Source organism: Oratosquilla oratoria, chromosome 12, assembly GCF_046742065.1.
Source record: "Oratosquilla oratoria isolate Oo_2021 chromosome 12, ASM4674206v1, whole genome shotgun sequence".
Taxonomy (NCBI): domain Eukaryota; kingdom Metazoa; phylum Arthropoda; class Malacostraca; order Stomatopoda; family Squillidae; genus Oratosquilla; species Oratosquilla oratoria.
In genome coordinates, this window is record NC_134788.1 from 45199784 (window position 1) to 45270376 (window position 70593).

Here is a 70593-nt window from a genome sequence, read left to right on the forward strand (position 1 = left end):
CCTCTGTCCAACCGGCCCGCAACCTAATGCTGGCCTCTTCGCTGACGTTGGCGAGCGAGTTTACACTTCTGACATTTACACACAATTCCCAATCACGTAATCCTCTGCTTTCAGAGTTGTGGTTGGAAGGAGAGAGATAATACAACACCCGCCCGCCTGCCCCCCCCCCCCCCTCGCACCGCCACTGACTCAACTCTACAGAATCTCAAACTCAACCTGGGGAAAAGCAGGGAACTCAGGCCTTACCTGGGGCTTATCAGGAACGCGCTCTACACGCGGGAAGTGAACTCTACTCACTCCCCGTAAGATACATACACACACCTCTCACGAAAATAGCCACGACACACGCACAAACATCTACACTTTTTCTTCGACTAAAATTCGCTTCCTTTCTAACTTTCTCTTCTACTACATCTCATTTCAGTTTACCTCCCACTAAAGATTTTTCCGTTTTTCCACCTTTCTCTACTTCTACGCCTCCTACCATTTTCTAAACTTTTGGTGATCCTAATCCCGGCGTCGGCGCCGCCGTCCGAGTTCCCTGTCCACTTCTCCCGAGCCACGACCACCAACCCCTAATCGCTAGCTTAATCGCCCGGTGGCATTAGCCCTCTTTTATACACTACTATCTTTTCATTTTCTTACAGACATTCTCCCCCCCACAAAAAAAAAAAAAAAAACGATCCCGCGCAAGCGGGTGGTCTTTTCTTGCAAGTCGCGACGGTGAGCGAGATTATGCCACCCCACAACTCCGTCGCAGCAATTGTTTTCAAAACATTTAACTCGTAAAATGAATTTCTCGCCACCTACCTACTTTTATACAGCTTCATCTACCAGTCTCTTACATTGGACATTAAATATCTTTGAAGAAAATGAAGATATACACTTACAACGTAAGCACCCTCTCATAAGACCACGGCCTGGAGATTTTAATGGAAGAACTAGGCAGCAGCAAGTGGGACATCGTGGGACTTGAGCACTGAAGTTATGCTGAATATCTTGGCTTCTAGTGCTTCAGTACTGTCAGAATAATTCAAGAGTGTGACTGAGGAATAGGAAACAGATCTCTGACGATTCTTACATTTCTTTCATCTCCATAGCACTTGCATAGTACCTTGGGACAATCCTATTCACATAAGCTCTGGAAACAACTTTTCAGGACTTCCCAGCACTTAAGTATTCTTTCAATAACACATAATGCCTTGGATCACGCCTGAATACAGCTCAGGAAATAGCTTTTTAGGACTTCGCACCCCTGAAGTATTCAGTCAATAGCTGGCAAAAGAGCCATCTAGTCACAACATGACAGAACAGACTGCAGCTATCAACCTCCAAAGGTTCACAGAATTCCTTCAACTGTGCTGCTCTTTTAGCTCAGGTGCTGAAATAGCCATACACTGAGGTCCATATTCTCAGCATCAATTTCCATTTAGATATAGAGAATCTTGCTGCATTGTCCAAAATATAAGCCAGGCAGTCTGTAGCAAAAATCTTCTATTGAGCCACACACTTGCATTGTCAGCAGTGTATAAAGACATTTTATTCAGATCCAGATCTGACGCCTCTAGTTTAGATAGTACCCTTAAATGATTCATTGTTATTGGTGTAAAAGTCACGTTACACATGGTGAGCTGTATTCTCAAAATCAAAATATCTCAGAAGTTTTGGAAATCACTTTGTTGCAAGCATCAGTTGCTATTGAAAAGGGAAAAGTACTTTATTTGATGTACTCCACATGTGCTTGTATAGAATGAAGTATTATAATATTTTCATGCTGTTTTAGATTTCTCACATGTTAAACCTTTTATCATTGAGTCACCGTATATTTCTTTGTCAACTTTTACTACACAATATGGAGTTACATGTAACTACAGTGTCCTGTTCAACTGAATTTTTTCCTGTGCCATCAATATCCACATCAAAACAGCATAGTGTGTAAAATGCATGCAGATCCTCACTTCTACTTGTTAAGGATGACAAACTTTCATCACTTATATCTGTGTTCAGTTATAAAAGAAGTGTATTCATATTTTGTTTATAGAATTTACAATTTTTGTTATTACATTGCAGAAAATATTATATACATTTCAAATGTATAACTGCATGCATCATAGAGTTTAGTTTTTTATTACCCAAAAATGTCATGTGTGGCGCTATCATTCAGTGGGAGAAAATACAAACATCACCCAGCAGCAGGTTGCGTTCATTACCACCTTTATTAAAGCCTATATTAACCCATCAGGATGACTTGAGCTGCAACAGGTTATGGGCCCAGGCACAGGCTAGTGTTTGATGGAGATGGGGATAAATACGAGGTGTGGGAAGCGAAATTTCAAGGTTACCTGACTACCAAGAAACTAGACGGGGTCTTGACGAAGACATCACCGAGTGCAGACGAGAATAAGGAAGTATATGCCGAGCTGATTCAACTGCTGGATGATAGAAGTATAGCCCTTATTCATCGAGATGCAGTTGACAAAGGCAAGGGAGTGTTAGATATCTAAGAAATTATTATCTAGGTGCAAGTAAACCGAGGGTGATTTCTCTGTACAAGAAGTTGACGACACTCAGATTAGCTGGTGATGAGGAGTTGATCGATTACATTATACGTGCAGAGGCAGCGGTAGCAGCACTCAAGAAAGCACGAGAAGATATAAGTGAGAGCATGCTTATTGCTATGGTGCTCAGTGGACTCCCTACAGCATATGACACTCATGAGCTATGAAGAATCAGGAAAGTTGAAAAGCTCACGCGAAGAAGAGAACGTGATGAATGCAAACAGTGACAGAGGCAGGCATGTGATAAAATGCTTTGAGTGTGGCAGGCCAGGCCACAAGGCCTATCAATGTCCCAGGTGAACTAGTGGTGACCAGAAGAAACCTAGCAAGTGGTGCAGTCTGTGCAGATCTGATACCCACAACACACACCAGTGCAGAAGGACGAATGCAACCACAGCACACACAGTGAGCGGTGAGGGAGATGGAGCAACTGGAGGAGACAGCAGCAACGGAGACGGCACTCACAGCTTCGTATTCCAGACCAGCACTCAATCAACTAGATCTAAGGCAGGTACCAGCACATTGCTGGTAGACAGTGGTGCATCACTGTACATTATGACTGATAAATCTAGGCTTATCAAGTTCAACAAAAACTTTGACAAGCAAGTGATGCAACTAGCAGATGGTAGCAAGCAAATTAGGACTGTGTTTGGCAGAGGTGATGCTAGTGTAGTGCTTAGTGATATTACTGGGAAGCCAAAAGAAATGATTATGAAAGATGCTTTATATATCCCATCATACAAGTTTGATATATTCTCTGTTCCAGCTGCCACAAGAAAAGGTGTATGTGTAAACTTTGAACCAAACCATGCAGAGCTCATGACATCAGATGGCTCTATACTCAACATGGAACGGCAGGGTAATCTGTATTTTATGAACAATGTTGGAAATAACCAGAAACACAGTAACCGCACAGCCAAAGAGTGGCATAAGGTACTTGGTCACTGTAATATGAAGGATGTTCGGAAGCTTGAGGGGGTAGTAGATGGTATGCACATTTCAGGTGACAGAGGGGATGCAAATTGTGAAACCTGCATTTTAGGCAAGATGAGCAAGTTTAGAAATAAGGAACCAGATGCAAGGGCTATAAAGAGTTTAGAACTAGTACATAGTAACATAACTGGCCCAATGAATGTAGTTGGTAGAGGTGGATTCAAATATGCTATAACATTTGTTGACGATTATTCTGGTACCTTTATGGTCTATTCATTGAAAGACAAGAGAGATGCATTATCAGCCACAGAAAGGTATTTGGCTGATACTGCTCCTTTGGTCTCAATCAAACATATGAGAACTGACAATGGTGGTGAGTATATATCCAAATAGTTTAGGTCTTTGATGGTGAAACACTAGATAAAGCAGGAGTGAGCACACAGCCCCTTATTCCCCACGTCAAAATGGCACAGCAGAACATTCATGGAGAACTCTGTGTGAAATGGCAAGATGTTTGTTACTGGAGGCTAATTTACCCAAGATGGTGTGGCCATATGCATTGAAAGCCTCTGCATACATAAGGAACTGGTGTTATAATTCAAGGATAGGGAAGACACCTGTAGAAGCAATGTCTGGGAGAAAACCTAACTTAAGTAACATGCACATATTTGGCACAATATGCTATGCATACATTCAGAATTGTAAGAAGTTGTAAAAAGGGGGTATTTGTGGTGTATGATGGGCAGAGCCCTGCTTATCTTGTGTATTTTCCTGACCAAGAGGAAGTAAGGAGAGTAAGATGTGTAAGATTTATGGATAAACATGTAGTAGAAATACCAAAGTCTATGAAAGTGATAGTGATGATGAAGTGACATGTCATCCCACATCACAAGTTCATCAGCCAGCAGTGAAGGACTCTGAACAGACAAGGAATGAGAGCAAAACTAACGAGCCAAACATTGAAAGGAAAAATCCTCCAAGAGTGAGGAACCCACCTAGGTATCTGAACGACTATGTCGTAGAGAAAGATGATGATGATTATGATTTAGCAGGGTACACCATCTATTATTGTCATAAGGTATGCGAGGTCCCAGGGACTTATTTAGAGGCTATGCAGTCCCCAGAGTCACACTTATGGCAAAAAGCAATGGAAGAGGAAATTGATGCCCTAACAGAAAATGACACTTTTGACCTGGTAATATTACCTGAAGGTAAATCAGTTGTGGGGGGCAAGTGGGTTTTTAATGTGAAAAATGACCCAGATAACGGTGACAGATACAAAGCCAGGTTCAAGATATAGACTATCATGAAACATTTTCACCAACAGCCAGGCTTACTTCACTGAGAATGTTATTGCAATTAGCTGTACAAAGTGATTATTTAGTCCATCAGATGGATGTCAGCACTGCATATCTAAATGCAGATACTGACTGTGAGGTCTACCTTGAGCAACCAGAAGGATTTGTAAAAACTGATGAATATGGCAATAAGCTACTTTGTAAACTAAGGAAGTCTCTGTATGGCTTAAAACAGAGTGGCAGAAATTGGTACAATTTATTACATGGCAGTCTAACTGAGGAGGGATTTGTACAATCGCAAGCAGACCATTGTGTATATCAGAGGACAGATGAAAGAAACATCTACTGTATGGATTCTGTTTTGGGTTGATGATATAGTCATAGCTGCTAGTGATAATAAGGTGCTAAATTCTGTCAAGATGAGTATGAATAAGAGATTCAAAATGAAAGACTTGGGCAAACTGTCATGGTTCCTTGGCATTGACTTTGTATTTAACAACCGTTGTATAATGATGAATCAGAAGAGGTATTGTGAGAAAGTTCTAGAACGATTCAACATGTCAGACTGCAAACCGAAGTGTATCCCATGTGATCCTGGTATCTGTAAAACAATAGACTGTGAATCCTGCGTACTAGATAATCCTAAGCTCTATAGGAGAATAGTGGGTGGGTAGTCTAATTTATATCATGACTGCAACCAGACCTGACTTATTATGTTTTATGGTTACCAATTTATCACAGTACATGTCAAACCCAACTATAAATCATCTTGGTTTAGCTAAACATGTTTTAAGGTATGTTAAAGGAACACTTGGCTATGGGTTGAAATTTGGTCAATCAGAAGCAGGATTGAAATTGACAGGTTACTGTGATTCTGACTGGGGATCTGCTGAGGACCACCGTAGTATTACTGGTTATTGTTTCAAAATGAGTACTCATGGTCCACTTACATCCTGGAAGTGCAAGAAACAGAGAGTAGTTACTCTTTCCACTTGTGAGGCAAAATATGTAGATCAGTCATGCTGTACAGGAATGTAATGTTTAGCTCAGCTCTATGCAGATGTTACAGGATATCAGAGACACTATAATCCTGTTTGTAGATAACCAGGGTGCAATAGCCTTAGCTAAAAACCCAGTGTATCATCAAAGATCGAAGCATATAGACATCAGATATCATTTTATCAGAGGTCAGATCGAAAATGGATCTGTCAAACTAGTGTATGTACCCTCAGATGAAAATGTTGCAGATATGTTTACTAAACCTCTCTCCAAGGGTACTTTGTGTAAGTTTAGCACAATCAGAGGGTGACTTCAGTTTAAGGGGGGGTGTTAAGGATGACAAACTTTCATCACTTATATCTGTGTGCAGTTATAAAAGAAGTGTATTCATATTTTGTTTATAGAATTTACATTTTTTTTTATTATAGTGCAGAAAATATTATATACATTTTAAATGTATAACTGTATGCATCGTAGACTTCAGTTTTTTTGTTAATACCCAAAAATGTCGTGTGTGGCACTGTCATTCGGAGGGAAAAATACAAACATTACCCAGCAGCAGGTTGTGTTCATCACCACCTTTATTAAAGCCTGTATTAACCCATCAGGATGACTTCAGCTGCAACACTACTTTTAGTAATAAATCCAAATTCTTTGCCACATTTATGGTTGTATGTAGTCTTCTTTTCAGCCTCTCTTTAAGGGTCTAACATAACACCGCTTAAATAAAGCAAGAAATAAAGTCAACCCTTTTGGCAGATTGACAGTCTTTGAGACTCAGAGTCAGAGTCAAACAGAAGGCGGCTCCCACGAATGGGGAAGAGAGCAGAGAGTGCTGGCCCCTGACGGGGTAGAGCGATGCTGACAATCAAGCAGCGGCGGGTGGCTCCTCCCTTAAGATGAAGGGGAGAGTTGGTCCCTAATTGGGGCAGAGCGTTACTGACAGAAATGGGCGATACCTGCGGCAGAAACTGGTCCTGTGCGGTGAGCAATGGGGACGAGTATAGACTTGTATGTCTCTTTTCCTCCGAGCACAAATCTAAAAACAGAGAATTGCACACCTTGCGAAATGTGTCAAGTGTACACCACTGTAAAAAGCAGAAAGTACATTGTTTAGATCTGTCTAAAAGGTTATTCCACTTGCCAACATCAATGAAGTCTTGCATGTGCTGGACCGGTCAGCAGTTGGGGCTAGGAGCAACATCTAATCTCTGCTGAGCCTGAGTTGTTATTGTTACTACTATTTTTGTTACTATCATTATCATATCATTATTGTTATCATTATAATTATCTATACACAAGAGGACTCCATCATAAAATAATGATAATAAACTAGCCTGCTAAGTGATAAGTCAAACATGTCTATATATACATATCTTTATTTGTGAAACATACGTATCAACAATTATAAACAAAACTATTTTCCAGCGTAAAAAGAAGGCAAGCATATAAAATGCACAATCACCGTGCTCCTGGTCATTCAATTAAACAGCAAACCCATCTATAACCTCCATGAGGTACCTCTTCCATGAACTTAATTACAACAAAGACACCAATTAGGTATTCTCGCTAGCATGCTACTTGGTTCAAGTAGAGACGAATTCGGTTACGATCTTTTGTTTTTTAAGTTTCTAAATCTCAAAATGCTTTTGTGTCAGAGTAACAAGCTAAATGACGAACAAAGAAGTTAAGCCTATACAGTACTATACGAATGTTTGACACATTGTTGAGGTGTTCTTACGGAAATCTAGAATATTGTAACCGAAATATTTTCTAGTTAGATGAAATAGCAAAACCACCATCTTTAAGGATTACCTCGCTTCCTTCCAGTATGGGTCAACGTGCGACAAATAAGGTTAATTTCTACTGTGGCTACCCATATGTTGTTTGAGATTATCCTTTCGTGAGAAAGCTGCATCACAAAGGTCACACTTGAAAGGCTCTTCTCCAGTGTGGGTCATCATGTGAGATTTGAGATTACTCGTTCCTGAGAAAGCTGCATCGCAAAGGTCACATTGGAAAGGTTTCTCTCCTGTGTGGGTCATCACGTGACGTTTGAGAGCACTCTTTCCTGAGAAAGCTGTATCGCAAAGGTCACACTTGAAGGGCTTCTCTCCAGAGTGGGTCACTATGTGTCGTTTGAGAGTACCCATCCGTGAGAAAGCTTTATCACAAAGGTCACACTTGAAGGGCTTCTCTCCAGAGTGGGTCATGATGTGATATTTGAGGTTCTTCTTTTGTGAGAAAGCTGCATCGCACAGGTCACATTAGAAAGGCTTCTCTCCAGTGTGGGTCATCATGTGACGTTGGAGATCAGTCTTCCCTGAGAAAGCCGTATCGCACAGGTCACACTTGAAAGGCTTTTCTCCAGTGTGGGTCATCATGTGACGTTTGAGAGCACTCTTTCCTGAGAAAGCTGCATCGCAAAGGTCACATTGGAAAGGTTTTTCTCCAGTGTGGGTCATCACATGATATTTGAGAGCAGCCTTTGTTGGGTGAGCTGCATCACAAAGGTCACACTTGAAGGGCTTCTCTCCAGTGTGAGTCATCACGTGACATTTGAGAGTACTTTTTGTTGAAAGAGCTGCATCACAAAGGTCACACTTGAAGGGCTTTTCTCCAGTGTGGGTCATTATGTGAGATTTGAGGATACCCTTTCGTGAGAAAGCTGCATTGCACTGGTCACACTTGAAAGGTTTCTCTCCTGTGTGGGTCATCACATGATCCTTAAGAGAACTCTTACCTGAGAAAGCTGCATGGCAAAGGTCACACTTGAAGGGCTTCTCTCCAGAGTGGGTCACTATGTGTTGTTTGAGACTATTCTTTAGTGAGAAAGCTTTATCACAAAGGTCACACTTGAAAGGCTTCTCTCCCGTGTGGGTCATGATGTGATATTTGAGATCACCCTTTTGTGAGAAAGCTTTATCACAAAGGTCACACTTGAAGGGCTTCTCTCCAGAGTGGGTCACTACGTGTCCTTTGAGATCACCCTTTTGTGAGAAAGCTTTATCACAAAGGTCACACTTGAAAGGCTTCTCTCCCGTGTGGGTCATCATGTGAGATTTGAGACTACTCGTTCCCAAGAAAGCTGCATCGCAAAGGTCACACTTGAAAGGCTTTTCTCCAGTGTGGGTCATCATGTGATATTTGAGATTACCCTTTCGTGAGAAAGCTGCATCGCACAGGTCACACTTGAAAGGCTTCTCTCCAGTGTGGGTCATCATGTGAGATTTGAGAACACCCTTTCTTGAGAAAGCTGCATCGCACAGGTCACATTGGAAAGCTTTCTCTCCTGTGTGGGTCATCACGTGAGCCTTAAGAGCTCTCTTAAGTGAGAAAGCTGCATCGCAAAGGTCACACTTGAAGGGCTTCTCTCCAGAGTGGGTCACTACGTGTCCTTTGAGATTACCCATCTGTGAGAAAGCTTTATCACAAAGGTCACACTTGAAGGGCTTCTCTCCAGTGTGGGTCATCATGTGAGATTTGAGACTACTCGTTCCTGAGAAAGCTGCATCGCACAGGTCACACTTGAAAGGCTTTTCTCCAGTGTGGGTCATCATGTGAGATTTGAGACTACTCTTTCCTGAGAAAGCTGCATCGCAAAGGTCACATTGGAAAGGTTTCTCTCCTGTGTGGGTCATCATGTGAGATTTGAGAGCACTCTTTCCTGAGAAAGCTGTATCGCAAAGGTCACATTTGAAGGGCTTCTCTCCAGAGTGGGTCGTCACTACGTGTCGTTTGAGAGTACCCATCTGTGAGAAAGCTTTATCACAAAGGTCACACTTGAAGGGCTTCTCTCCAGAGTGGGTCACTACATGTCGTTTGAGAGTACCCATCTGTGAGAAAGCTTTATCACAAAGGTCACACTTGAAGGGCTTCTCTCCAGAGTGGGTCATGATGTGATATTTGAGGTTCTTCTTTTGTGAGAAAGCTGCATCGCACAGGTCACACTTGAAGGGCTTCTCTCCAGAGTGGGTCATCATGTGAGATTTGAGATCACCCTTTTGTGAGAAAGCTTTGTCACAAAGGTCACACTTGAAGGGCTTCTCTCCAGAGTGGGTCACTACGTGTCGTTTGAGATGACCCATCTGTGAGAAAGCTTTATCACAAAGGTCACACTTGAAGGGCTTCTCTCCAGAGTGGGTCACAACGTGTCGTTTGAGATTACTCATACGTGAGAAAGCTTTATCACAAAGGTCACACTTGAAAGGGTTCTCCCCTGTGTGGGACATCATGTGGTATCTGAGAGAACGTTTTGTGGAAAAAGCTGCATCGCACAGGTCACACTTGAAAGGCTTCTCTCCTGGGTGGGCCCTGATGTGACATTTGAGATCACCCTTCTTTTGTGAGAAAGTTGCTTCACAAATGTCACATTAGAAAGGCTTCTCTCCTCTGTCTTTCATGGTGTGATATTTGAAATTACACTTTTTTGAGAAAGCTGCATCACACTGGTCACATTGGACAGGCTATTCTCCATTGTGGGTCATTGTGTGAGATTTGAGACTACATTTTTGTATGAAAGCTGCAATGCAGGGGTCACACTTGAAAGGCTTTTCTCTAGCGTGGGTCATCATGTGTTGTTTGAGATCATACCTTTGTGTGAAAGCTGCATCACACAGGTCACATTTGAAAGTCTTGTATTCTCCAGTGTGGGACGTCACTTGTTATTCAAGAACACTAATTCATGAGAAATCTGCATCAGGCAAGATACTGGAAAAGTTTCTCTCCAGTGTGAATCATATCATGATATTAAAGACAATTCATGAGACAGGTAAGTCACAGACGCCACACAGGATTCTCTTTGTTATATGACAAATTGAAGGAATCTTTGGATACCCTTTTCCAATGAAATGATGATATTTACCCTCGACCTGAAAGAAAAAATATATCATAAGTTTGACATCTAATTTTTTAAGGAACACAAGCATATACAATTACAGCAGGGCATTAACCAAAATACAGTAGGGGAAGGGGACAAACAACTCGTATCATAGAAGAAATTTAAAGGAATAAGAAATAGAAGGTTGAGCAAATAACACTGATGTTGTTGAATAAATACTACAAAGAGATAGAGGACACGAGAAAGGTATTGGTGTATAATGTGTGATACAATAACATAGAAATAAGTAATCTATGTCAAATTTTCATTTAGGATCACTACACAGGCGGCACCGATCCCCAAGAGGAGCTACAACTGCCTTGGGGAGTGCCACAATCCTTTTTCTCAACATGCAATGTTATGTTTTTTCTGCACCGAGGGGTGATTTTCAGGCAATCACCCCTCTTCTTCTACTTTTAGCCAGAGATGTAGAGAGCAATCCTGGGCCCACCACAAAATACACATGCCCAACATGCTCTAAACCCATTACTTTGGGCAGACAGACAAAGGGCTTGGTTCAGTTCAGTATGTGTAAAAACTGGGCCCACCTCACTTGTACAACACTTGCTGACACAAACCAATACACAAACACTTGGACTTGTTCTACCTGCTCTCCAGTAACCCCACTCCCACCTCCCCAACCACAGCCAGCACCCTTACCCACTCCTAATTTCCCTTTGCCCTTATCCCCAATCATTACTCCACTTCCTTTGTCCCCAATCTCTCTTTTCCCCCCTCTAACCCAGATCCTATACCTTCCCCGTTAACACCCCAACTCAACCCCAAACAGCAAGATACAACACACACAGAACACACAACATCAACATATTACAACACAACATTGACAGTATTAACACGAAAAAACATGAACTCGAATACTTTCTTAAACAACACAACATACACATTGCAATTATACAAGAAACAAAAATAAGACACTCACACAAAACACCATCATTTCATAATTATACCACCATCAGACAAGACCGGACCGACGGCAATGGCAGTGGACTCATCACCCTGATCCACCACTCCATCTGTTTTGTGGACACAAGCGCCACAACCAAAATTCTCCTCCCTACCACAGATAACACTACAGAAATCCAATCCATTCGAATCTGCACAGGCAACAAATCAACACTGACAATAGTTAACATATACATTCCCCCCCCAATCATCCCCCACACTTCCAAACACCTTCAGGCCTCAATTTAGCCAACTAGCCTCAATCCCCAACCTGATCATGGGTGATGACTTCAACGCTAAGTCGTCTGCCAGGTATGTTGACAACCCTGACACAGACAGAGGGCTTGATATACAGACTCAGTTTGACTCATTGACTATCATGAACAACACACATAATCATACACATATTGCACACCAAGCCCTCTACACACCCTCTTCTCCTGATATCACCTTTTGCTCCCCCTGCCTAACCCCAGCAACATCATGGAGAGTGGTCAGAACCCTTGGTTCTGACCACCTTCCAATCATCATCACCACCAAAACAAGATGCACCCCAGTTGGCCACAGACACACATACACCAATCACAAGAGAGCTAACTGGGAAGCTTCTACTGAAGAGACAGAACAACATTTTGAAACACTTAACAGAACACCAATCACAAACATAAACAATGCTGTGCACACTTTTAATACAATCATACAAAATGCAGACAAGAGATACATCCCTAGAGGCAATAGAAAATCACACAACCCCAACTTCACACCAGAAATCCAAGGCCTCATCAGACAATGAGACACGCTTAAACACAATACCCCCACACCTATCCCTCCAAACATAGCAGACCAAATACAAACACTAAACACTGTGATTGCCAATAAAATACATGAGCAAAAAACACAAAATTGGCAAAACTTTATCAATACACTTGATCACAAAACAAACACCAGCAAATTGTACAAAACACTCAACAGCATTACACTATCCAACAGTAACACAACACACTCTCATGCAGCAATAATCACAACAACAGACAATCTACCCTCAAACAGACAACAAGCAAAACACACTCATAAATCATTTTCCACAGACAAACCATCTCACTTCTCACCCTGACGACCGACGCACTATTCGATGTAAGAAAGACTTTCCCACAGACTCAGCCTATACACCCTTCATAGACAGTCAGACAAAACACATAATACATAATCTCAAGCACTCATCTGCCTGTGGCCCTGATAACATAAGTAACATCCACCTAAAACATATTGGACCACAAGGTATACATGCACTCACAAACATTGCAAACTACAGCTATTCGCACAACACTATACCCAACATCTGGAAGTATGGTAAAATCATCACCATTCCAAAACCAAACAAAGACCCAACAATCCCAACATCGCACCGCCCAATCACACTTCTCTGCACCCCCTCTAAAGTCATTGAACGCCTAATACTTCAACTTGTCACACCACATATTCCCCTTGCTGACTCACAACACGGTTTTAGGCCACTACACTCCACAAACACTCTTCTGATAAACCTCGCACAAACAATTTTAGATGGCATCAATTCAAATAGACCACACCACAGAACACTTCTTATAACATTAGACATTAGTAAAGCTTTTGATGCTATCCCCCGCCACAACCTAACAAATAAAATATATAACACAGACATGCACAATAACACCAAAAGATGGCTGGCCAATTATCTGGCAGGTAGGAATGCTTATGTGTCATATAATGGCCAATCATCGCACATCAGAAACATTAAGAATGGAGTACCACAGGGCTCTGTTCTATCCCCCACACTCTTTAATCTATACATGCATGACTTACCCACACCAGACACCTCAGAAATACAAATCTCTTCCTACGCAGATGACATAACAATCACATGCACACATCGTAACTCAGACAAAGCTGCAGAAATAATCCAGCCATACCTTGATACACTCAACACATGGTTCATCACAAACAGACTCAAAATAGCTCCAGCCAAATCTACAGCAACACTTCTTACCAACTGGACAAAAGAACATAAATACATACCTCATCTCTACATCAACAACACTCTAATACCACACACAAACACACCGAAAATTCTTGGTGTAATATAAGATACATCCATGTCTTTCAAACAACACATTACAAACATAAAAAACAAATGCACACCTAGACTTAATGCACTTAAGTCAATCACTGGAACAACATTTGGATAAAACAAAGAAACTAATACAACATTATACAAACAATGCATACGCTCAGTAATGAATTATGCAAGTCCTGCATGGGCTCCTAATCTCAGTGAGATACATCACAACACCCTTCAAATCATACAAAACAAAGCCCTAAAGGCAATTACAGGCTGCACAAATACAACACCTACAGACCATTTACACCATGAAACAAAAGTCCTCAAAGTCAAGGACCACCACTACACAAGAGGAACACAAACACTTGCTGCAGCCACCACAGACACATCACACCCGCTACACTACAGAGCAGAACACCCACACACACCAAGAAACATCAAAACAACACCCAAAGACCTGTATCACACACAGATACTCTCTTCTCTTCCTCCACAACCACCAAATACCAGCCTCCGGAAACATATTCATAATCATATCACTCACCGCTCCATTAACACACTGAGAGACAACACACTACTGCATGCCAGACCCCCTGATATCCACCCTTCTGAATCCTCTTTCCCACAAAAGGACAGAGTCCACCTGGCCAGACTGCGGTGCGGCCACCACCCAGCACTTCAAAGCTACCAGAAGAGGCTAGATGACCGCATTGTGAACAGCTGCCCAGGATGTAACACTTCACCCCATACCATACAACGCATAATGGAAGACTGCATTATACACAATCATGCACGCAAACAACACAACATACAATTTATAAAGGATTTGTGGGAAAACCCAATTTCAGCTGTGGCATTCCTTGGGGACAGTCTAGGGAATGACAACAACAACAACAATGAAGGATGTCATAAATAAACATTTGAGATTCATGAGAATCTGCTATTCATTTTTACAGCAATCTTTTTTTTTTTTTTTTTTTTCATTTTGCAGTGAACCCCCCATCCCCTAACATCAGGGTTGGAGGGGTATTGGCTGCATGTTATTGTGGCAAAGTAGCATGCAGTTGATACTTTAGGGTCTATATGGGCTACCCCTACAGACCAGAGCCACACATCATTCTGTCTGTCTGTGATAGAGGAAAACTCTTTTCATAGGGAAATGATGACACTTTTATACTAGGACTGGCCCTCAGTTATGCTGCCCCCCCACCCTTGTTACTGTCCTGTACAATTTTTCTGAATATCTATTTCCTTTTTTTGCCTACCCTGTGGTGGGGGAATAGAATGCTACCACCAAGTCTTTCCACTTGAGTCGTATAAGGCGACAAAAAATGGGACGGGGGATAGGATTAGGAGTTCTACTACCTGTAGCCCCAAAAGGGGTCATTCCTAAAAAAAGTAAAGGCATAAGAGGGTCTGGGAGTTTTCCAAACAGTACCCTAAGGTTTGGGTCTTTTAATGTGCGTGGATGTAGTACAGATGAGAGTAAAAGGGAAGAGATAGGCTGTATGTTTGTGAGAAGAAAGATGGATGTGCTGGCTTGAGTGAAACTAAAATGACGGGGAGGGGCGATTGTGAGTTTGGGAGTGTAGCTGGGAGGTACTCAGGTGTCAAGAGTGGACGAGAGAAGGGGTGGCTATACTAGCAAGTGAAGAGATAAGTAAGCGTGTTGTGGAGTGGAAGGAGGTTTCATCAAGGTTGATGTGGATGAAGGTGAAGCTGGGAAGGGAGATGTAGGTTTTTGTAAGTGCGTATGGGTCTGGTAGTGAGAAGAGCATAGAGGAAAGGGAGGCTTTTTGGGTAGATATAAATGAGTGCATAGAGGGATTAGGGAGAAATGTCAATGTAGTTGTATTGGGAGACCTTAATGCTATGGTAGGAAATGAACCAATAGACAGAGTGATTGGGATGTATGGAGTTCCAGGTAAAAATAATAGTGGAAAATTGATGGTGGAGATTTGTCTTGAGAGTTGATGATAGCAAATACAGTGTTTAGGAAGAAAGTCAAGCATAAGTACACATGGGAGAGGGTGGTGGATGGAAGGGTGGCAGACAGAGCATTAATGGACTATATAGTGGTAACCAGGAGTGTGGTAGAAAGAGTCAAGGATGTACATATCCTGAGGGGAGAGAGTGGGGGAATATCAGATCATTTTCTGGTGGAAGGTAAATTGAGAATGGAGAATGGGTGGAGAAAGAGAAAAACGGCAGAATGTAGGGAGGTACTTGGAGTGAACTGCTTAAATGAGGAAGAAAAGAAGAATGAGTATAAGAAGAAGTTGAGAGAGGAATGGGAGGGAGTAAAGGATAGAGTAGAACTAGGAGTGGAGGAGGAATGGGGATGGTTCAAGGAGGGAGTCATAAGGTGTGCAAAGATGGTGTGTGGAACAAGGAGGGAGGGAGGAAATAGAAGGAAGGGTAGTGAGTGGTGGGATGAGGAAGCAAATAAGGGTGTAGTAAAGAAGAAACAGCCATTCATAGATTGGCTACAAATAAGAACGAGGGAATCGTATGAGAGGTACAAAGTAAAGAGAAGGGAAGTTAAGCATAAGATAAAGAAAGCAAAGAGGAGAGATGTGTAATGGGGTAAGAGTATGACAGAAAATTTTTAAAGTAATAAAAAGATGTTTTGGAAGGAAATTAAAAGAGGAAGAGGAGGCGAATCAAGTAGAGAAGAAAAGGTAAAAGGTGCAGATGTAGAGATGATAATGGAAGAGAAGGCAGTGAGAGGAAGGTGGGCAGAGTATTTTAGGGAGTTGCTAAATGTGAAGGATAGGGAGGGAAGGGTAGTTGCAGTGGGAAGCGCTAAGAAAATGAGAGTGATGAGTGAGGAAAATAGGGAAGGATGAAGTGAAAGCAGCTGTTAAGCTGTTAAAAAGATGAGAGCAGGTATGGCACCTGGGTTGGATGGATGCCATGCAGAATGCCTGAAGGAGGTACAGTTATGGTGGACTGGCTGGTGAGGTTATTTAATGTTTGTTAAAGAGAGGGTAGAGTGCCAGAGGACTGGAGGAGTACCTGTATAGTTCTGCTTTAAAAGGGAAAGGGGGACAAGTGTGAGTGTAGTAGTTTCAGAGGGGTCAGCTTGTTGAGTGTAGTTGGGAAGGCTTATGGGAGGGTCATGATTGAGAGGATTAGGAGAGGAACAGAGGGATTAATTGGAGAGGAACAGTGTGGGTTTAGGACAGGTAGGGGTTGTGTAGATCAGATTTTTGTGGTAAGACATATACGTAAGAAAACAATAGGAAAAGGTAAGGATTTTTTTGCGCTTTTATGGATCTGGAAAAGTCTTATGACAAGGTAGACAGGAGGGCACTGTGGGAGGTACTGCACATATATGGGATAGGAGGAAAGCTGTTAAGAGCAGTCAAGAGTTTTTATGAGAGTAGTAGAGCTTGTGTTAGGATTAGAAATGGAGAGAGGAAATGGTTTGAGGTAAAGGTGGGACTTTGTCAGGGATGTGTTATGTCGCCCTGGCTGTTCAATCTTTGCATGGATGGGGTGGTGCGAGAGGTGAATGCAAGGGTAGTGGGTCAGGAGTTGGAGATGATTAAAGAAAATGGAGAAAAGTGGGAGGTGAGCCATTTGTTGTTTGCTGACGACACTGCCCTTGTGGCAGGATCAGAGGGATTGAGGAAGTTAGTGACAGAGTTTGAGAAGGTGTGTGAAAGAAGGAAGCTGAAGATAAATGTGGGTAAAAGTAAGGTGATGAGATGTACAAGGGGAGAGTGACAGCAGGCTGGAAGTGAGCATTAAGGGTTAGAGACTGGAAGAAGTGGGTAGTTTTAGATACTTGGGTGCAAATGTGGAAGGAAAGGGAGGAGTGGGGGTGGAGGTAGAATGTAGATTGAGAAGCGAGTAAATGCCTTGGTGGATTGAAAAGTGTAATGAGAAATAGACATCTGGGAATGGATGCTAAAAGGAGGTTATATGAAGGAGTGATTGTGCCAACAGCACTGTACAGGGCAGAAACATGGAACATGAGGGAGGAAGAGAGAAGGAGTTTAAATGTGTTTGAGATGAAATGTCTGAGAAGTATGATAGGGGTTACTAGGCTAGAGTGAGAAATGAGGTGAGGAGGAGAACAGGGGTGGAAAGGGAGCTGGGAGGTAGGGTTGATGAAAGAGTATTAGGATGGTTTTGACACAGAAAGAATGAGTGAAGAAAGATTAGTAAAAAAAAAAGTGTGGAAGGCAGAGGTGGAATGAATGAATATGAAAGGGCGTCCTAGGATGAGATGGATGGATGGGGTGAAAGGAGCATCAGGAAAGAGAGGAATGTCTGTGGAGGAAGGACGGGAGAGGACAGAAGATAGGGGTGAATGGAGAAGGGTTGTGTATAGATGATGCTGTGATGCATGAGGGGGAGTAGTTGGGGGATGTGGGGTGAGGGAGAAAAATTTTGACGCAGCCCTGTCTTCTCCATTTCTGCATGAGGGGATGGAGAGGGGGGTCGCTGAATTTATGAAGGGGCCTTGCTGTGGATGTGCTGTGTCTTGCGACACTGCTTCTAACCCAGGGCAGTGGACAGGATGCAGGGATTACCCATCATCTGGGAGGTGCCAAGATGAGAGGGAGGGTGGAGGGGAGTGGAATATATAGGAAATGGAATGGGTGGGAGTGGTTTCTATGCATTTTCTTTTTGGCTACCCCCCATGGAAGGGTGAAAAAGCCTTTGGTATGTATGTACCACCAGAAGCTTATAGATAAAAATACAAATTGTTGATTTTTTCATATCTCTGTGTGAGAAGTAAATTACTTGTAATCAATGTATCCTAACCTGTCTCTACCTACACTTAGGATATGTTGGATTCACCGCTCCCTTCCATCAAATACTAAAACGAGGCGAACAATTGGGATTATTCTTATTCAGTAAAAACATCCAGTACAAATGAGTTCTAAGTAACTTGTATGAATCTGTGTGCCTTGTAGCAGTCTTACGCATAAATCAACAAAATATTTAAGTTTTCAAGTTATGGGGTACTATACTATTTTGAGAACATTTTGATACAAAGTATATTACTTGCTAATATTTTAGAAGTATGATGAAAATATACAAATATATCAAGGCATTAACCAGAGTCCGGCAAGTTTAGAGAACAAACAATTTGCACCAAAGAAGCTTAAAAGAAGACGAAGAAAATGGACGATTGAAAATAAAATATGACAGATTAGAAAAAAAACAAAACAAAACAGGCTGATAAAGTGAAAATTAACAGAGAATTAAGAAGTCACTTACTTCTCTCAATCTACGTTCTACCTCCGTTTACCAGTCAAAACATTCCCGGGTCATAACGTCCTCGTGTCAATATGTCCTAGGGTCAAAACTCCATTCAATTCCTTCCATTATTACTAGCATTTTTTAACATAATCTAAAACCAATAGTCCTTGTCATTTATACCATAAATTACGACTGAATTTGATCAATCACTCCAACATCGGCCACGCCAAGGTTGATCAAGGCTCGCTGGGCATAATTTCTACATTGGAATCCCCCCTTCCCCCTCTGCACACACACATACCCGACCTACGTTTATGCTGAATTACGAGTAAGGTAATTTGTTGCGGTATTCGTAGCTGTGGTTGGTCATTTTGCAAAAGCTAAAAACATAAGTTCTCTTTGGTCAAATTACATGAAAATCAACACATTTTAAAGAAAATAGTTCAAATAATTAAACTGTATGCAATCTATTACACTAACAACACATTACTAAGAAATTTAATAGAATGTAGTTTGATCCATACCACCAGTGATCATAGATGGCAGGCTGGACGAATTGTAGCTGTGGTAATTAGTGAGTCGGATGGTATTCGTAGCTGTGGTCGGTAATTAGTCAGAAAATCACACATTTTAAAGATAATAGTTCAAATAATTCAACTGTATGCAATCTATTACACTAATAACACAATAGTAAGAAACTTAATAGAATGTAGTTTGATCCATACTAGTGATCATAGATGGTGGGCTGGACAGATCGTAGCTGTAGTTGGGAATTTTGCAGAGGATAAAAACATAACTTCTCTTTGATCAAATTACATGAAAATCACACATCATAAAGAAAATATATCAAACAAGGCAACCATATGCTAATTTTTATATAAAATTGTGCATTTGAGCAAAAACCGTCATTGTCTGGGTTTGGTCGGTAATTAGTGAGTCGGACAGTATTTGTAGCTGTGGTCGTTAAGGATAAAAACAGGATTTCTCTTTGATCAAATTATATGGAAATCACACATTTTAAATAATGCAACCGTATATATGTAATTGTGCATTTGAGCAAAAATCCTCCTTGTTTGGGTTTGGTCAGTAATTCATGAGACAGCTAATTAGCTATTACATCCCTGATCTCAAACGGTACAGAGTACGTACATGACTTTGTATGTGTACACAACATTGAAGACACTTGGTCATTCATTCATGGTTGTAGTCTCCTTAATTACAGATTAGATACGTTTTATCAATTATTTTCATTGTGAACAGACAAGTACATTGCAGAACGGGGACGTTTTGGTACTTGACCCGGGGACATCTTGGTACTACCACACCGAGAATATTTTGACCCGGGGACGTTTGGACTCCACTCCTTCCTGCCACACTCACACCCCAGTTTGATGATAATAAAATTAGATGATGAAGGATACAATAACAATAATAATAAGAGAGAAATCTTGGTCATATTTTTCCAGAGGTCCCGCCCAACGATCAATGATGTCAGATACCAACATTTGTGTGATCCTTGCTAACCTTTTACTGACTTTTATTTGTCTGGGAACACTTCCCCTTCCCTACACACAGGCCTGAAAATAAAACAAAAAACATGTTTATCATTCTCGAGTGAAAAAAAAATAATAATAATGATAATAACAATCTCTACCTATACCTAGGTTAGGTGGTCAATTTATATATGCACACAACGGTACAAGTTGATATATGGCCCATGTGTTCCTAGTGATAAATGTTGTGATATGAACCATGGTGTACTTGATTTCCTTCGCAAGTGCGTAGTTCTCGAGATATTGAATATGAAAGATATGTAACTTGGGTTACCTCACTTACCAGAACGATCTGAGGGGGACGTGTGGGAAAACGGGGTTTTTGGGTGGGGAGAAGCAATAAATGGGTAATGGGCGTTTGCAAAAGCACAGATTTATGCAATGTAGAGCCAGGAATATCATAGAAATAGGGAAAAAACACCCCGGTTGGCGGGAGTGTTCCGTGTATTTGGTCCTCGCTTCGCTTAGGACTGACGTCATATTTTTCTGGTGTTTGATCAAACATTTTGGTGTTTTATGATTTTTTGTTTTATTTGACCAAATGACAAGACATCTTGTCATCGGAGTTTAATGGGTTAATATCACAACATTTATGACTAGGAACACATGAGACATATATGAAGTTCTCTACATCTATGCAGCCTCAGAACGTAGCAATAAACCACATCAGTAGAGGTATTCCGAACCGTACAATAATAGCATTATGATTACCTTATGCTGATGAAGTAGAGGCTTGTGTTGAAGAGGTTGATTGTTCAGGTGATGAGGTTGCAGGAAGAAATGATGTAGCACTTTTTCTTCCTCGTAGGTGTGGAGGAAGATATAGCGCGCCAGATACTACTTATAGTATTTGGTTCTGATTCCTGGGCGTTTAGACCACTGCTTCAAATCTAGCCAGAGACGCTCGATATTTTGAGTGTGAACTTTTGGATTGTTCGGATCAACAAAGTGATCTTTATGATTGATCACGAAGTGGCTGTAACCTTGGTCGCACAGTTGTTTGTACGCCCGCCAGGAGTCACTATAGACAACAGAGCCTGGTTTAATAAAATTTTTGATGATCGGCACGAGCGTACGAGCACTCCTGTCTTTGTTCAGTAGAGGCACGAGGAAGCACTTTTTGGTGAGTCTTTCGATGCCCCCAAAAACCCACAGTTGTTTTGTGAAGCGACCCCTATTATATTTTCTCTTGATGAAGAGAGTTTCGTCGATCTCGACCTCAATGCCCTCCCCCCCAATAGGACCCTGATTTTCCAGCCAACGCTCGGTAACTTCAGCGCAGAAGCTCCGCCAGTCCACACTGGTGGTTGGAGCGAAATTCAATTTTTTTATAACCGTACGATGGTTCCACTGTTTGTGAAGCCAATGGTTCACAAACGCGATTATCTGCGAGGGTTTTAAGTGAGTTCCCTCTAAAAATGTGCCTTTGTAATCAGACGAGGTGTAAGGACACTGTTTAGACCGCTTGGTCTTGGCAATTTTTTTCCACCTCCCACAGTACCAAGAATGCTTACTTGCCCTATAAGTACAGGGAAGCTTGCAGTTTGGACACTGTACGTCGTTGGGTAAAATACCTCAATTTCTTAATTTATTTAACTAATTCACCACATTACATTTTGTATCCTTGTACTTTGTGATTATGATTGATACATTTTACTTATGTATTACCATTTGATCGTATTTCTCATTGTTTTGGTTGGAGGGTCCGCTGCGTTACATACCAACCCCCACTTGAGCACTTGCCATTTCTCGTCTAGGCTAGTTTTAATTAGGCTAGTTAGGATCATGTGTCTCCTTCTCGTAACTAGTAACTACCTCACAAGACTATTAGAATTGCCTCAACTTCTGCCCAGACGTTGCGTCACATTCCTTTTGCAATTTTATCGATTTCCCGCCGAAAAACAGCGTACTGTGCCTCAAGCTTGGTGCCGCTGGTATCACTTGGTGGCAGTAGGCACGCGGCACTCCCATGGAAGACGTCCTCTTACGACCTCACACAATCGTTAGTGAACAAATACCCACGAACATGAACAAGTTATTCCCGTCGTTGCAGCGGCGGCGCCAAGGGGGGACTTGGAGGGGGGGGGCTTTAGCCTCCCCAAAAAAGTGGTCAGCTCCCCATTACCCCCCCCCCCAACTGAATGAGCAAATTGAACATTTAAAACACTCATTAAAATTATTTTATCAAGTGGAATTTTTAATGGCAAGGGCTGAAAATTTGTCAGCCATCAGGGCTAGCCCTACCATTAACCCCCTCCCCATCTGAAATGAGGACAATATATGTGTATTATTGCGGCGTTATGCAAGTTCAACTGCTTTCATTGTATATGACCCACGCCTCAAATCACCTGTAACCCGTTGTAGAAATGTCACACATTACAGATAGCCTATCTGTAATGTATGACATATATATGCATAGCCTATCTGAGTTAGACTATGCAACGAATCAGGGCGTGGCCAGGCGACAATAGTATTCCCAAAGTATATAGACCAGGGGTTCTCAAAGTGGTCGATCGGAACATCCAAGGGGTCAATGAATAGCCGGGGGTTGATGAATAATCAGGGGGTCGGTGAATGTTTACTGCTGGAGTAGAAGAGACAATAAGAAAAAAGAAAAGAAAAAAAATAAATTCAAACTACAAAACTACACAGTATTAATGATTATGCTAATAAACATTTTTAGTTAATACCAATCATTGGTTTAATACCGATAATATAAAGATACTTTATAATAGTTTACAATATATTATTGTGAGCTATTGTAAGCGAAACTGGTCAGGAATAAACTCGATATTCAAATAAAGACCCGTGCTTCCCCCTTCACTTTTCCCATAATAGTCTGTACATATATATATATATATATATATATATATATATATATATATATATATATATATATATTCGACGCACCCAAGTTATATTACATTTGACCTCTGTCACACTCCAAACTTCATCATAGTTCTTAACTCTTCTTAATATTTTCTGTCATATTTGAGATGGTGCCAGCGGCGGCGCCAGGAATTTTTAGTTGGGGAGGCTAAGGGAGGGGGGGCTGAGCAAATGTTTGGGGTGGCTTATAGTACTATAATTTCCGCGTTAGCGGCAATCCGAAAGGCCTAGTCCAAGGTCCGCCATGGGGTCAAAGGGGCCGGCCTAGGGTCCTTGCTGGGGTCCAGGGGTACCGCCCTGACGGGAGCTCTGCTAGGAACACAACATGTTGACGAGGGGGGGTGTGTGTGTCTCAGGAAATAAACTCAGATGATGATCATTCACGAACATCTGAACATGGGAGGCATACCATGCTGTTTTGATCCCGGTAAAAAAATTGATTTTTCTAACCTCACTTATCTATTGTTCGAATGAGGTATATCGAGTTTCCAAACCCACTGCTGGAGGTCTATTATTATCACTTCACCGAGCTGCTATTCCACTTAGGTTGCAAAAAATTACACTGTACTTTGGGCAGGATTGTAATCAAAACCCCCTCTACATGCTCTGCATGCTGTGACTAGGGTTTCTTGAGCTGGATTAAATGTTTATGAATGGGATATTATTGTCTGTCAATCATCAAATTGTGTAATTGGGTAAGGAAGGAAATCAAGTGTATATTTTTACCGTAACCAATTCATCATGCAGTATATGCCATAGGAAATTCAGGGCCAATGTGGAAAATCAAAAGCTTCTTATATAATATTGTGGGCCCTGGCATCTAATCACCCTTTTAACCCATATAGCATATACGTCTGTGTAAATTACTTCATGAAACATTACTTGAAGTAGGCTATATTTCTTCAATTGTCGAATAAACAAAAATTGAAATAAAAACAAAAAACAAAAAAGTTTTCCGGTTTGTATAACATTCATATGAATGAAAGTGAAATTCGTATATAGCTGAACAAACACTTTTGAAACATAAGCACTTCCCTAGAAACTATTTGCATATTTCGATAACAAAGATGTAATCCTCTTGCTGAACTTAGTTGCAAGTTGTTCCTTAAGAATAGTTTTAAAAACAGATAGAAATTCATGTTTTCTTCATTCAGTGTCCTTCATATGAAAAATCCAGTAAATCCTTGATGTTTTGACATTTCATGGATTTCAACCATAAACAGATAAAGTTAAAAAAAGAAGAGAAACTCACGATGATATATCTCAGGAAATACATCGTTACACCTACTTTAAAATGATACGCCTATTCCTATGGTTGGCAGCAAGTGCATCGATAATCATATCCCTGCCTAACATCTTTGCTCCTTGGGAATTGATGTTTAATACTCCAAGATTACTGGTACGCTTGTCACCGCTACTGTTACACAAATAGGTTTTCAGTTGCTTTAGGCACGAAAAGCTTCTTTCACATGATGGTGAGTTAACTGGAAGAGTAACATTAATACGCATTAGTTTATACAAATCTATGAATGCATCTTTGTACGGTTGGAGCATGATGGCAAGTTGCATAGGTGTGTCCACTTCCATTCCCTGCTCCTGCTTTCTGGCAATCAACCTTGCTAGTTGGTGCAGCTCTACGGATAGATCTTTGTCCTTCACCCCGTAATTTGCAGCCATTCCTAATAGCTTTTCCTTGTTCAAAAAGGTTGGATGATTGGGGTTGAGGGCAGATACTCCAATAAGTACCTGACATGCATCACCGGAAAACCTTCTTCTCAATTCACTGAGAAACTTGTCTATCACGGAGTAGTAAATCCGTCTCTTGGTAACATCGGAGTCATTCGAATCATCATCTTGTCCTATGCTGGATGTTATGACAAACTCATCCAAGTATCGTGGGGCTGCCCTTTGCCTCTGACGTGCAAGTTGTCTACGAATCCATACTAGTCTGGCACAATTCTTCAGCATGATTTCGTAGTTGCTCCCAGCTCTCTTCATTTCTCATCTCTGTGAGACTAGACATCCTGATGCACCACCGACGAAGAGAAAAAAATTGTATAGTGATTGGATTGTGATGAAAAACTCAGAGATTGACCTTATATTGTTTACACAGTCAACTAAAACGAGGTTTAGCCTATGAGCATAGCAGTGAATGTATACAGCCTGTGAAACATCTCTTCTGAATCTTTCTTGGACCCCATTGGTGCAACCCGACATATCTGCCGCTCCATCATAGCGCTGACCGATACAGGTACTGTGGTCAATTTTACATTTGGCTAAAGTTTCTTTTATCTTCTGGAGTAACGATTCTGCATCAAGGCCTTCAACTGGTGTGAAATCCAAAAATTCTTTATGAAGTTCCTGATCATGGAGATACCTCACAGCAATAGAGATCTGCTTCTTCTTCGCTATATCCTTCGTTTCGTCCACCATGATGGCAAAGTGCACTGCTTGTTTCACCTCATCACTTATCTCCTTTCTGATCATACCTGCCATTATTTCAAATAATTCATTCTGTATATCGTGGTGAGTATATTTTGCATTCCCCGGACCGATAACTTTTTTTGCGACTGTATGATCATACTTGGCTAGCACATTAAGTCATTCCAAAAAGTTTCCTCGATTGTCGGATTCATCCTCTTCTCTGTGCCCTCTCTGGGCAACATTTTGACATGTTGTATAGAGAAGTACATCAATAACTGCTTTAGTGTACCGCCGATTATCCACCACTGTCTTGGCATGCCCGACATCAATGGCTTGATAAATTGTTGCCCCTGTAACTTTCTGCAATTTGAATTCTCCCCAAGCTTGCATCGCAAATTTATGACAAGCTGAAGTATCATGAGCCTTCACAGACATGGTTGCCTTCTTCCAATTCTTGAATCCGTTGTGGATGAATGATTGTTCAGCTCGACCAAGATGGGAAGTTGTAAAATGACGACACGCAAAACAGTAAGCTGCATCTTTGACCACGAAAGTATTCAAGCCAAGAATATTGTTGGTGCTATCTTTTATTGAATGATCTTGTTTGACCACCTTGCATGTGTGAAGGATATTTCTTCAAGTCAGGACAGGTAGGCCCACTATCTGGCAGCAGGCTGATGTTATTTGGCCCTGGAGGACGTCTTGTGTTTTTCTGGGCACTGTCATCTTCCACCTTCTCTTCCAACTCCGGATTTTCAGTAGAACTAGAAGTACATGGTTCTTGATCGTCGTCATTAACTCGTTGCCTCTTGTGGGGAATTAGGAAGCGATCCATGACCTATACAGAAAAATAGAACATATGATTAAAAATGGGGGTGGGACGAAATTTTCTTTAAGTACTATAGGCCCTATACATAACACACTAACAATCAGAAATTGTGTTCATTTTCGTGGTTTATTCAGCCCTCGCCAGCAATGGCTGATTCGGACCACTTATAGACTTCGTGACTCATTCGTCAATTGTCACTATTGGGAAATACATTAGGTAGGTTAGATTCACTTTAGGTTAGGTTTTAATTGAATTAGGTTCGGTTAGGTTAGCTTAGGTTAAATATTTGTATAAATATTCCATCCTTTTGATGACTTTTGTTACAAAAATATGTTAAGCTTATTAATTTTTACATTGATTCTAATTCTCAAAGAAGAGATTAATATTTCGTCTTTAACATTTCTATCTTTCCTCTTTGTCTTTCTAATGCAAAATTCATATAAAACATTATTGGCGCTCTCAACATCACTATTATCAAATACCAACGTTTATAGTATAGTAACAGTGTCATCTTGATAAGATCGCTGGATTCGTTTAAAATCCAATATTGGTAATATTGGACTCGAAACTGAGCGGGTCCCCCTGCGCTAATGTGCTGCGAGCAACAACCAATAAACGAATGGAAAACATCCTTAAGAAACAAGAGCCTGTATAGTTATTAGTGGAACTGTGAAATTAAGAAAAAGCATGTGCTTCACAACGAAACAAAAACAGTTGAAAGTACGTATACAGGTTTTTGTATATTTATGCATAAAAATGCCCATATATATGTAGCAGCACCACAATATAAAAACAGATCCATGAATTGAAATCATCTCCATGTGGGGAAAACTATTTACAAGATTGAAACAGCAAGTTGAAAAACCTCAGCATGTACAATATCACAAACAAACCCACCACCAACCAAACTGAAACTGCATGAATAACAACCACTAAATTTCTCAGTGTTTCCGATCAAACTGATTGAAGTTTATTGTTGCCAAGAACGCAATTTCGCCTAAATCATGCGTCTTGCTTATGAACACTACAGTACATACGAAGGCTGTAAAATTGAAAATTCAATTGATTTGATTTAATTAGTTTGAATTGATTTCATAATCTATTGCGTCTTTAAGAAATTACTCAGTCTCATTAGTTATTAATATTAGTTATATCTGGTTTTCCATATAAATACGATCCATTCATATTGGTACCATCTCAAATATGACAGAAAAAAAAATCAACGTGGGTAGAGGTTAAGAATGAATGCGAAGAAAAGTTTAAGAAGAGTTAAGAACTATGATGAAGTTTGGAGTGTGACAGAGGTCTAATGTGATATAACTTAGGTGCGTCGAATATATATATATATACATATATATATATGTATATATATATGTATATATATATATGTATACATATATATATATGTATACATATATATATATGTATATATATATGTATATATATATATATATATGTATATATATATGTATATATATATACATATATATATATATATTCCACTACAAGAATGTATTGTAACCTATTATAAAGTATTTTTATATTATTGGTATTAAAGCAATGATTGGTATTAACTAAAATATTTATTAGCATAATCATTAATACAGTGTAATTTTGTAGTTTGAAATTATTTTTAAATGGTCTCTTCTACTCCAGCAGTAAACATTCACCGACCCCCTTTCGACCCCTTGGCTATTCATTGACCCCTTGGATGTTCCGATCGACCACTTTGAGAACCCCTGGTCTATATACTTTGGGAATACTATTGTCGCCTGGCCACGCCCTGATTCGTTGCATAGTCTATCTCAGATAGGCTATACATATATATGTCACACATTACAGATAGGCTATCTGTAATGTGTGACATTTCTACAGCGGGTTACAGGTGATTGAGGCGTGGGTCATATATAATGAAAGTAGTTGAACTTGCATAACGCCGCAATAATACACATATATTGTCCTCATTTCAGATGGGGAGGGGGTCAATGGTAGGGCTAGCGCTGATGGCTGACATATTTTTAGCCCTTGCCATTAAAAATTCCACTTGATAAAATAATTTTAATGAGTGTTTTAAATGTTCAATTTGCTCATTTCAGTTGGGGGGCTAATGGGGGGGCTGGCCACTTTTTTGGGGAGGCTAAAGCCCCCCATGGCGCCACCGCTGTCCTGGTGCAAAGATAAGAGGGAGGGAATCTTTTGAAAGTAATAAAAAGATGTTTTGGAAGGAAATTAAGAAAGGAAGACGAGGCGAATGAAGTAGAGAAGAAAAGGTAAAAGATGCAGATGGAGAGATGATAATGGAAGAGATGGCAATAAGAGGAAGGTGGGCAGAGTATTTTAGGGGGTTGCTAAATGTGAAGGAGGATAGGGAGGGAAAGGTAGTTGCAGTGGGAAGTGCTAAGAAAATGAAAGTGATGAGTGAAGAAAATGGAGGAGAAATAAGGAAAAGTAAGGTGAAAGGGTTGGATGGACGTTATGTAGAGAGCCTAAAAAAAGGAGGTACAGTGATAAGGGACTGTCTGGTGAAGTTGTTTAATGTTTTTCTAAAAGAGGGTGGAGTGTCGGTGAGGCGCAGCGAACTGGGGACTGCGCAGATCAAATGGACAATCAGCATCATAGCGTCCGTGACGTAGACAGACTTGGGACAGAAGGTTATTTATTCACGGGAATGTTCGATGCGTCTTTATTGCAGATCCGATCCATCACGCAGGATGGACCCAAGGTCAATACAAACAGGTCTGCCAATGTGAAATCGGGTGAGGTGTCTGTGACCTCACCTGAGCCCCTCTTGAGCAGTCGGGGGGCTCAACTAGGCCCATCCATACCTCATTCTCCGTTACTAAGTTTTTCTTCCCTACTTGTTCAGTTTTAAGTGACTATTTCCAGTTACAATATAAATTAATTAATTTCTAAGTACTGTCGATGTTATATGGAAAATTCAATTTAAAATAAAACTATATATATGAATGAAACTTTATTGAGACAACTTCTTTGGTAACAAATATTAAGCCATATGCCGTAAAGTATGTTTTTAATTTCTATCTTGTAAATATACATAGCAATAAATCACATTACAAACTCTTTAAATGAGAACCTGCACCCAGTGAAATCATGAAAATGATATGTTTTGAACAAAGGAAAGTGAATTCAGATGTTGAAGATTCTCATAGCTGTATTACAATTTCTTAGTTTTACGAGCCTCACTTCTGCATTCTCTTTGTTTTTTCTTTTCCAAAACTAGAAGGTTATTGAGATGCCTCATTCTAAAGTACAAGGAGATTTTAGCAAAAAATGCTATGACATCTTTAGGTAAGTCAACATTTGCACTTTCAAGATCAGAAGTGAGAGTTTTCAAACAATTGGTTCCTTCTGTAAGGTCTTCAGAATGTAGAGCCTTGAACACCTCTCTCATGATTGTTAACTGGGAAAATAAATGATCAGAAGGAATATACAGATTACCTCTATTTACCATATCTATCCATGTCTTGTGTGAGGATGGCTGATCACATACATTTTTCCGTAGCCGAGGGTACTTTGAAGCAAATTTCTTTACTATATAACCTCCTATGTATCGCAATGACTCTTCTTCAATTACTGTTGCAACAGATTTTACTCCATTTTCCGATATTTCCACCTCACTCATGTCAGCATCTATGTCAGCATCAACATCAGTGTTATCAGACTGCAAATCAACATCCATGCTTTAAAAAACGAGGCTAGTTAAGCATATTTCCAATGCTAGTTTTCTCTTATTAGATGTTTCATTAAATCTTGATTTTTCCCCTGAGACGTATGACTTGAAAGGCAGTCATAATCGTCATCCTTACTTCTGGAATTTGTTTTGTCACTAACTAATGCGACTTCTTTCCCAAACAACACCTTTCTCAGCCTGAATTTAAAATCTACAGCATTTGGGTGCTCGAATGGACCACTCATTTGTCTAATGCACCCGAAAAAATGCTCAATACAATCCTGGTTATTAAGCCTTTGTGTGACTATGTATTTAACATCATATAACTTCTGAACCATCTGAAATAGACCTATAAGTGACTGATTCGATAACATCATTCCCTTCTGAAACTTATTAAGGCTCTTTGATTTAGCTTTTTTTTTTACTCTCATTGTTGCCATCAGGTCAGTCATCTTATTCAAAATGTTTATCTGATTATCTAACTGAATTCCAAATGCGTTGCGTGAGCTTTTGTCACCATACATGGAATAAGAATTCATAGCATCGAACCACTCGTCCGCCAGACTTATCACTTCTGCAGTTTCAAACCAGTTAGGACTTTCTAACAGTCCTTTTTCTCCTAGATATTTAACTGAACTGGAACATGACTGTGAAAGTAACTGCACTGCATGTTTGACACGTTGTCTTTGGTGCTTACGTACATTCAGGTGCATATCATTCAGTTTATAAGCTAAACCATATTCTGTCTTGGTTTTGACAAGCATTTCCCGAATACAGGAATCAGAAACAAAACTTCCATCCTTCAAGAAGAACCCTGAATCCACAAAGTTATTTATAATCAGTTTGATCAAGTGAGGAGCATCTGCAAATACAAACACTTTTCTATCAGCACATGGGTTTCTAAAGGAAGTTTTCTTTGCTTCAATTGGGTCAATACCAAATTTTTCCCATATACGCAAGTTAGTAGACCCTAAGTCATGTACCACTGCAACAACAGGATAACCAACATATTCGACTTCTTTAATTATGTCTAATAACTGATCCTGCATATTCGATTCATCAAACTGATAATATATTGGTTGCTTCCACCTCCCTACAAGCCCTCTTAACATAAAAACCTGAACACTTTTATGTGGTTTATAAAGTACATCATTCCCTTTGTCGTAACTCCATTGTTTTTCAATACTCATTTCATCCAATGAGAGTACTGTAAGTTTTTCAACTGTACCTAACATATCAGATTTCGATTTCAGTAGTGTTAAAACAGATGATAAGAGGCCAGGCTCACAAGCAAACTTCTGTGCTCGGTGATTTAAAGTGGACACAGATGGCAATGGAAATCCCTTTTTGTTCCTTAGATACCTATAACATCTTGGACTTAAACTTCTAAGAGTAAGGGCGGATGCTATATCTTCATCAGTCCACGATTTCACTTTCTTGCTTTTCATAATTAAAGCACTTATTTGGGTCCCACTGAAAAGAGGTTTCAAATATTCCGAGTTTCATAATGCACTTTGCTATCACTTACTTGTGAATGACAAATGTTTTCTTTCAAGGAAGCGTTTTCTTTCTGTAGCTGTTGATTTTCCTCTTCTAGCTTTCTAATTTTGTTCTGAATATTTTCTGGAAGTTCTGAAACACTTGCTGCTTTTGGTGAGGAAGGCCTCTCCATAATATTCATCTTATTCTGTAGAACGTTATGGCTATCCTTACCACTTGCTGGTGGGTCACTTTGATCACCTTGTGTGTCACAGATGTTTGAAATTACTCTATTACCAGCATCACTTTTATGCAACTCATCACTATTGTCACTTAGCATTTGTTGCTGCACTGTTCTTTTGCGCCCACGCTTTTCTGCCCTGTCTGTCTGTCTGATCTGCTGCTGCCGCATATCTCAGTTGGACAGGTATCTGAAAGTGTTGAAAATATTCTTTAGAATAATAAAAAATATCGTAGAGCTCCCTTCCTCACTCACAAATATGATACCAATACATAATAAAGACTTATTTTGCTGTGACATAAAGTACTCTAAGCCACTGTTGTTGTTATTATCATTAGTAGCAGTAGTAGTAGTAGTAGTAGTAATAGTAGTATTTTGGTTTACACATATCTTACCTTTAGGTCAAACAAGGGAGGGAACTGCTCCATCCTTCAGCACTCGCTGCCTCTGCGGTGATTCGATTTGAAGGAGACGAGACTTCATGTCATCCTTGTAATCACTGTTACAAAAATGTACCGAACATATCACTGCATTGTCAGCATTTATCTTGTCAGCACGACCACATGATATAATCCATTTCTTCCTGATTTCTTCATTTTTGGGGGAATCTAAAATAACGAATGCCTGAGCCTGCTGTTTTTACTTTTCTGTTGAAGCAGGCATAAACTGCACAGTTGTTTGGCATTCTTTCCAAAATATAATAATAAAAATCCGAGACAGTACAACAGATAGACTGTACGACGTGCAGTTGTAAGGACAGGAATTTTGAAGGGATATTATTTTTGGAATTTCGTTTTATTTATCTATTTATTTATTTGAGTGTTGATTTGAGAGACTGGGTATTATGGACGTCGTGACGGTTTTACTCAACCAAGAAGCAAAGTAGAAAATAGAGCCTTAATAGACCATGAATTTATTCTATTCTATGTCTGCCTATCAAGATGTGTTGGCAAAGAGCCTTACTATAATCATTGAAGAAAAACATACAATAGGAGATAGCTACAAATATATTTCAGCTGATTTTGGTTCAACTAAAGCTTCGAGACGACATTAGAATGTTCTCGAACATAGCGGGCGCACCATTGCTCCGCCCACCCGTGACGTCACTAACACGTTCGGACAGAGGCGTAAACTAAGGCCATTAATTTTAAGAGTAATAGGAAAAATTCCCAACTTTCAGTTCAGGATTCCACTAGAGAAATAGTTTAGGGAGAGATTGTAGCAGCTAGGGGCTGTGTTGAGAAGCGAAATGAAGTTTTACGAAATAATACAACAGGGAGGTTAGTAGTTTACCCATAGATACGAACACATAGCCGTCTCGTTCTTTTTGTGCGCAGCTAAAATTTTAATCTGATGCCAAAAACTATCCCGATAACAGGTATGGGTACGTTCTGTAAGATTAATGAAAATAAATGTCAATATGTGAGTTAAATGATATAGTGCAGATATAGTAGGTAGATAGTTATTATTATTATTAAGTTTTGAATCTGATGCCAAAAACTATTCCGATAACAGGTATGGAAAAAAAAGGGGTTTAAGGGAGTGTACTCCACAAACACTGCGTGGAAGGAGTTAGACGGTGTCACGCATATATACATTAGCTATGAGAGTGTAATCCTTAGAGTATAATTCTGTCTGTGATCGTTCTCTAATAAGAATACGGGGTTGAAGGTAGACACAATATTGTAAGTAGACTTATACAGTGACCAGAAGGTTGGAGCGTAAATAACTACGTTTTTCCACGTGCCTGTGACCTTACTTATGATGCCCATAAGCAAAAAAAAAACTGTGTTATTAGATATCTCGCATACCCATATATTTTTCATATTGTAAGGATCAATAGATTGTCTAGTTGGAGAAAACCACAATATACTTTTGTATTTCCTTACTATATTTTTGCTTCAGTGTAATAATTAACACATAGCAGACCTTCACTTATATTCTTTTACTACCCCCACTTGGGCATAGGCCTTTTCGCTACCCAGAACCAACCCCGAACGACCTGAGGAAAGGGGACGGAGTCAGACGTGAATAACAAGGAGCAGTTTCCATTTATGGTCAGATATATCCATATAGACGATTGGGTGGTGGCAGCGTATACCTTGATTTCTTATTTCCCAAATCGTTCTTATGTGGGTATCTCTGATCACTCCCATGAGGTGCTCTTGGTTAAACACTAATCAATCGACGGCACCACACAGTAACCTTCACAGAGCAGGTGCAACTGAATTACCTAACTTGTCAAGTTGTCTAGCGGCTCTAGCCGAACCCAATACTCATTCAGGTCAAGAGGGGCCCAGATGAGGTCACAGAGACCTCACAGACGGCGCGGGATTTTACATTGGCAGACCTATATGTATTGACCTTGGATGGACCCAAAGGAATTTCGATAGTTACGGTGGAATGATGAAAACTGGAAATGGGACTGTAGTTACTAAAGGCTAAAAGCTACACATGATATAAAAGTATTTCCAAGGATCCACTAGTACACTCTAAAACTAAAATATAAAGGGTTTTACTACTTACTGAGTTGATTACAGAGAGGGGTGTGTACACCTTTCGAGATTCGAACCAGACTGGCGCCTAGATGTGTGACGTGACATCACAAACGGCAACCGGTCTTACACACCCTCTTAATTCTAATTCTTAAAGTGAACATTGTACAAATAATGCGATGTTATCTTGCGACATAGCTTGCAGACAACTTACAAAGGTGGGATTTCGAACAGATGAGGTCTCTGTTCGAAATACACTTAAAATTAAAGCATTACAAAAAACAAAATTGAAACCCCTTCCGAGGGGAAACGAGCCTTACGACAAAAAATATGTAAACATGGAGGTACACGGAATTATATAAAAAAAAAAAAGCCCCGTTGCTGCTCGTAACGGCACAGTCGGAGAACTGGAGGAGTTCCTGTATAGTTCCACTTTACAAGGGAAAAGAGGACAAGTTTGAGTGTTGTAGTTTCAAAGGGATCAGTTTGAGTGTAGTTGGAAGGCTTATAGTAGGATTTTAATTGAGAAAATTAGGAGAGGAAGAGAGAGAGTAATTGGTGAAGAACAGTCTGGGTTTAGGACAGGAAGGGATTGTGTGGATGATACTTTTATAGTAAGGTAAATATATGAGCAGGTTTTAGGAACAGTTTTGCCTTTATGGATTTGGAAAAGGCTTATGACAGGGTAGGCATTGCAGACATATGGGATTGGAGAAAAGCTGTTAAGAACAGTCAAGACTTTTTACAAGAACGGTAGAGCCTGGGGTATTGGCTGTGTGTTATTGTAGTAAAGTAACATGCATTTGATACTCTATGGTCTATATGAGGCGCCCCTACGGGCCAGAGCCACACATCATTTTGTCTGTGATAGAGGATGACTGTTCACAGAGAAATGATGACACTTTTATTATACTGTGACTGTCCCTCCGTTATGCTGTCCTCCAACCCCTTGTTACTGCCCTGTACCACTTCTCTCAATATTCATTTCCTTTTTTTCACTTACCCTATGGTGGGGGATAGAATGCTGCCACCAAGTATTCCCACTTAAATCATAGGAGCCGAGAAAAATGGGATGGGGATTAGGACTAAGCATCCTTTTCACTGTAGCCCCACAGGGGACATTTCTAACAAAAGTAAAGGCATAAGAGGGTCTAGGAGTTTTCCAACCAGTGCCCTAAGGTTTGAGTCTTTTATTGTGGATGGATGTGGTACAGATGAAAGTAAGAGGGGAGAGATAGGAAGTATGTTTGTGAAAAGAAAGATGGATGTGTTCCAATATTTATTTCCTCTGGGATCAACCATCATCCCACTACCAATCTGCCTGCTTGCACGGACGCGCAATCATGGCTCGCCCTGTTAGATGAAAGGTGGTCCTCCGAGATCCCGGAGGCTGATAAAATAGCCGTCACTCAGCAGAAAACTGCCGGTGATGCCGCGATTGCCGCTCGGTTAGCCAAAAGTGGGCATCCCGATGATTGGAACGCGTTCAAACTAGCGTTCCGTACTTTTTTCTACGCGCTCGCGTCGGCTGGCGCTTTAGCTGGTCGTTTGGCGGAGGCAACTATGCATCCAGCTGAAACACTCACTTCGTTCGCGCTTCGTCTGGCCGACATGGTCTCGGTCTACACAGTGTATCACCCAGAGCGCGATGAGTGGGCTAATTTTACTGCGGTAACCCACATTAAACGGGATATGCCCTCTCAAATCGGCACCACCCTCACCTCAGACCAGCAAGCGTCCATCGTTCCCATTCTCCATGCGGCCATTGACTATGCCCATCGGCATCCTTGTTCAGTTAAGACGATCTACGCAGGCGGTGCTGATTCCCCCATGGCTTTGTACCCAGCCGCACCTGCCGTGACCCACCAATACCCGGCCACAGACGCCTTTTCCCACTCAACTTCACAATCACATCACATTTCCACTGTACACAGAGTCCCAGGCTCTTCCTCTCCTCGCAATCTGCGGGAGTCAGAGACACCCTCTCGCTATTTGCAAGAGGTGGAGGTGCGCCCTCGCCATGAGCGAGAGATCGCAACGCGGCCTCACGAGGAAGCCATGCACTCGACTCACAGACATGGGGGACAAAGGAACACGTGGAAGCGTCCCCGGGGCCGTGGTAATCGCAATAGGTGGCGTCCATACTGCACCCATTGCAAGAAAGCAGGACACGCGACTGATGTGTGTTATTATAGAACACGCGGTCGACCTACCACGTGTTGCAAGTCTTGCGGGGGTGCAGGGCGGATTAGGGAGACTGAGTTTAGTGTCGGTCATGAGGCTCAGAGGGGTCTCGCAGCGAGTGGCTCGTCAAAAAACGGCCAGCGCAGGAGTGTCCACAATCCAAGGTGATGGTTGAGCAGCAGTCGGCAGTGAAAATTGTTCACGTCGATTTAGCTAGCTCCCGTACGCCGAGTGGAAGCTTAGCCATGGTCGCAGTTACCTTGTTAGAGCCACTCGCTCGTAGGTTTGTTTGTGCTCTCTTAGACACGGGAGCGGCGGTGTCTCTTATCCATAAAAGCATTTTGGCTACCGCCATGGAAGGCTCCCAGTTCGGTACCACTAGAATCATAGTGGCCGACGGTTCGGAGATGCCAAATCTTGGCAAGGTAGATGTTCCTTTTGATCTAGCTGGTTTTTCGTTCCACCATCCTTTCTTTATCATCCCTGCTGAAGGTTTGCCGGCCAAAATTATCTTAGGGTTTGATTTCCTCGCGGCGCACAAAGTGACGTTGACGTTCAGTCCTTTAACATTCCAAGTTAAGGGCAAGGATATTCCCGTAATCCTTGCGGGGACGGCTCAGCACTCACCACCATTCATCGCCGTGTGCGAGGAGCGTCATAGTTTCCAGCGGGAAAGTGAAACTCCCACTTTCCCGGTTAAGTCAATCGAACATCAGTGGGTGCCTGGGTTCTCAGGAGGAACCGTAGGATTGATGCTCGAGAGGGCAAACGAGCTCGCTCCCGCAGGTCAGGCTTTCTCGGCGCTGTTTACAGCACGCCCATATGCCGAAGGCGCCAGCCTGCTAGGCCAGGGAGTAGTAGAGCTGATCAGGATGGAAGATGGCAAGGCATGGTGTAAAGTTCCATTCCTGAACTTGGGCCCGGACACCCATGAGATTCGTAAAGACCAGGTGGTCGGAGACATTTCCCTCTTAGGGGAGATTGCGCTGATAGACGGTGGAACTAACGTCTCGGTGGGAATGGTCCAGGCGTCTAACGTAGTGGATGGCTCTCGTAAACACAAGTTACGGTTGGAAGTAGGGATAATTTTCCCTAATAGGCATGGCAGGGAAAGTATGGCTCAGACCTCTTTAGTGGTAAAATATGCCGATGTTTTTGCCTTACAGGGGGATCCACTTATCGTGACGCCTCACTTCCTACACGAGATTCGGACATTTGGACCGCCGGTCTACCGCAAATCTTATCCCATTCCTGAGAAGTATAGAGGTGAGATTAGAGACCTCATTGGGGATATACTCAGTAAGGGGATCATTCGCCCATCTCGTTCTCCTTACAATGCTCCTATTGTTCCGGTTGTGAAGAAGGACAAAACCCTTCGTTTTTGTCTTGATTTTCGTGCTCTAAATAGACACGTGGTTGATGATAGGTTCCCTCTCCCCCATATGGATTCCATGCTGCGCAGTCTCGGTTCCAGCGTCATCTTCTCTCTGCTTGACTTAAAGCAGGGCTATCTCCAGATCCCACTGATGGAAAGCAGCTGCGAGAAAACGGCATTCTCGACTCCCGAAGGGCATTACGAGTTCACGTCTCTCCCCTTTGGGTTAAAGGACGCTCCATCCTGTTTTCAAAGGGTGATGAACCAGGTACTAACGGGGCTGTTAGGGGTCAGTGCAATGGTGTACATGGACGATATAATTGTTCTGGGTTCGTCCTGGGTCGACCACCTCAAGAATCTTGAGGATGTCCTTAGGAGGTTGCAGGAGGCAAACCTCTCATTGAGGCTGGAGAAATGTCATTTCTTCCAGAAGGAGGTCGCTTACCTAGGCCATGTAATATCCCAGGAAGGGATAAAGCCCCAGCCAGAGAAAGTCCAAGCCATCAAAGCTTTCCCCCGGCCAACGCGTCGGAAAGAGTTGCTTTCCTTTTTGGGATTGGCGGGATATTACCGCAAGTTCATTCCTAACTTTACTGATATTTCGTTGCCCCTGGTAGATATGACAAAGGGTGACGTCGCAGGGAAGCACAACAATCGTGTGCTTGGTACGTGGACACCTCCTCAGTTGCATGCGTTTGAGTCCCTCAAACATCATTTGTCATCAACGGTGGTCCTTCCATACCCCAACTTTTCCAAACCGTTCTTACTCACCACCGATGCTAGTACCTCGGCTATCGGGGGGCGTGCTTCAGCAAGAGGGCGAGGGAGGTGCGAGACGTCCACTCTTGTACTTCAGTCGCACGCTGAACACGCATGAGAGACGGTACAGCACCGTGGAGAGAGAAGCGTTAGCGGCAGTGTACGGTCTCACGGTTAACCGCCCACTAATCATGGGCTACCCTGTCCGGTTGGTGAGTGATCACAGGCCATTGGTCTGGCTCTTCACTGTTAAGGGCACGAACACTCGGATACTCCGGTGGCAAATGGCCATCGCCGACTTCGACATCCAGGTCGATTACATACCCGGGAGACTGAACATTGTTGCGGACGCACTCTCTCGGATACGGGGGGCTGACCACCCTATAGATGACTTCATAGTTTCGGCCGTAACCACGGGTGGCCGAGGGAACTCATGCACAAATACTGATGAGGATACCATCACTTGGAACCAGGTTGAGATCCGAAAGGATCAGGATGCACACCCTGATTGGGGTCGAGTGAAACAGTACCTCAAAGGAGTGACGTCAGAAGTGCCAAAGATCCCGCGCCTAAGAGTGCCAATCGGGGAGTTCCGACTCCTCCCCGACGGACTCCTATATCATGCGCGTAGGAATGCATACCAGTTGGAAGAGCTTCGCCTGGTATGCCCTGATGGAGCAAAGGGGGCAGCGTTACGTATCGCTCATTGCCTTCCGATGGCGGGCCATGGCGGAATCCAAGTTACTCTGGAACGCCTACAGAAGTTTGCATTCTGGCCTAAGATGTCGGAAGATGTGAAGGATTTTATCAAAAAATGCAAAATCTGCATTACTTGCAAACCTTCCTATGACCTCCCAGCTCCACTTAGACAGTTTCCTGACGTGAAAGCTCCATTTGAGAGAGTACACGTTGATCTCGTTGGTCCACTAACCACCACGCTAAATGGTGCGAAGTACATCCTGACCGTAGTCGATGTACTAACCCGCTTCCTGGTCGCTGTACCTATTAATTCAAAGGAAGCGAGGACAGTAGCCCGTGCCTTTTTACAACACGTTCTGGCCATACATGGCGCTCCAAGGCAGGTAATCTCAGATGGCGGTGGTGAATTCATGAACGAGACGTTCAAAGAGGTGATGGCGATGGCAAACATCAGCCACCACAAAATCACCCCTATGCATCCCTCGAGTAATGGCATAGTTGAAAGGGTAAATGGTACAATTATAAAGATCTTACGGTTCCTAGTTCAGGATAATCAAACCGGCTGGGACCAGATGGTTCCTCTGGCGGTGTTGGCGTACAATTCCGCGTACCATAGAGTCCGCAGAGATTCCCCTCATTTCTTCCTTTTTCACAGAGACCCTGTCCTACCTATAACTGAGTTCACCAGGCCAAGTACCCCTTGGTACAACGCCGAAAACCTTGCAGCCGAAACAATGGCGTTAGCAAATGCAAGTTTCGACAGGTGCCAAAAGTTCATAGAGGCTGCCACTATTGACAGGCACACGAAACGGCCCAGGGCTAGAGTAAAGCAGCTCGCCCTTGGTGATAGAGTGTACGTAACCACAAAACCTAGACAGGAGGTGTCAAAGAAACTTCAGCCATTGTACCAAGGCCCCTATCAAAAGGGTGAGCGATGTCATTTATGCCATCAAGCATATCAAGTCGGGACGTGAGTTCTGTGTCCACACGGACCGGATCAAACCCGAGGGCAATCTCTCTGTGTGTGAGAATAAAAACGTACGACGCGCATTCCCCACACATGAGCAAGAGGTTACAGACCTACTCCAGGATAGCGATGGGTGCACTAATCCTGAGTAGCGAGTCTGACCCCTCCGAGTGACACCACTCGTGAAAAGGATTTCAAACCTACCATCAGAGTAGAGACTTTCTCTTCGCACCTGCCGTCATTTGGCAGCGATCAGGTACATATTAGTTTTCTTGCTTGGCATTATTTCCCCTAGTGTCTGAAATATTTCATGATAATAATGTTGTTGTATATACATATTCCTTAGGAGTGTGATCCACTTGTTACCCTCCCCCCCTTTTCTGTGCAAAGTTTCTGCCGCTGCTCATTTTTACAGCTCTGCAAAGCATAAGTCTGTAGCAGGCAGCTCAATGCCTTGTGGCATGAAGCGGTTGGAGCTCCGCAGAGCGTCGACAGGATGAACCAGCACTTGCCCGCAAACGCACCAGGTTGACGGAAGACATTTGGATTAGACACAGCCATGTGACCTCTCCGTGTACAACATCCACGTAAGTTGGAACCTGTCATGTCCATATTTTTTTCTTTCCCTTTTCAGTTGTGCACACATTCCCCATTTGTGACAATATCAATATACTTCCTTCGCAACCTGCCTCGGTTGCATGACAGCTACCCCCCCCCCCTCTGGGACAAGATTCTGCTGTTGTTGCTTTTTACAGGTTACCCGTTTCTGCCGGACGTGGGACGTAGAACACCTCTCAGATGACGAGAGGGCTAAGCACCGCCAAGTGAAGGACACCAGCCTTTTTCTCGTGACAACCCCATCGCCTGCAGAGGGGCAGAAGCCCTTGTATCTTTATTTCCCTTTTTTTCTGTTCGTTGGCATTTTGCCGCGGAGGGTTTTTTCATCGTAGTGATTGACGTAACTAGGCGACCCATTCGTGGTGGGCCACCTCTTCATGTCGTACACATCGGTTTTTCCCTCACACTGAATTGTATTGTGTTTCGGTGGCTGTCGCTGACTTTTGTTGGCAGGGGGATGGATGTGGCATGAGTAAAGGCAACGCCGAATGAGTAAAGGCAACGCCGAGAGTGACGTTACTATTTCTATGGTAGCGTCTCGCGTTGGGTCACGTGCACCCGCGTTAGGTGAGCGTGGGACGCGACCTAGTATTTACTATTATTCTGCTGCGTGTCATCACGTGACCCAGATGCTAGCAACTGATTGGCAGACGCGCTAGGGACGCTCAGGCGACTAGCCAGCGGCCTGACATTAGCAGACTCTCTCTGACTACGCTACTAGACAGACGTGGGTCAAGCAGGGTGCTGGTTACAGGACACAAAGAGTAAGTGTGGTATTCTATTCACAGTGCCGATTAGTTCTCTCCCCCATTAAGGCTCCAATACACATTTCATATTCTGTACTACATAATAAAAGAGCCAACACATTCTACGTGTTTTAGTCATTTAGCCTAACCATTCGGACGCGTTACCATAATACTTGATAGAGAAGAATTACTAAACTGGGACAAGAGAAACACAAGAGGACATGGAAAAAAATTAAGAAAACAGATATAGAAGAGAACTGAAGAAAAACAGTTTTCCACATAGAGTTTTGGACACTTGGAGCAAACTGGATAATGAAATAGTATGCGCAAAAACCATTCACGAGTTTAAAAGCAAACTAGACACTGAGAGATACAATGGCGGGACAACACGAGCATAGCTCCCCTTCCCGCAAAATACAACTAGGTAAATACACACACACACACACACACACACACACACACACACACACACACGTCCCGGTGGCGGATTGGTAAGGCACTGGCCTCACAAGCCGGAGAACCGGGGTTCGATTCCCCGGCCGGGCGGAGACAAGTTGGGTTTGTCTCCTTTCACGTGTAGCCCCTGTTCACCTAGCAGCGAGTAGGTACGGGACGTTAGTCAAGGAGTTGTGACCTTGCATTCCCGGTGTGTGGAGTGTGAGTGGTCTCAGACCTACCCAGAGATCTGCTAATAATGAGCTCTGAGCTCACTGCCGTAGGGTGGTGTCTGGCTGTATATATGTATATGTATATATGAATATATATATATATATATATATATATATATGTATATGTATATATGTATATATAAGTGGCAGGGTGGTGAGATAAACACCGAGAACCGTTGAAGTTATATTAACTGACGTTTCGCTCTTAACAGAGCTTCTTCAGAGTGTACTGGAATTCTGGAATTCTGGAATTCAAGAAAAGACCACCTCGCTTGCGCGGGATCGGGTTTTGTGGGAGGGGAAGAACGTCTGTTAGAAAATGAAAAGATAGTAGTGTATAAAAGAGGGCTATTGCCACCGGGCGAATCGCGAGCAATTAGGGGCTAGATTGTTGTCATGGCATAGGAGGACTTGACCAGGAGCTTGGAGGGAAGCGCCCGACGCCGGAGGTTAGGAGGTTGGGATTACCAACGGGGTTACCAACGGGGTTAGGATCAATAAAAGCTGCTTCTACTATTTTTCTACTATTAGACAAGAAAAAAAGAAAAATAATAGAAGCAGCTTTTATAGCATCCCAGCCCTGCTGTAACCATCGTGATGGTTTTATTAAGCTGTCCAAAATGTCCGGCTGGATGATCTTACAGGAGCTGAAGGGTACGAGAGGGAGGGAGGGGGTGGGTTAAGGAAGGAACGCGGAATGATGTAAGATATATAATTGTTGATTTCCCGATTATGTTTGTACACTCTGAAGAAGCTCTGTTAAGAGCGAAACGTCAGTTAATAAATCTTCATCGGTTCTCGGTGTTTATCTCACCACCCTGCCACTCATTTTGTAGTCCATTCCTCAATATGTATGTATGTATGTATATGTATATATGTATATATATATGTATATATATATATATATGTAAATATGTTTATATATATATATATATGTATATAAACATATGTATGTATATATACATGTATATGTGTATGTATATATATTTATATATATGTATACATATATATATATATATATATATATATGTATATACATATATATGTATACCTATATATGTATATATGTATACCTATATATGTATATATATATATACCTATATATGTATATATGTATATATATATGTATACATACTGTATATATGTATATATATATATATAATATTATTTAAGGATGTAGGCGATATGGCAAGGAGGCTAATTCCTTTAGTTTGTGAAATAAGTTTTACGATACAGTATGTTGTTCTGTCAAGCGCAAAATTTTATATTCATTCCCCTCAGTTCTTTTAAGTATATTTTGTGTATTCTAAACAACTTTTTATATTTCGGTTTCTCAATAAACATGTTTAAATTAAGTTAAAAGTAAATGTCAATAATATGAAAAAGGACAACAATCATGCAGATAGGTAATAAGGAAGTGTTACGCTGGAAACTCATGTGTTTATTGTGTGGTAGAGGATAATTTCCTTATCTATTCATTAATTGATGTTGCCTGATTTAATGTTAGTTCCGATCGCATATGGGTACTGCCAGTTTGGTATGCAGATTGTAGTTTTGTCAAAACATGTATTCAGGGACACTCTTCCATAATTGGTTATGGTTTATGCAACGACAATAGATACAAACTACAAAGCCACATATAAAGTAGTACATTTCTTAGTTTACTATATTCTCAGCAAAATTTCTTTAATGCAAAATGTGCAGGTTACAGGATTAATGTACATTATTTGGGACTGGAATATACTAAAATCCATTTATCAAAGTATCAAAATTGAAAATGTCTCGTAGGAGGAACTGTTGTCTCAAAAAATAGGCCTATTAGTAAATGTAAATTGACTTTATATCGGAATGTTCCAGAAGTAATCATCTTCTATAACCTAACCAAAAAGTAGGCTTATATTGTATTCATGATTTGGGATTAAGACTGCCACTGGCACAAATAAGTTTTCACAAAAAAAAAAAAAAAATAAATAAATAAATAAATAAAGATAACTCAAGAAACTACTCCCACCATGCTCCTAGTTTTAGTAATTGATGGAACTGTGGGGGAGGAGGGAGTGTAGCCTAACCTAACCTAGCTATAGTGAAGGTTCGACTGACTAGATTATTCTTCCCCCAGTCTAAGATGATGGATATATACATTTTATAGTTGCTTATGCTCTTCTATTTTTGCCAAAATTCATTTGCTCAATCACCAGTTCTGTGTGGAGGGGGATGGAGCAAAGGTGTTCCTTGACAAATGGAAGCCAGTAAAGGTATCACACATGTGACATTGATTTCTTACATCTTTGATTATTGGGTGGGTGTAGGCCTCTGCAAAAAATACCATTGCTTACTTAGGTATGGGCACAAAAGAAAAAAGAAAAAAAATATCCTTTAAATTCTTGTTGCATATGAAAGACAATTTCATTAGAAACAAAATGCATATTAATTTTTTTAAATAGCTTGAAAAATCAGGGAGATACGATTTTTTAAATTACCGGTGTCTTTTATTCCGAATTTTTTGCTAGGCTTCAACATAACAAAAGGTTAGAATCAAGTGTGGTAATTTGTAAAGATTTTTGTTTTTTAGATAGATAGATATATAGATTTTATTTGGCAATGAATCAATGTACATGGAGTGCAAGTAATGACAAGAACACATAGTTCGAAATAATAAATGTAAATTGCCGAGGATAACACAAAAAGCATCTACACTTATTTCCATTGTGGTCCTCATCAGGTTATTATTCTACATTAAGTCACACGGACAGCATACATAGGGGGTTGAGGGGACCAGAGACACTCATGAGTAATACCAGTCAGTACACATATGACACATAAACATTGTTATAGTTTTGCTAATATTACTGAAATGTTTGTACACATAGGAACATTGAGTCCAAAAATTTGAGCACCATCCAAAAGGAACATTGCATTAAGCAAAGGAACAACAAAATAATGTTAAACTGTAACAAAACAGTATGAGTGAGTACTATATCGGAGTAGTACCATTAATAATATACTCCAATTTTCTACATCTGTATCAACATGTATGAGTGAGTACTATATCAGAGTAGGATCATTAATGATATACTACAATATTCTACATCTGTAACAACATGTAGTTATAGTGAGCAGATAAGATTGCAAGACTTGAAGAATTGAGGGATGAAGAAGCAAGGAAAAACAACATAGTGATACAAGGGGTACCAGAGAGTGCAGCAGAGGAGAGAGGGATGAGAAATAAAGAGGAGGATGCAGATTTTCTTAAAGAGTTGTTTGTTGGAGCCATGGAGCTTGATAGCAATGCTCTTGTGATAAATAAAATGTTTAGATTGGGCACTATGAATGAAAATTCCACAAGACCAAGACCCTTACTGGTGGGCTTTGATTCAGAGAGCTTGAAGAATATGGTACTAAAGAGAATAGTCAATCTCAGAGGACGTGAGAAATATAGAGATGTCAAAATCCATTGTGACATGACCAAGGCCCAAAGAGAGAAGCAGAAAGAGTTGACTGAGGAAGCAAAGAGAAGGGAAGCAAATGATCAGTCGGGAAAGTTCATTTACCGGGTGAGGGGTCCACTTGGGAAAAGAAAAGTGGTAAAAATACAGCGGAATCATTAATCTGCTGGTACACAAACGCTGACACCTTGGCAAATAAAATGACTGAACTGAGAACTAGAATATCACATGTACATAATGGACCTGATATTATACTTATTAATGAAGTAAAACCAAAAAACTGTCGATATGACTTGGTATCAAGTGAATTACAAATAGATGGATACAAAATGTTTACTAACATTATGGATGAATTAGGAAGAGGTATAGTAATCTATGTAAAAAAAAATATGTATGCACGAGAAATTAAACTAATAACCAATTATCAGGAATCTGTGTGGATTAAAATACAATTACAGGGAAAGGATGAAATACTAGTAGGTTGTATATACAGAAGTCCTAACAGTGAAGAAGAAAATAATAGTAATCTAAGAAAACTTATCAAGGAGGCAATAGAAATGAACACATCCCATGTACTCATCACCGGGGACTTTAATTTCCCTGAAATTAGCTGGCAAAGATGGACAACCCAGAATGGTATAAATAGTGAAGAATACCTATTTTTGGAAACTTTGAGATACTTATATGTTCCAGCATGTTAAGGAAGTAACAAGAGGAAGAGGTACTGACAACCCCAGTCTTTTGGACTTAGTCTTGACTAATGAGGAGGATATGATAAATTCAGTTACAACCTTATCACCCCTGGGCAAGAGTGACCATAGCTTACTGAAATTCGACTACAATTGTTACATACGGAGAATTCCAACAAAAAGACAGGTCTTCTTCTATGATAAAGGTGATTATGAAGCAATGAGAAAAGATTTTCCCCAGAAATGGACAGAGAAGGTACTAAAAATTGATGGACTTGATGACAAATGGTCTACTGTGAAGAACAAATTAAAAGAGGTGGAAAGCATATATGTTCCTAGTAGAACCTATGATAGTAATTTAGCCAGAGATAGACACAGACTTATTAAATTGGACGAGGGCACCAAAATGGCCATTAAGAAGAAAAACAGAAGTTGGTCTCGGTACATGGAAACCAAAAACAGTGACAAGTTGCAGGAATATAAGAAATGGAGGAACAAAGTACGGTGTCTGACCAGAAAACTTCAGAAAAAAGAGGAAAAAGACATAGTAGGTCAAGTTAAAGAGAAACCCAAGAAATTCTGGAGTTTCATCAAAAGTAAACTTAAAACAGTGACTAGAGTTACAGACCTAAAAGCCGGGGATGGAAAAATTGCCATAACGGATGAGGAGAAGGCCGAGGTATTATCAGCCTTTTTCTCAAAGGTATTTACCCAGGAACCAGATAGTGAATTGCCACATATACCAGTTCGTAACTTTGATGAACCACTGAATGACTGTCAAGTGAAAGAGGAAGAAGTATGTAAAAAACTTGGAAAGCTAAAAGTGGATAAATCACCCGTCCCTGATAATATAAATGCCAGGATCCTAAAGGAACTCAGGGACAACATTACTCCAGTACTGACAGAGTTATTTGAAACATCTATTAGAGAGGGGAAGCTACCGGAAGACTGGAAATCAGCTAATGTGAGTGCAATACACAAAGGAGGAGATAAATCTGAGGTCAACAACTATCGCCCTGTGAGCCTCACATGTATTACTTGCAAAGTTCTTGAATCCATTATAAGGGACCACATTATGGAACACATGACACGTAATGATTTGTTTTCAGACAGTCAGTTTGGATTTCTAACAGGTAGGTCAACTGTTCTTCAGCTGCTACATGTTATTGACAAATGGACCAGAGTCATTGATGATGGAGGAGAAACTGATGCAATATTCTTAGATTTTCAAAAAACATTTGATAAAGTCCCTCATCAAAGACTTCTAAGAAAGCTTGCCGGATATGGTGTGGGTGGTAATGTCCTCAGATGGATTACCTCATTTTTGCTGGAGAGGAGGCAAAGAGTCCAAATCAATGGAACATTCTCAAAATATCAAAGAGTACACAGTGGCATTCCCCAAGGCAGTATACTTGGACCAGTGCTTTTTGTCATATATATCAATGATTTACCTAGCTGTGTACAGTCGGACCTGTTCTTATTCGCAGATGACACTAAAATTTTCCGAGAAATTAAAAATGAAGAAGACAGACATAAATTACAAGAAGACTTGGACTCCCTGCAAGAATGGTCAAGAACATGGTTAATGCCATTCCACCCCCAGAAGTGCAAACACATGAAAGTAAGTGGAGGGCGTAGGCAAACAAAAGACACAGTATATTATATGCTACGTGGTGAGGAAAATGAAACAGTGGTTCAGAGAAGTGTCAAGGAGAAAGACCTAGGCTTGCTTACTGATGAGAGTTTATCCTTTGGTGACCACATACAGGAAAAAGTGAACAAAGCCAACCAGATCATGGGAATGATTAGGCGATCTTTTGTATACCTTGATATACCAACATTTTGCACTCTTTTTAAGGCAATTGTTCGACCTCACTTGGAATATGCTCAGTCCGTCTGGTCACCTTATAAGAAAAAAGATATTAGGACAATAGAAAATGTTCAACGTAGAGCCTCCAAGATGGTGCCACATCTACAAAACCTTAATTATGAGGAAAGACTAAGGAAGCTGGACCTTCCAGCTTTAGTATATCGAAGATTACGTGGAGATATGGTGGAGGTCTACAAAATTTTAAATCAGCACTATGACCCTGCTGTTAACATAAATTTCCAATTGAGAAAAGGACCAACTTGGGGCAACATCTTAAAGATCTTCAAACCAAGGAGCCGGACTAGACTGCGACAAGGTGCTTTCCAAGTGAGGGTAGTGGATGCTTGGAACAGCCTCCCCAATAGTGTCATAAAGGCAAAATCTATAAGAGAATTTGAAACGAAACTTGATAAGCACTGGGAGAGACAGGCAATAAAATATGACTATGAAAAAACTATTGCATTTACTGGCACACCCGGCGAAGACCTACCGGAGGATGACCAAGATGTAATTTCTGCATCTGGCCAATCGAAGGTCACCGATCTGGACATATAGGTCTAGCGACCTGCGTCCAGTATCAACGTAAGGTAAGGTAAGGTGAGTCCTACACTGCAGCTAGGGTCACCTATTAATTAAATCTAACATTTTACCTAAATCTCAGGACGGAGTGGGCAATTACTATGAGCACCAAGGGGTAGTACATTATAACCTGGAGCACCAGAGGTAGGGTACAGGGGACCAGTACTCGAATGAGTAAAACAACAAGGAGAATGAGGAAAAAGGTCAGATCATAACTGTTCTCGGAACCTACCTGAGACATATACCATATTATGACTGGCAAAACAAAGGTGGAAACCAATTTGTAAACATCAATCATTGTTATGCTGAACTAAACTTCTGAAGAAAAAAAAAAGGGGGGGGAGGGGAGGTCAGAACAGTTATGAGTGAATGCAGATACGGATGGTATTACTCATGGAATACACATAAACTCTTAACCATGGCTCCAATTTTATTGAAATTTGGAATAATTGGGCTTTATGGGCCAACAAATTACCTGAGCATGTCAAAAACATTGTGGAACATCTCCATCATATCAAGTTTGCCTTTTCATGGCAACTATGAAGCTGTCAATTTAGAGATGATCAGTAAAACCCAAACTGCTGCCCCAATTGACATACAACTTGGCATGTGAAGGTTTTATGGATCAACACATCACCTGAGCATGTCAAAAACAATGCAGGACCTTCCTTTTATACTATTTTTACTAACACCTTTCATGTTGCCATGGCAACTGTTGTCAATTTAGAGATAATCACTTGTAAAATCCAAATGCCTGGCCCAATTGACATGCAAATTGGCATGTGAAGGTTTTATGGATCAATAAATCACCTGAACATGTCAAAAACAATGTAGGACCTTCCTTTTATACTATTCTTACTAACACCTATCATGTAACATATTCCATCAATGTAATGTATGCGTAATGTAATGTATACATAGCTAAAAGAACTCTACTATCACATTAAAAAGTGCATATATAGGTGCTTTACCCTTTGATTGCCTCACGGTACACTATTTAGTCAGTACTGCAACTATCCTAAGACCTAACTTAGATTTACATTGATATCAGTGCATTATCTTTTACACCAATCTACTGAAATAGAAAAAAGAATAAAGTATTTTTACTTTCAAAGGAGCTATTTTGTTTAATCATGTTATCTATAATCATGATAATCTGAATAAACAGCCTTATTTCAACAGCTCACCTCTATGATCATGAAACCCAGAAGAAAATTAAGTCTTGTCTCTAGACCTCTACTAGTCCTGAGACTTCTCAAGGTCATAGACATGGTCCATGACATGGAATACTGACCATATTATTATTAGTTGTTTAATATATTTGCTATCATAGCCATAGCTGGCTATGTAATAGGCATAACTTAGCCTGCCCAACATCTTAAAATTCATACCATAACAATGTAAGTATTATTTGTGAACATCACCCTTTACAACTGCTACTTGTAGTATCTCTGACATGTTATGTGTAAACAAACATGACTAAGTATCAGAGAATATGTCTACATGTTCCACATTAAGCTGACAAATTACCATCGATCTTAAAGTTGCTTATTTCGGGGAAAAAAAAAACATGAATATCACACTAAAATATTCATATATAGGTGCATTATCTTTAGATTTTCTCTTGGAAAAATAATTTGCCATGGCTAATAGCCAAATTTGTTTTTGTTTTTGAAGAACTGGGCATACACTTGCAGAAGAACAAGACAATTTGAAAATTCTGCACATGTGCTGAATGCTACAAAGCCGTTACATTAATTTGGTGACCCCCGGTCTGTCCCCTTATGCAGAAAATGAGAAGACAGGGAGAACTCCCTTTGGGCTGAGTCAATTTATTTCTCATACTGCCTCATCCCCCATCCCCCACTCACCCCCTCATGCATTACAGCATCATCCATACACAACCCTTCTCCATTCACCCATATCTTCTATCCTCTCCCAACCTTCCTCAACAGACATTCCTCTCTTTCCCAATGCCCCTTTTACCCCATCCGTCCATCTCATCCTAGGTCGACTCCTCAAGTTCACTCCTTCCACCTCTGCCTTCCACACCTCTTTTACTAGTCTTTCTTCACTCATTCTTTCCATGTGTCCAAACCATCTCAATACTCTTTCACCAACCCTATCTCCCAACTCCTTTCCATCCCTGTTCTCCTTACCTCCTCATTTCACACTCTAACTAGCCTAGTAACCTCTACCATACTTCTCAGGCATTTCATCTCAAACACATTCACACTCCCTCTCACTTCCTCTCTTATGTTTCATGCTTCTGCCCCGTACAGTGCTGTCGGCACAATCACCGTTCATACAATTTCCTTTTCACATCTATTCTAAATGTCAATTTTTCATTACACTTTTTGATCCAAAGCATTTACTCGCTTCTCTCAATCTACATTCTACCTCCATCCCCACTCCACCTTTTCCTGCCACATTCGCACCCAAGTATCTAAAACTATTCACTTCCAGTCTCTCTCCCTTAATACTCACTTCCAGCCTGCTGCCACTCTCTCCCCTTGTACATCTCATCAACATACTTTTACCCATATTTATCTTCAACTACTTTCACACACCTTCTCAAACTCTGTCACTAACTTCCACAGACCCTCCTCTGATCCTGCTACAAGCACAGTGTTGTCAACAAACAAGAGCTGGCTTATCTCCCACTTTTCTCCATTTTCTTTAACCATCTCCAACCCTTGACCCACTACCCTTGCATTCACTTCTCACACCACCCCATCCATGTATAGATTGAACAGCCAGGGTGACATAACACATCCCTGACGAAGTCCCACCTTTACCTCAAACCATTCACTCTCTCCATTTCTAATCCTAACACATGCTCTACTACTCTCGTAAAAACTCCTGACTGCTCTTAACAGCTTTCCTCCTATCCCATATATCTGCAATACCTCCCACAGTGCCTTCCTGTCAACCCTGTCATAAGCCTTTTCCAAATCCATAAATGGCCAAAAAACATCCTTACCTTTTCCCATAGCTTTCTTACATATTTGTCTTACCACAAAAATATGATCTACACAACCCCTACCTGTCCTAAAACCACTGTTCCTTACCAATTACTTCCTCTGTTCCTCTCCTAATCGTCACAATCAAGACCCTCCTATAAGCCTTCCCAACTACACTCAACAAGCTGATCCCTCTGAAACTACACTCACACTTGTCCCCCTTTCCCTTGTAAAGTGGAACTATACAGGCACTCCTCCAGTCCTCCAGTACTCTACCCTCTCTTAAACAAACATTAGATAACCTTACCAGCCAGTCCACCATCACTGTACCTCCTTTTTTCAGACATTCTGCATGGCATCCATTCAACCCAGATGCCTTAACTGCTCTCATCATCTTAACAGTTGCCTTCACTTCATCTTTCCTTATTTCTTTTTAATTTATCTCACATATCACTCTTATTTTCTTAGCGCTTACCACTGCAACTACCTTTCCCTCTCTATCCTCCTTCACATTTAGCAACTCCCTAAAATACTCTTCCCACCTTCCTCTCACTGCTTTGTCTTCCATTATCATCTCTCCATCTGCACCTTTTACCTTTTCTTCTCCACTTGATTTGCCTTCTCTTTCTCTTTTAATTTCCTTCCAAAACATCTTTTTATTGCTTTCAAAATTTTCTGTCTTACTCTTACCCCATTTCACATCTGCTCTCCTCTTTGCCTCCTTAATCTTATGCTTTATTTCTCTTTATTTTGTATCTCTCATACCCCTTGTCCTAATTTGTAACCACTCTATGAAAGCCTGCTTCTTCTCTACACCCTAATTTGCCTCCTCATCCCACCACTCACTACCCTTCCTTCTATTTCCTCCCATCCTCCTTGTTCCACACACCATCATTGCACACTTTATGACTCCTTCCTTGAACCATTCCCATTCCTCCTCCACTCCTAGTTCTACTCTATCCTTCACCCCCCCCTCTCCTGTCTCAGCTTCTTCTTATACTCCTCTTTCTCATTTAAGCAGTTCACTCTAAGTACCTCCCTACCTTCTGCCCTTTTCCTCTTTCTCCACCTATTCTCCACTTTCAACTTATCTTCCACCAGAAAATGATCTGATATTTCCCCACTCTCTCCCCTTAGAACATGTACATCCATAAATCTTCCTGCCATACTCCTGGTCACTACTGTATAGTCCATTGACTCTCTGTCTGCCACCCTTCCATCCACCACCCTCTCCCATGTACACTTATGCTTGAAGTTCTTCCTAAACACTGTATTTCCTATCATCAACTTTTTTTCTAGACATATCTCCACCATCAACTCTCCACTATGATTTTTTCCTGGAACTGCATACTTCCCTATCACTCCATATATTGATTCATTTCCTACCCTAGGACATTTCTTCCTAATCCTTCTACACACTCATTTAAATCCATCCAAAAAGCCTCCCTTTCCTCTATGCTCTTCTCACTACCAGGCCCATACACACTTACGAAGACCCATGTCTCCCTTCCCAGAGCTTCACCTTCATCCACATCAACCTTGAAGAAACCTTCCACTCCACTATATGCTTACCTATCTCTTCACTTACCAGTATAGGTACCCCTTCTCTCCCTCGTCCCTTCTTCACTCCTGAGAACCTCCCAACTACACTCCCTTTCAACTTAGTTTCACTCAGTGCCAACACATCCATCTTTTTTCTCACAAACATACTGCCTATTTCTTCCCTTTTACTCTCATCTGTACCACATCCATGCACATTAAAAAACCCAAACCTGGTATTGGTTGGAAAACTCTTAGACCCTCTTATGCCTTTACTTTTGAAGGGGAATGTCCCATTTGGTGCTACAGGTAGAAGGATTCCTAGTCCTATTCCCCGTCCCGTTTTTTGTCACCTATGACTCAAGTGGAAGATGTGGTGGTAGCATTCTTTTCCCCCACCACAGGGTAGGCAAAAAAAGCAAATGAATATTCAGGGAAATGGTACAGGACAAGGGGTTAGGGGACAGCATAATGGAGGGATAGTCACAGTGTAATAAAAGTGTCATCATTTTTCTATGAACAGAGCCCTCCTCTATCACAGACAAGATGATGTGTGGCTCTGGTCTGTAGAGGTGCCCCATATAGATCCTAAAGTATCAACTGCATGTTACTTTGCCACAATAACATGCAGCCAATAACCCAGATGGGTTTTGACATTACCATAAAATTTTTTGGACATTACCATAAAAGTATCCTGGTTCATAGTGTCATTGTAATTGGTGGAATTTGACTCCGTTGATCACTGCATCTGCGTTGTCTATTAAAGCGGAACTTTTTAACGGATTTCAGCAATTGGGTTCCTTTTGATTTGTAAGAACTTGGACGTATCATATCACAGATACCTACTCCCACTTACCAACTGGCGAAACAACTATCCTCCTACTTTGCCATTTGTTCAAAGGAACAATCAGTCACCTTCTCCCCCTCCCCCACTTGGGTTACACCACAGCAAAGCGATAATTTGGCAGTTCAGCTTAAACAACCATCCTCAGCCAATCACTGGCGAAGATGTCAGCCCGGATCTACTTTATAAGCCAGGCACTTCCATTACTCAGTAGACTTGCCTCTAACTAGCTGCCAGCTTGGATTCCTCTGGATTGTAATCTTTATTGCTTGGACAAATGACGACTTGATGTGCCAGGTTTCAGTCTTACCTGTTCCATACTACATGTCTCATTTCCCATTTGTTTTGTATTATGTGTTAGGATTAATATTAATATAATTTTGTTAGTTTATTGTCTGATTATATTTTATACTGAAATATAAAATGGTTAACACTGTCCTGTCTTTCCGCATACCAATAGTCTGATGCGTTTTCATGACCCCATTCTAACTTTGTTGTGGCTTGGGTACATGGTATGCTCTTACAGTTAACAAGTATCTTTCCAGCCTGAGTCATAACAATATATATATATATATATGTATGTATATACATATATATATATATATATATACATATATATATATATACATATAGTTACAGGCTTCCGATGGTATTTCTGTGGAATGTTAATTGTTTTTCCACCAAACCTGAGGGTGGGGGGGGGGGGACTGCAATTTATGACATCCTTCACTGGTGTGTATGTGTGTAGTGTAGTGGTCATCTGCGAAGTTTTGATAAAGATTTCTTATTTCCAACTAGGCTATTGTGTCCTACATTATACAGCGATCTCTTTTTCTCTTATATTCACCCACTCATTTTCTTTAGTATTTCATGATCAATTATTAATGTTGCAGTTTCTGTTTCTTTACTCGCAATTTCGGTTCAACCTCATAATTTTTAGTATTTACTCAACTTTCCATTTCTCTCTTCTGTTAAGATTCTCCTTTAATACAAGTTTGTTTCCTTCTCCTAATGGATTTTAGTTAATGCCCCACTGTATTTATATGTGCTTGTGTTACTACTATTTCATGCTCTCATAAAGTTAGATGTGGAAATCAGTGTATATGTATATATATATATATATATATTTTTTTTTTTTCTTTCAGGTCAAGGGGTAAACATCAATATTTTCTTGGAAGATTTCATATATTTATCATATAATAAAATATGAGAATCCTGTGAGGCATCTGCTGCAATCAGACTGTACAATATGTCATCTTAATTATCATGCGATGACACACACTGGTGAAAAACTTTTCCATTGTGACCTCCTGTGTGACACAATTTTCTGACAAAACGGTGCTCTCAAATATCATGTGATGAGCCACACTGGAGAGACTCCTTTCAAATGTGACCTGTGCGATGCAGCTTTCTCAGGAAAGAGTGCTCTCAAACATCACGCAGTGACCCACACAGGAGAGAAGCCCTTCAAGTGTGACATTTGCTATGCAGCTCTCAACAAAGATTGCTCTTGAACAACACATGATGACTCACACTGGAGAGGAATCTTTCCAATGTGATATGTGTGCTGCAAGTTTCTCATAAAAGGGTAAAATCAAACATCACTCTATGACCCACACTGAAGAAAAGCCTTCAAATGTGACCTGTAGGAAGTACCCTTTTCAACAAAGCGTGCTCTCAAATATCACATGAACCACACTGGAGAGATGCCTTTCAAGTGTATCCTGTGCCATGCAGCTTTCACAAGAAAGACAGCCCTTACACATCATGTGATGACTCACACTGTAAAGAAACCTTTTCAGTGTGACCTGTGTGATGCAGCTTTCTCAGTAAAGTATTCTCTGAAAAGACACATGATGACCCACACTGGAGAAAAACCTTTCAAGTGTGACCTGTGCGATGCAACTTTCACAGCAAAGCGTTCTCTCAAAAGCCACATTATGACCCACACTGGAGAAAAGCCTTTCGAGTGTGGCCTGTGCGAGGCAGCTTTCTCAGGAAAGAGTAATCTCAAATGTCATGTGATGACCCACACTGGAGAGAAGCCTTTCGAGTGTGACATTTGCGATGCAGCCTTCTCAAGGAAGAGTGCTCTTGAATATCATGTGATGACTCACACTGTAGAGAAGCCTTTCAAGTGTGGCCTATGCAATGCAGCTTTCTCAAGAAAGATTGCTTTGAAACATCATGTCATTATCCACACTGAAGAGAAGCCTTTCAAGTGTGACCAATGTGATGCAGCTTTCAAACGAAAGCCTGCTCTCAAATATCATGTGATGATTCACACTGGTGAGAAGCCTTTCAAGTGTGACCAGTGCGATGCAGCTTTCCCATTAAAGAGTGCTCTCAAACGTCACATGATGACCCATGCTGGAGAGAAGCCTTTCAAGTGTGACCTGTGTGATGCAGCTTACAGACAAAAGAGTGTTCTCGACTGTCATGTGATGATTCACACTGGAGAGAAGCCTTTCAAGTGTGACCTGTGCAATGCAACTTTCTCACAAAAAAGCGCTCTTAAATATCATGTGATGACCCACACAGGAGAGAAGCCTTTCAAGTGTGACATGTGTGATGCAGCCTTCTCACAAAAAAGTGCTCTCAAATATCATGTGATGACCCACACAGGAGAGAAGCCCTTCAAGTGTGACCTTTGTGATGCAGCTTTCTCAAAAAAGAGTGCTCTCAAATATCACATGATAACCCACACTGGAGAGAAACCTTTCCATTGTGACTTGTGTGGTGCAACTTTTTCATGGAAGGGTCATATGAAAAATCACATGATGACCCACACTGGAGAAAAGCCTTTCAAATGTGACCTGTGTGATGTAGCTTTCTCACAAAAAAGTACTCTCAAGCATCACGTGATGACCCACAGTGGAGAGAAGCCTTTCAAGTGTGAACTGTGTGATACAGCTTTTTCAATAAAGCATTCACTCAAACGTCACATGATTACCCACACTGGAGAAAAGCGTTTTGAGTGTGGCATGTGTGATGCAGCTTTCCCACGAAATAGTTCTCTCAATTATCATGTGATGACCCACACTAGGGAGAAGCCTTTTCAAGTGTGACCTGTGCATTTCAGCTTTCTGATTTTTTTTTTTTTTCCCCAAATGATATGTGGTGATGCAGTGGAGAGCCATTTCAAGTGTGACCTGTGCCATACAGCTTTCTCAAGGGGGAAAAAAAAAAAAAAAAAAAAAAAATAGAAAATAAATAAATTAACTTTAGACATCATGTGGTGACCCATACAGAAAAGAAGCCTTTTCAGTTGTCATGTAGTGACTTTTTCTTCACGAAAGGTTAATCTCATCTGTGATGACCCACATTGTGCTGGCGAGAGGTCTCCTCAGTGTAACCTGAATGATTTTAACTTTGACATATGATTGTATGTTTAGGTATTAAGTATTGATCCACTGTTATAGACCTGTTTGCTTGATGAGTTGTAATGCACCCATACTCTTAGTTGTAAAAGTTAGTTGGTGTGCTCACAGTTGTGCAGTTATCTAAGTGACTTTGAATTGGCCTACTGTGTAATTGCATTTTGCTTGTTCATAGTTAAAGTCTTGATCGTTCCATAAAGTGTATGAATGTTCTTGTAATTACTAGAAACTGTTTGAGAATATTAGAGTGGCATGACACATTATGACTGATACAGTTCTGTTTACCTTAGCATTGTGCAAAGTTGGTTGGATTATATGCCATTGTTACTTGTGATTTGTGACTTTGAATATAATTACGATTATATATTCAGCAGTGTTTATTGAATCTCTGAAGATACAACACCCACAGTTTAATGAAATCTTTTTCGCAAAACCTCCATGACTTCTTGTGCCTTTGCTGTCTCAGTATGAAATCTAGTTGTCAATTTTCCTGCATGTAACACATCCTTCTCAGAGTCTTTGTTAGGGCAACGTAAATTAAAGCATCCTTGATGGTGAATTTTTTCTGAAAAGAAACCTTACTGTGGTTATTATTTTTATATTTGTTATTATTTACTGTTATTTCATTTTTAAAGGCTGTTTATTAATGAAGTTAAGATTTTCATTAATTTATTGGCTTTTAAGTTAACTTTGAAATAAAGGACTAACTTCCTTTATATTGGAAACTTTTGTTAATAGTCTGTTGACTCCATACATATAGTTTCCATTACTTTCATATTTTAGTACAGATTATAACAATGTAATTTAATAAGTTACCGTAATGCTTTCCAATAGACCAGATATGTTTTATTTCAAAGTGAAAAAAATTGTGCTTCCATGGATAAGTCACAGAAAATGAATAAACAAAGAATATAAAGATATATCTCTTGGAGCACATGACTCTTTTACTTTATAATGACATAAACTCACCAACAGTATATACAGGCACACCTCGGCTTATGTCGTTTCAACTTACATCGTTTTTAAAGATACGTCGGTTTTCAAAAGTAATATATGGAAAATATAATTCAAGTTGTCATTTTACTTGACATTGCATTGGTCAGCCAATAATGGAATCGCATAAACACCAAAAAATGTTTCAAGCACATAAAGTAATGTTACAATAAATAAGAATAGAAACATGTAAAATTATATTAAGATTCAGTAACTGCCAAAATACATACCATAAAGTAGTATGGCCTAGTCCACCAGAACAGGAAAACAGCTGATTTTCTTATTGGGGCAACAGTAGTTCCAGTAGTGTATCTACCATTAGGCAGCATCTTGAATCCCGCAAATGTTTTGTATTTGATCTGTTAAGTGAAGTTTTGTAGATTTTCTCATTAACATTCACTTGTAACTGTAATATTTGCCCCCATGCATCCTAAGTCCTAGTGAAATTGCCAAGCGTCATGTTATTTCGCTGGAGGATGAAATGGAGATGATAAAACGTTTACAATGCAAACATCAACATATTGCATGTACTGCATCGGTAAATTAAAAATACTTTATTTTGCACTTATTACAAAATGATTGTAAGCTTTAAATAGTTATTATTATTATTTTTTTTTACTGTGTGTTATTGACAATGCATTCATAAAGTACAGCACCGCAAAATAACTTTAAGCGATGTAAACATCACCAAATTGTACGCATTGGTGAAGTTAAGGTACAGGTACTTTTTTCACTTAATTACAAAATAATAAATACATGTTTTGTTTGAAAACTGAAAATGGGTTTTTATTAGCCTTATTGAAAATGCATTCATAAGTAAAATACAGTACTGGGGAATGGCTATTAGCAGGTTAGCCCAGACTACACCAGGCCTACCTAGCCTACATATAAGCAAATTCAACTTGGGGCACTTATGTCATTTTTCAACTTATGTCGTGTCTCCTGGAACCAATTAACGACGTAAGGTGAGGTGTACCTGTACAGTAGGTCCGACATACGGCAGCTGTGCTAATATGGGTCTGGTGGGTATTTTCCCAATTGCATGATTATTTTTATTGTGGTTTGCATTTTTATACATATATGCTCCCTTTTCTCACCTGAAAACTTAAAGCAAAAGAAAATACAAGTCCTTTGCTGTCTCTAGCCTTCAGGTCTATAGTGGTTTCATTTTTCTGCCTAAATAATTTAGTTTTCTATCCGACTGATACTCCGATTTATTTGACAGAAACCAGTTTCTTACCTGATTTATGTTATTACTCAAGTGACACAAACTCAAAGCAAAGAAATGTAATGGGTCTGATTCCAACTTAGAGCTGGGCAATGGTCACTATTAGCAAATACAATAATTCCAACTGATATTCATTGCAAATCTTCATACTCATTTGCCATTTCACCAACCATGTGAACAATTTGTTAAGATCATCCTGCAGAAACTCTGAATCGTCTCCTGACCTAATTAGGCATCCTATTTTAGTGTCATCCGCAAACTTACTAACATCACTATTTATCCCATCGTCCAAGTCGATTATGTATATAATGAACAAGTGACCAAAAATGGGCCCTGGGGAACCCCACCAGTAATATAACCCCACCTGGATTTTACTCCATTTATAGTGACCCGCTGTTTTCTGTTACTGATCCTAGCTCTAATCCATTCTAACACTTTTTCTCCTATGCCATGGGCTTTGATTTTATTTAGTAGACTCTGGTGTGGCACCTTGTCGAACGCTTTTCTAAAGTCAAGGTAAATCACATAGTAATCATTGTTATGTGATGCCTTATATACTTTAGTGTAAAAGGATAGAAGATTAGTCACACATGACTTACCCTTGGAGAAACCATGCAGTGTATCATGAATTAAATTATGTCTCTCAGTGTGTTCTCTGAGTCTATTTACTATTATTGATTCAAGCATATTACCTATAACCGATATCAATCTGGCTTGTACTTGCATATAGACGATCTATCTCCCTTCTTAAAAACGGGAATAACGTTTGCCTGGCCCCAAGCAGTAGACACAAAACCAATGTCTACCGATTTATTAAATATTTCAGCTAACTGGTCGCAGATTTCAAATTTACACTCCTTAAGCACTCGAGGATAATTTTAATCTGGACTCGGGGATTTTGTAGATGTAAGTCTTTCTATCTGCTTGACTACTACTTTACTAATGCTGATATTAGATAGTCTGTTGTCTTTATCCCCACTGATAATACAGTTTATTATATTTTTAACGAAAAGTGCTACTCTTCCCTCACTCCTGCCAGCCCTGTCCATGTGAAAAAACTTATAACCTTCTATTTCGATTTTCGGAAGGAAATGTTTATCAGCCATGTTGATCCAGGATTCAGTAATAGCTATAATATCAAAATTCTATATGCATGCTTTACCTCGCAGCAAATCAATTGTGTTTATTACATTTCTGCTATTTGTATAGTAAACTTTAATTATATCCTCCCTCCACCTGATATGGTGATTCTTATCACAGTCCTTGTCTGAACTGTCTCTATTGCCTAAACTATATTCCGATAACCCCCCCCCCCTTACTCCCACGTGATCTACCCGAAGGAACCCTGTAGGATGACTACTCGCTCAAGGGATTCAGCAAGGAGCCGCAATCCTCTGGGCGACAAGTGCACTCTATCCCTTGTATATAGATGATTCTTACCGTAAAAGCGATCCCAGTTGTCGACAGTTGCCCATCCATTGGCCTTACAACGTTTTACCAGCCTACAACTCATTGAAATAGCCCTGTAATGTCACATGCCTCCAACTCTACGCCTCGGAAGGATTCCACATACAACAGGAACACCTCCCTTATTCCTAATCTTGTCTAGCGCATCCCGGAACCGCTTAAACAATTCCTCACTCCCTAACTTACCTATGTCATTGCCTTCGGCACTCAAGCAAACGACGGGGTCCCTACCTTCCCCTAGTAAACACTCTTCAATCCTATCTCTAACATCACCTATCCCCGCACCGGGAAAACACCTGCGTCCTATGTTTCCTATCTATCACAGTAAGCCCTGTCTAAGTACTTCACTTGACTGTCTCCTACAGCTAAAATCTTACCTGTGGGCAGGGATCCAGCCTCTGCCCTTCCCTTCTTCTCTTGAATTTCCTTTGTTTCCTCTTCCTGTAGATCCTCGAGAGCTTGAAACGAGTTCCTGGTGAGGACCTTTTCCCATCTTTCCGCCTCTTATTTTTCACCGTTATCCATCCATCCGGGCTCCAAACTTGGTTTGTCTTCCGTATTTTGGGCCTTTGAGCGGAGAACTCGATTCTCCTCTTTACGGCACCCTTTAACATTTTTTTCATCAACTTTACATTTGGTTAGTGTAGTCACAGGACAAAGAAAAATATGACTGAATAATCATGTACATGTATTTATGGATGTATTATCTAAGTATCTATAAAAATATTCTTGGCCAGAGGGGCGGGGTCCATGGTACTTTGGGGACACCTGTGGGCAGTGGCGCGGTGTAAAGATGCTGGAGTCTTTTGCTGCTAAGAAACGAAGACAGAGACATTTTTGGAAATGGGTGATAAACACTAAGAAGATAATTAAAAATGTAGTGTTGAAAAACTGTAAACAACTTCAGATGTTGAAATCAGAGCAGAGTACAATGTTTCCAGAATTTTACGATAATGTGAAGTCTTTTAATGTTAATTAACGAATCACTAAAAGAGTTTCATAGAAAAGTGTTAAGATTTAATGCCACAATTCGTGAATCAGATGAGTATACGTATTGCGATGAAATGTTTGACAGTTTACCGTTATATGATGGTGAAATTAAGAGTGAGGTTTCAGAAAATTAAAAAAAAAAAAAAAACGAGAAGAACGAAGACGGAAACAGATACTAACGTTTGAGAACACTTCAATGGATTGTGTTACTGTTAACCCATTCAACTCCGATGACAAGATGTCTTGTCATTTGGTCAAATAAAACAAAAAATCATAAAACACCAAAATGTTTGATCAAACACCAGAAAAATATGACGTCAGTCGCGAAGCGTTCTTCTTCGCGTTCTTCTTCTTCTTCGCGTTCTTCTTCGCGTTCTTCTTCGCGTTCTTCTTCGCATTCTTCTTCTTCCTCCTCTTCTTCGCGTTCTTCTTCTTCTTCTTCGTCTTCGCGTTCTTCTTCTTCTTCTTCTTCTTCTTCTTCTTCTTCTTCTTCTTCTTCTTCTTCTTCTTCTTCTTCTTCTTCTTCTTCTTCTTCGGATCTAGAGGACTCGAGCGGATCTTTGAGACTCGAGTGGATCTAGAGGACTCGAGCGGATCTAGAGGACTTGAGTAGATCTTTGGGACTCGAGCGGATCTTTGGGACTCGAGCGGATCTTGGGCGTAACTTAAAAAATAAAGTCTTTCCAGTTTTTCCCGTTTTTCAATCCGTGGTATTTTGGGGACATCGGGTGGGTGTAAGGTTGTCCAATAGGAAGAAGAAGAAGTCGGGGTCAGGTGGTATTCTTCTTCTTCTTCTTCTTCTTCTTCTTCTTCGCGTTCTTCGCGTTCTTCTTCGCGTTCTTTTTCTTCGCGTTCCTCTTCATCCTCCTCTTCTTCTTCTTCTTCTTCTTCGTCTTCTTCTTCTTCTTCTTCTTCTTCTTCTTCTTCTTCTTCTTCTTCTTCTTCTTCTTCTTCTCCTTCTCCTTCTCCTTCGGATCTAGAGGACTCGAGCGGATCTTTGAGACTCGAGTGGATCTAGAGGACTCGAGCGGATCTTTGGGACTCGAGCGGATCTAGAGGACTTGAGTAGATCTTTGGGACTCGAGCGGATCTTGACAAGTGTGGTTTACTACTTGATTGTATCCAGTGCTTTGCTCACGGACAGTTATACGTTGCATGTTCACGGGTGACAAGTCATGATTCGTTGTTCGTATACACAGGGTATCGAAAAGTAGGCGAAGAATATAAGAGGAAACCAGCGCGTAACTGTGTGTATAAAGAAGTTTTCCTAGATATAAGTAGTAGAGAACGCTTACCAGATCTGTCAGAAGCTCTTCATCGTGGGAGTGATTTGCACGTGCAGACAGTAACAGAAGAATCAGATCACTTTATCCCACCGAATCTAACTGAAGAAGAAGCCATCAAGATGATTATGCCCGAAGAATTTTACCGTGATGATGACTCCGAGAAGGTTGAGCTTTCAGAAGAGTTTAAAGAACTTAAGGAAGAGATTAACAAACGTGACATAGAATTTAAAGAGATTAAAAAACGTGAAAGAAATCATGAAAAAGAGCTGGAAACCATCAAAGAATTGCTTTACGAGATTATCAGCAGTGATGAAGAAGATGAGAACAGTCCTTCGAAAAAGAAGAGAAAATGCGGTGCAGATGTAAATATTGTGAAGGAGTAAATAGTATAAATAAAACTGTATAGTATTAAACATGGGGCGGAGCCCTCGGGCGCGTAACGCGAGCAGCGCCGCAGGCCAAATACCCCTGGCGTAGCCAGGGCCGGCGCAGCCGGGTGCTTGTAATTTACAAAATTATTATCTAATTTTCTAATGCTATATCACGTACGTATGCACTAATAAAAAGATACCAGGGGCCTTATACACAAAACTTTTTTGTTAACCTTAACAATCTCTGCTAGCTTACAGAAAACCACTAAAAGGTATACACCAATGCTTAACTAACAACTGTTAGTTAGTAAACAGTTGACTTTGTTTATCAAGTACCGCTAAACAGTGCTGAAGTTAGCAGCTTATGAACATGTAAATGGACGTATTATTAAAAATTGCACACATAAAACAGTGTTATTAATGTAGTTGTTCAAAATTTATTAGTAGAGTCTCATGATAGCACATAGATATCGTATGTATGGTTTTTTAGGAGTACTTATTGACCAACGACAGATATTTTTGGACGAAGGTGCATTGTACTGGCGGCCGTGCCACAGACAAATCTTCCGACAGAAGACTCAACAATTATTTCAAAGGATATAGGCATGGCAGAAGAAAAACAGAAAAAGAAAAGGAAGCCAAACTGGTCACAAGAGGAAACACTCCTCTTGGTCAACGTGATTAAGGAGAACAAAACAATTATAAATGGGCGATTCAAGCCAAGTTTAAACCACAAGGACAAGAGGGAGGCATGGCAAAGCACGTTGATGCTGTGGTATCGTTTTCTGTTTACATATAAATGTTCATCGACACTTGGAGCCACAATTCTAATGTTTGTGCCATCTATGGTACCCACAACACCGGGAAACCTACAGTCTTCCATGAACTCTGCTTGTTTTACTTGCACTTCTTGGCGAGTCAATGGGAATTTTACAAATTGAGTTACAATATCTGGTTCTGATAGTGCATCAATTGTTTGAGTAATGACACGGCTGATTTTTGCTTGCGAGGTCCCGAAGTCGTCACTGCTGCATTTTACCTGTGGCTAAATATCATAGGGTAATTGCCACCTTCGCCTCAGGACTCAGTGGTCGATTCCGTTCTGTTCTCTCATATATATATATATATATATATATATATATATATATATATATATATATATATATATATATATATATATATATATATATATATATATATGTATATATATATATTCCTTTCTTCATATGGACATGGTTTTCTAGTTTTGTTTTAAACAAAGCATTGTTTTTAAGTGGTCATGAATGCACCCTTAACTTTTCTTTTTCTAGAAGTAGCATATCCTATGTCGTTTTGTTTGACTGGCATTGGTTCTGTTTTGCTTTTGGTTGATATAGTCACAGGATGAAAAAGAAGTAGACTGATAACCTGATAGGGCATTAACTGAATGTTTTGGCTCTTGTGTGTCTGGTGATTAAAATTGGTCAGCATGTGTGGGTTGATCTTCTTGTGATTTGAATTTTTTTTACTCGCATCAATTTTACATAAAGTAGCTTCTGATGCCTCCTTTTTGTTTTCAATACTGTTATTTTGTTCCTCCTGGTCCTTTCAGATGCACTTTGGCAGGCCTTTTAGAAGTTAGTTTTATTTTACTTATTTTTTATGATTGCCTTTTTCATCCATTTTGCACATTATACTGTTGTAATGTGGCTATTGGCAACACCGGAAAAAATGCAGCTGAATGGCATGCTGTCACAAATATTCGTAAAATTGTCACTTGTAGTAGTGCTGGACTGTTATTGTCATTAATATGTCCAGCTCGATAATCTCAAGATGACAAAATAATGGCTGCTGAAGTGTGTAAAGTGTATAACTAGTCATACAGAACTGTAGACTGTATAGTAAAAGTTGACAAAGAAATATATGGTGGCTCATTGAGAGTGAAAGGTGTAACATACATACATATACCAAGGCTTTTTCCCCCATGCAAGGGAGGTAGCCAAAAAGAAAAGGCACAAAATCACCCATTTCATCCCCAAATACACTCCACTTCCCTCCACCCTCCCTCCCTCCCATCTTAGCACCTCCTGGATGACGGGTCATCCCTGCACCTTGTCCACTGGCCTGGGTCAGAAACAGTGTCGCAAGGCACAGCACATCCACAGCAAGGCCGCTTCTTTAAATCGGCGACCCCCCCCCCTCCCCATCCCCCCATGCAGAAAAGGAGAAGACGAGGAGAAATCCCTTCGGGCTGTGTCAAATTTTGCTCACACAAACTACCTCACCCCCCATCCCCCCACCCATTCCACCTCATGCAATCATAACATCATCCATATACAACCATTCTCCATTCACCCCTGTCTTCTGTCCTCTCCCGTCCTTCCTCAACAGACATTCCCCTCTTCCCCAAAGCCCCTTCACCCCATCCATCCATCTCATCCTACGACGTCCCCTCATGTTCACTCCCTCCTCATCTGCCTTCCATACCTCTTTTACTAGTCTTTCTTCACTCATTCTTTCCATGTGTCCAAACCATCCTAATACTCTTTCATCAACCCTATCTCCCAACTCCCTTTCCACCCTTGTTCTCCTCTTTACCTCCACATCATTTCTCACTCTATCTAGCCTAGTAACCCCCATCATACTTCTCAGACACCTCATCTCAAACACATTCAAACTCCTTCTCTCTTCCTCTCATATGTTCCATGTTTCTGCCCCATATAGTGCTATTGGCACAATCACTCCTTCTTACAGTCCAGTCTCCTTTTAGCATCTATTCCCAAATGTCTATTCCTCATTACATTTTTTAATCCACCAAGGCATTTACTCACTTCTCTCAATCTACATTCTACCTCCATCTCCATTCCATCTTTTCCTGCCACATTCGCACCCAAGTATCTAAAACTATCCACTTCCTCCAGTCGCTCTCCCTTAATGCTCACTTCCAATCTGCTGCCACTTTCACCCCTTGTACATCTCATCACCTTACTTTTACCCGCATTTATCTTTAGCTTTCTTCTTTCACACACTCTCCCAAACTCTGTCACCAACTTCTTCAATCCCTCCGATCCTGCCACAAGCGCAGTGTCGTCCGCAAACAGCAGCTGGCTCACCTCCCACTTTTCTCCATTTTCTTTAATAATCTCCAATCCCTGTCCCACCACCCTTGCATTTACCTCTCGCACCACCCCATCCATGTACAAGTTGAACAGCCAGGCCGACATAACGCATCCCTGACAAAGTCCCACCTTTACCTCGAACCACTCACTCTCTCCATTTCTAATCCTAACACATACTCTACTACTCTCGTAAAAACTCTTGGCAGCTCCTAGAAGCTTTCCTCCTATCCCGTATATTCGCAAAACCTCCCTTCATGAAACTGAAGGATGTAACATGTGGGAAAAATAAAACAAAAGCTTTGTGAAAGTATTCTAGCACTGTATTCTATACAAACACACGTGGAGTACATCAAGGAATGTGATTTGCCCTTTTCAGTAGCAACATGCTTTAAGCATAATAAAAGCAAGTGTAGTATGTTCTGTTCAATTAGCCTAGGGTTGTGATTTACATGAGTTAGCTCCCCTCTGACAAACATTTCTCTAGTCCTTCGAAATCGAAACTACACGCTCTGATTGAAGGGAACGTGCGTGGTCCCTGCCGGCGTCCCAAATTTCCTGGACTTTGGCTCCCAACTGCAGCTATCCATCCCCCTTCGCCAATTTCCCAGTGTACGAGAATTCTCATGACCCTCAACCAGTGGCGGCGTCAGGGGGGGGGAGGGGCTTTAGCCCCCCAAAAAAAGTGTCCAGCCCCCCCATTAGCCCCCCCAACTGAAATGAGCAAATTGAAAATTTAGAACACCCATTGAAATAATTTTATTAAGTGGAATTTTTAATTGCCAGGGCTAAAGATTTATCAGCCATCAGTGCTAGCCCAACCATTAACCCCCTCCCCTTCTGAAATGAGGATAATATATGTGTATTATCATATTACTATTAGCCCCCCCAAAAAAAAATTGCTCAGCCCCCCCACCCCCCCAGCCTCCCCAACTAAAAATTCCTGGCGCCGCCGCTGCCCTCAACCATCCCCTCCTCTTTCCACTGTCCAGGGATTTCCGGACAATATTATTTAGTTGCCGTTCGGAGCCGTAGTGTACGTGCACAATACAAAATATCAATGAAGTGCTTAAGCTGTGTTATTTAAGGCCCCAAAGAGATGCCGAAAGGAAGGATTACCTTCAACCATGAATGTGCCAAAGAATTTGGATTTATTACGAAATGTAGAAGAGATAAGCCACATGCTCTTACACACTTATGCCGTTGTGATGTCGATGTTGAGGGCACAGGAGAAACTGCGGTTGAATGGCACGTTATAGCAGTGTCGGACCGTTATTATTTTCATTATTATGCCCAACTCGATCATCTATACGCTTTGGATATTTTTGTGATGAAGTCAAGGCCTGTTACATTCACGATATCGATATGAGTGAATCATATGAAGAGTATGGTATTGCGGAAGCAATTATCACTACTCCTGAGATGATAGATAACCACATTGAAGAATGTTATCTCAATTTGTTCAGTAAATTTGAGTGCCCTTTCAGAAATATGAAGAAGGTGGGCGCTTATGTTTTCTCTATTCCATGTAGTAATGTTCACACAGAACAAGTTTTTTTTTCAATGATGAACTCTGAAAATAAAAAATAAAATAAAAAATAAATCGTCTGCAAATGGACTTCAAATCTGTAACTCCAAATATGCAACAACTCAGAGGGGTGTCCAGCATAAGCGAAAGATCCATGACCAACAGAAGACTGAGATGGTAAGTAAAAAAAAATAATAATAATGTAGGCAACATGGTAAGCAGGCTGCCGCTGCCTTCTTTAGTTTGTGAAGCAAGTTAATTTAGTTAGCATACAGTAGCTGTTCTACCAGGAGTAATATGTTGTATTCGTTTCTCTCAGTTCTTTTCAGTATATTTTATATATTCCATGCACCTTATTTGTATTCCGATTACTCATTAACCATGTTGAAGTTTGAAATTAAATGTCGCTCAATTAAAGTCACAAAATATAAAAAAAACTCCATTGTTTACATTCTCCCTTATGGGTGCGCCACTCCGCTTTCTTCGGTAAGAAAATTCAACATAGAATTTGGAAGGTCAACAATCATGCAGGTAGTCAAGGAAGTGTTTATTCTTGTATTTATTGTGTGGTACATTTTTTTCTTATCAGTTCCAAAACTTGTTGTTGCTTGGTTCGATTGTTAGTTCCAATCGCATATGGCACTGCCAGTTTTGGTAGGCTAAAGTTAGTTTTGTGAGGAAGGCTTTTTTTTTTTTCACTGCTTACATTCTTCACATGTTTATGCAAACGACCATAGGTATAAACGCCACAAATTGAAAATAGTACGTGTTTTATTTTACTATATTCCTCGTCTAATTTTCTTTAATGCAAAGTTTAGTGGGTTACAGGAGTAACATTGCATTAATTTGGGACTGGAATACACCAAATACTTTGCATGTGAAAATAACTTGCAAGATGGAAACTGTTGCCTTCAAAAAGAATATTAGTAAGTAATTGACTATATCAGAATATTCTAGAAATAAGCTTCATTCACTCATAACTTAACCAAAAAGTAGGCTTATTGTTGTCTTCGTGAAACTACGAGGTATGATTGGCATTGGCCACAAATCAAAAATTTTCACAAAAAAATTAATTGGATTAATTTTAAGGTGACTGAATAACCATAACAAACTACTCCCACCATGTTCCCTTGTTTTAGTAGTTGATGGAACCATGGGGGTATGGGGTGAGTGATATAACCTAACATAGCTCGTAGTTATTAGGAATAGCCAAGGTTTGGCTCTGATCCTAGATTATTTCTCCACCCTCATTCGAAGGTGATAGATATAAACATTGTAGTTTTATATATGGGTCTTCTATTTCTGCCAAAATTCATTTCTTTAACGCCAAATCCTGTGGTGTGTAAAAGGGGGCTTGGGGTCGACGGTGTTGCCTTGAGGAAATTGGAAACCAGTAAAGGAATTCACACAGATTGATTTCTGATTATCCATTGTTTATTAATTGATAGGTCTCTGCAAAAAAATTACCATTTATATTTCTTATTTCCAGTCATTTATGCTAGTGTACCACCCCTCCATTATTTTATTTTGCTTCTTTTTCTTTGTAATATTTAGTTCATCCAATCCACGTGATCTAAAGCCATAAAATAAATATGTTGATTTACGGGACACAAAAATATATATACTATATATATATATATATATATATATATATATATATATATATATATATATATATATTTACAGTGTGTGTGTGTGTGTGTGTATTTATCTAGTTGGTATTTTGCGGGAGAAGAGCTATGCTCGTTAGAGACCCACAG

The 70593-nt window shown here is 40.6% G+C and overlaps 2 protein-coding genes across 4 annotated transcripts; one reads left to right on the forward strand and one right to left on the reverse strand.

Annotated features, from left to right (window-relative positions):
- Positions 1-8055: 8055 nt before the first annotated feature.
- Positions 8056-21343, reverse strand: LOC143031612 (uncharacterized). 3 transcript variants are annotated; one of them, XM_076195693.1, is made up of 3 exons: positions 21213-21343; positions 20473-20525; positions 8056-10659 (listed from the first exon to the last, which is right to left on the reverse strand). In XM_076195693.1, the coding sequence occupies exon 3, from the start codon at positions 10021-10023 to the stop codon at positions 8056-8058; it is 1968 nt and encodes a 655-aa protein (XP_076051808.1). In that variant the 5' UTR covers positions 10024-10659; positions 20473-20525; positions 21213-21343. The 3 variants fall into 3 exon arrangements, with proteins under 3 accessions (XP_076051808.1, XP_076051809.1, XP_076051810.1); XM_076195694.1 differs by lacking the exon at positions 21213-21343 and adding an exon at positions 20785-20889; XM_076195695.1 differs by lacking the exons at positions 20473-20525; positions 21213-21343 and adding an exon at positions 20923-20944.
- Positions 21344-55679: 34336 nt separating this feature from the next.
- Positions 55680-59594, forward strand: LOC143031611 (uncharacterized). The gene has a single exon (XM_076195692.1). It carries the CDS (start codon positions 56184-56186, stop codon positions 57561-57563), a length of 1380 nt encoding a protein of 459 aa, XP_076051807.1. The 5' UTR covers positions 55680-56183; the 3' UTR covers positions 57564-59594.
- Positions 59595-70593: the final 10999 nt, after the last annotated feature.

Excerpts from the sequence above, each read along its gene's own strand:
- LOC143031612 (XM_076195693.1), bottom strand. The coding sequence starts at position 10,023 with ATGATGTCCCACACAGGGGAGAACCCTTTCAAGTGTGACCTTTGTGAT.
- LOC143031611 (XM_076195692.1), top strand. The coding sequence starts at position 56,184 with ATGAACCACACTGGAGAGATGCCTTTCAAGTGTATCCTGTGCCATGCA.